This window comes from Zingiber officinale, chromosome 9B (genome assembly GCF_018446385.1).
Source record: "Zingiber officinale cultivar Zhangliang chromosome 9B, Zo_v1.1, whole genome shotgun sequence".
Classification (NCBI taxonomy): Eukaryota; Viridiplantae; Streptophyta; class Magnoliopsida; order Zingiberales; family Zingiberaceae; genus Zingiber; species Zingiber officinale.
Window position 1 is genome coordinate 16,942,269 of NC_056003.1, and position 71,921 is coordinate 17,014,189.

General features: G+C 39.4%; 4 protein-coding genes across 6 annotated transcripts in view; 3 read left to right on the forward strand and 1 right to left on the reverse strand.

Annotated features, from left to right (window-relative positions):
* The window catches only part of LOC122024163 (lysine-specific demethylase JMJ706-like), a 5,704-nt gene extending 1,688 nt beyond the window's left edge, over window positions 1–4,016 (forward strand). For both annotated transcript variants that reach the window (XM_042582721.1, XM_042582720.1), the window contains exons 3-11: window positions 553–709; window positions 784–1,003; window positions 1,396–1,449; window positions 1,523–1,602; window positions 1,686–1,963; window positions 2,092–2,487; window positions 2,575–2,796; window positions 2,889–3,040; window positions 3,433–4,016. In XM_042582721.1, the coding sequence (XP_042438655.1) occupies window positions 553–709; window positions 784–1,003; window positions 1,396–1,449; window positions 1,523–1,602; window positions 1,686–1,963; window positions 2,092–2,487; window positions 2,575–2,796; window positions 2,889–3,040; window positions 3,433–3,660 (1,787 nt within the window). In that variant the 3' untranslated portion in view covers window positions 3,661–4,016. The remainder of the gene's footprint in view (window positions 1–552; window positions 710–783; window positions 1,004–1,395; window positions 1,450–1,522; window positions 1,603–1,685; window positions 1,964–2,091; window positions 2,488–2,574; window positions 2,797–2,888; window positions 3,041–3,432) is intronic.
* Window positions 4,017–9,690: 5,674 nt separating this feature from the next.
* LOC122025294 (oligopeptide transporter 4-like) lies at window positions 9,691–12,840 on the forward strand. Its single transcript, XM_042584075.1, has 5 exons — window positions 9,691–10,362; window positions 10,481–10,578; window positions 10,886–11,458; window positions 11,546–11,798; window positions 11,898–12,840. The coding sequence occupies exons 1-5, from the start codon at window positions 9,850–9,852 to the stop codon at window positions 12,696–12,698; spliced, it is 2,238 nt and encodes a 745-aa protein (XP_042440009.1). The 5' UTR covers window positions 9,691–9,849; the 3' UTR covers window positions 12,699–12,840.
* Window positions 12,841–39,578: 26,738 nt separating this feature from the next.
* On the forward strand, window positions 39,579–40,200 carry LOC122022853. The gene is made up of 3 exons (XM_042580968.1): window positions 39,579–39,845; window positions 39,896–39,993; window positions 40,164–40,200. The coding sequence occupies exons 1-3, from the start codon at window positions 39,579–39,581 to the stop codon at window positions 40,198–40,200; spliced, it is 402 nt and encodes a 133-aa protein (XP_042436902.1).
* Window positions 40,201–70,037: 29,837 nt separating this feature from the next.
* Window positions 70,038–71,541, reverse strand: LOC122024550 (transcription factor MYB10-like). 2 transcript variants are annotated; one of them, XM_042583206.1, is made up of 3 exons: window positions 71,313–71,541; window positions 71,085–71,214; window positions 70,038–70,994 (listed from the first exon to the last, which is right to left on the reverse strand). In XM_042583206.1, exons 1-3 carry the CDS (start codon window positions 71,449–71,451, stop codon window positions 70,235–70,237), a joined length of 1,029 nt encoding a protein of 342 aa, XP_042439140.1. In that variant the 5' UTR covers window positions 71,452–71,541; the 3' UTR covers window positions 70,038–70,234. The 2 variants fall into 2 exon arrangements, with proteins under 2 accessions (XP_042439140.1, XP_042439138.1); XM_042583204.1 differs by having other exon boundaries at window positions 71,085–71,232.
* Window positions 71,542–71,921: the final 380 nt, after the last annotated feature.

The following is a 71,921-nucleotide window of genomic DNA, read 5'->3' on the forward strand; positions in this document are numbered from 1 at the left end:
ATGTGATGATTTTCCTTGAACTGTATTGACCATTCCATTTAATATATTCTTTCAATGCTCATGACCATCCAATTCCTTCAGAAGAATGTAGAAATGATTATCGATTTTTTGGTTGTACCATGTTTAATGACAATGTCCTGGAACATGAAACCCTTAGTAGATAACAAAATTGTTTTTTTTTTCATGAAGAGTATGTCTTTCTTTAACTTGATAACTGTTCCATAATTTGCAAATGTGCTGTATAACTTTTTTTTTTATTGGAAAAGAGATGTACTGATTTCATTTTGAAGTATTATGGATTCCAAATATACAAGTAGCCATGATACACTGACTATAAAACTTTATTGATAGCTTTTAAAATGCGATCATATAATTGTAATCCCTTAGGCATTCATCAAGTACTTGTCCAGTTTGCACAACGTATCCATCTCTTTATTCAATGTTTCTAGGAAACAAGCTCATCTTATTTGTCATGAAATACTTAGGTTCATAGATTTTCCAATATGTTTAATATCTTGTTTTCATCTTATTAATTGTATTCATATGATTCAGGCATATGCAAAATTGTCTCTCCCTTAAGTGCTTCAGTTCCTGCTGGTGTTGTCTTGATGAAAGAATTAGCTGGGTTCAAGTTCACTACCAGGGTACAACCTCTCCGTCTTGCTGAGTGGTCTGCAGATGACATGGTCACCTTCTTCATGAGTGGAAGGTCTGTGATCTGATCATATTTAGTCCCTGATTTTTTCCTATATTGCATATATATTAATGGTTGATGAGTTTCAGAGCGTATACATTTCGGGATTTTGAGAAGATGGCAAACAAAGAATTTTCTCGAAGATTTTCTAGCACTGGATGTCTCCCAGCTAAGTTTATTGAGGAGCAATTTTGGCATGAAATTGCATTTGGAAAGACAGAAATGGTTGAGTATGCTTGTGATGTTGATGGAAGTGCCTTCTCGTCCTCTCCTAAAGATCAACTTGGACAGAGCAATTGGAACTTGAAGGTGATACTCTCTCTCTCTTTCATGTGTAGATCCTTCCCAAAAATTAGCCTAATTGCAATATACATGCCAGATTGTCCTTTTTTTTTTTAAAAAAAAAATTTGATTATTTTTATCCCCCAACATGGATCATGAATTTTGTTAGACTATTATTCACCATTTAATATAACTTGTGCTAAGTGAAAATGATTTTATAAAATGAGAAACCACTTATTCAACCTTAGATAACCTGCTATTATCTGCAATTTATGCCCAAAGAATTCTCTTAAAACTCTCAAGTATTCATCTTACTGAATCATGAGATGAACTCTCTTGAATCCTAGATGCAATGTTTTTTTCACTCATGGGTTGATTGACCCGTTGTGCTGATTCAAACATATTTTTTTTCCTTCCAGAAAATTGCTTGTCTGTCAAAGTCTATACTACGACATCTTGTTAAACCAGTTCCTGTAAGTATCTATCTACATGACAGTTTGGTTCTTCTCTTTGCTCTTGGTTTTTGAATCTACTGCTCCATTGCAGGGAGTAACAGACCCCATGCTTTACATTGGGATGCTTTTTAGTATGTTTGCTTGGCATGTAGAAGATCACTATCTGTACAGGTATGAACTGTAATGTCCATGTTAGTTTTCTCTTTCTCATAGAATGAAATAGTTTTAACTGTGTTGTGGCTTTATCCTTTTAGCATTAGTTACCATCACTGTGGGGCTTCTAAAACATGGTATGGAATCCCTGGCTATGCTGCTGCAGACTTTGAAAAGGTGGTGCAGAATCATGTATACGGTTCTGGTATTTTGCAAGGTGAAAGAGAAGATGTGGCTTTTGATTTACTTCTCGGGAAGACCACGATGTTTCCACCAAATATTCTATTAGAACATAATGTCCCTGTTTATAAAGCTGTACAAAAACCTGGAGAATACATTGTCACCTTTCCTAGGGCTTATCATGCAGGATTCAGTCATGGTGAGTAATTTTTCTCCTTTTCTCTATTTAAGATTTCTCGCTTTTATGATTTACATGATACTTCTCCATGTCACTATTATAGTTTAAAGTTTCTAAAGAAGATTCTTTCCCTTTAATTCCCTCTCTAGGATTCAATTGTGGTGAGGCAGTGAACTTCGCAATTGGTGATTGGTTTCCATTTGGTGAAATGGCTAGCCAACGTTATGCAGTTCTGAACCGAATGCCATTGCTACCTCATGAGGAACTCCTATGTGGGGAAGCACTTTTTCTTTCCAACAAATTATCAGATTTAGCTTGTAAAAATGGGGTCCCTTCAATTGAAGAGTCTATAACACAACGGAAAGTCAAACTTTCTTTTGTACACTTAATGCGCTTCCAACACCGTGCTCGGTGGTCGCTGATGAAGTTAGGAGCCCAGACATGCATTAAGTCTGATAATGTACCTTGTGGAATATGCAAACGTGATTGCTATGTTTCTCATGTTATATGTAATTGCAGCAAGGATCCGATATGTTTCCGCCATGGTATAGTATTATTCTGGCACCAGGATTTTTCTATTCTGTGTTACATTCTTCAGTATAATTTACTTATTTGATCACCGTTTTCTAAAGAGGGAGAGCTCAGAAACTGCTGTTGCAAAAACAACCGGATTGTATTTCATAGAGGGAACATTATGGAATTGGAAGCTCTATCAAGAACATTTGAGAAAGAGGACATATCCAATGAAATTCAAAATCCGGAACACCAAGGCAGCCATTTTTATCTTTCATCAAGGTCATTCTATGGGGTTGAAGATGATGGCTATTCTCCTTATTGTGCTATAAAAGTTGAAGGTACATGGCAAACCTGATATGCGAGAAAAAGCATTCCATGAATCCAGTTTATTCATGTCAATTTACAGATCTAATTTCCGATATATTTGCAGTTAACTCCGAGTCTTGTTCTCCTGAAACTTCCACTAAACAAGATGGTGATGATTCTGACTCTGAAATATTCAGAGTCAAGCGAAGACCTTCCATCAAATTGCAGAAAAGATCCATTGATGATACATTTTGCTCTGATTACCAAGGTCACCAGGTATTTAAATTGTTTCACAATACTCTTGTCCTAACATTATGTAATATATTTTGATCATCAGCATTACATATTTCTGAACTCCATGTCTCTATCTTGTTTTTTTGGCACAAACATACAACTATTAAGTGTTTTTCTCACTTCAATGGCGGTTCATTTGATCACGTGCACATGAAAAACAAAATATTTTGGGAAGTTTCTAGCAATTAAAATGAGCTAATTTTCAATTGGAACTTTGATATGGTCTCACTAGTCTCCAAAACAAAAAATGATTTATGTTTAACGTGATTAGATTGTGATTAGTTTGCCTCTTTATTCTATCTGTTACACTTGATCTCCTTTGGATTTTTGGGGTTTGACTTAATCTCATGTTGCATGGCCATGTGAATTTGCAGGGCCAAAGACGGTTGAAGAAACTTTGCCTAAAAGGAAGGCATCTTGATATAGCAGATGGCCCTAATTCAATCAATCATCATCAAAAGAATCGCAAACCTTCTTTAAGCCGGGCGTACCGAGGGAAGGCACCAGAGTCATCCAAATTCGGCAGGGATTATTCATCAGACAGTGTTGTGAAGGTAAAATTGAACCAGAACAAGCGAGCCGCTAGTCCCTTCTTTTACTAATAGGCATGCTTTCCAAAGAACTCAGATACCAACGAAGCTCTCTGAGAAAGCAAAGGCTCAACCAACAGGGTTTTAGTGAATTAACAGGTAGAAGTAGAACAGAACAACTCACATCGACGATTCTTTGTGCTGAAGGCGCCCAAAAGCCAAGTGCCGGCACGGATTCATTTTTTTTTCCATCACCTGTTTAATTTCCTTGTGCTCGTGATGGTCAAATTAGCTGCATACTTGTCGTAGGATTAGAAACGCTCATTCTGCTAATTTATCCACCCATTTACTTTATTCTTTATGTACTGTAACAGCAGTTACGCCGGATTGCATTTTTTGAATAGATACATGGTTGGATTATGTATCCAGTGATCGGACTAGTTACACTTTAGACCTTCTTGATAAGGGGACAAAATTGTCATATGAAGTTCAAGACTGTTTTGAGCAACATCAACGACAGTCTGAGGATCACCATCTCATCAAGAAGGAGAGCAAGACAGCTACGTTTGTTTATGCCTGTGATGAAGGGATACCATTGAAATTTGTCACTGTCAATCATGTCAGATATAGACCAGTCAGGACGGGGCCCTCTAAGTTCATCAATGCCCCTCCTTCCTTCACAATTGTCTCAGCATCCTTGAAACTCAGAGAGAGAATTCATGCGGTATTTCATTTTTCATGCTCACCTCAGCCCCTCCTATTTTCAGAGGCCCGCCAAAGGCACTGGCGGTATCTATCTATCGCATTATCCCTCATTTCAACAAGCCAAATCGAGATCGAGTGGGAAAGCAAATGGACAAGGAGTAGGAAATCGAAAATGGAAAAAGACGAGTTGTCGTCGTCGGCCAGGCCTGTCGTTCTCGCCTCTTCCCTTGCCTTGGTTTCTTTATAATTCCAATAGCCGGGCACGGCACGTGCCCACTGAGTCCGTTCCCGCGCCCGTTCCCGCGCGTACTGGGCACGGCCCGTGAGACTTTTTTTTAAAAAAAAATTGTCTGGATTAGATTTGGACCTTGCCCACGGGTTAAATCAAATTAGAAATAGAATAAATAAAAAGAAAATTAGAAAATAAAGTTTTAATATTTGTATTTAGCATCTCGTCTAGATCGGTTTGCAGACCTAGTTAAGTTTGTCATGGCACCATTTAATCTTGGACAGACATTAAATATGATCCGTATTAAATTTTTTCTCCTCCGATCCACCTACAGAGTAAATTCACTTATGCACGTTTAGGGGTTGACCTTTATTTTGTTAGGACACTTATGAGTGAAAGGGGAAGGGGTGAATAACTTTAATTGCTTTTCATCGTGACTTTATGCGTCCAATACATAACAAATCTTCAATACAAACTTTGACTCTACATGCACTACATTTAGATTTTATTTGATACTCACCTTCTTGATATGACTAATTCAAAAGTCCATTCTTCACTCGTAACTCTACTATGAAAACTTTCTTTCCGGAGGTGGAGAAGCTTAGTACAAAGCTCGAGCACAAAAATATAATAAGAAATACAAAATACACAAACAAATACAATAGAAAATGATTTTACAATGAATAACATTGCTTGCTTGATCTCTTATTGTTAAAAAAATGCCTCTTGGTGGTTGGAAATACATCAACACTTTTCTCCCCAAACCCTTAAGAAATGATGGCGAAAACTCTTCTAAAAATTCTCCTCTCCTCAAGCTGATTTCTACCTTGCAATCAATTAACCTTACTTACCAATCAATTACCACGTCAGATTCGACTGTTCAAACCTGCATAACGACTCTTTTTCATCTGCCTAATCGATTGGTAAGTCATACCAATCGATTATCAACTTCCAATTGATTGACTTAATCGATTCCAAATCCTTCTATTCGCTCGAGAAAGCATAACTAATCGATTACCCTAATTGATTACCATGAGCCTTCTGTTCGCTCAAGAAAATGCCTCCAATCGATCGGTGAAGCATGAATCGATTAACCTAATCGATTTAGAGGCCTTTTGTTTGCATAGCACACACTGCCTAATCGATTATCCTAATTAATTAACTTTACTTAATTGATTGCCCAAATGATTCCACAACCTTTTATGCACTCGCAAAAAGCTCCTAATTGATTACTATGGGGTTTAATTGATTACCCTAATCGATTGTCCAATTCTTAACTCTGAACTTGAGTTTAAAGTTCCTTTGCCTAATCCTAAAGTCATTTGTGGCTTGTTGGGACTTTCCGTTGCCTAGCATCCAGTCACGCTTGACTTGTTAAGGCTTCTTCACCAAGTGTCTGGTCAATCTCGATCCACTTCGGCTTTCCATCTTGTGCAAAGTGTACAGCTCTTCATGACCACTTGGACTTTCCATTACCAAATGTCTGGTCTTTCGTGACTCACTTGGACTTTTCTCTTACTTAACCCGGCTAGGACTTCCATTGTCTAGTTTCCAATTAGGTTTTCCATTGCCTAGCCCCACTAGGATTTTTCATTTCCTAGTTCCCAAATAGGTCTTCCATTGCCTAGCCATTAGGACTTTCCATTATCTAGTTTTCAACTAAGATTTTCGATTGTCTAACCTTCAGTTAGGACTTTCCTAGTTAAATATCCGATCTCCCTTGACCTACTTGACTTTTCTCTCACACATTGTCAAACATCGAAACTCAAGCTCGAGTCAATTCAATCTTAGTCAACTTGATCAACATTGACATGAGGACGAATGCACCAATAATCTTTTTCTTTTTTATGTTTGACAATATGATTAAGTTAAGCTAGCTCATATTAGCCCAACTTGCTTCTTCATCTCATGCCAATACATAAATGATGATTTTCTAATTTAAAACCTACATTCTCCCTCTTTGACACACATCAAAAATCTTTTCTCAAGATTCATTCCTATTAACCTCTAAACATCCCAATGAAAGTCCCGTACCTTTTATTGTATTCAATGCTCTACCTTAAGCATTCATCCATCATCCTTTAAATTTTTTTCTTTCATATTCAAATCATGTCTTTAAGGTGGTCCTCCCCCTCAAGATATACTCCTTCCTTTATCATTGCACCAACAATGATTTAAAGTTTCTAAACCTTTTGTAAATTTTAAAATTTGAAGTTATGAGATTAAAATTCAACCTTGAATCTAAATCTCCTTCTTAACTCCAAATTAGTCATGTTTAATCATTCATTTCTTATTTTCATCAAGAAAAGTGTCCTTAAATGCTAGTCAAGCATTCAAAGGGTTAAGAATAGTTAAATGATCTAAATATTATTTAATCGATTGAAATAAACTTGTTTCAGTCGAAATCAGCAGTGTCTAATCAATTGGTATCAATACCTACTATGGGATCTCACACTCTATTATATTTTAGGGATATCTCCAACTTGGAATATCTCTATCGAGCTAGATTCCTCCGAAACACACAATACCTTCGGCCATTCTTGACAATTATGACCAATAGAGAGACAACTATCAGTGATTAACCGTCATTGACTACGGTCAAGTGGAAGTCAACAAAGCTTACGGCAGACAACAATATCATGATAGGCATATGAGGCTAACACTATCATCTTCACTACTTAACAAAGCTTCGCTCATCAGGCCGATAGCAAGTTGAGGTGGCAACTTATGTGGATGACTAGAAGCTTATGTATAAAATGGTGGGTGATGGTACACTCATACAGTATCTCTCATTTGCTCTCATTTCTTCGATCATGAACTACTGAGTTGAGCGTCAAAAAAATCATTTTAGTCATCGTAGGTACCCTTTAACCTATATTGGCGTGCAAGTTATGTGACAAACATTGCAAGAGACGAAATGAGATTTCAACTCTATCAAAGAAGACTCATAGGGAGTGGTCATCGTGTTAGTTCTACACACTTATAAGTATATTGATGTGGATATAACTTAATAGCAAAGGAGGAATTAGGAAGAGGAGGAAGGGTAATTTTGCCATTACACTATTTAGGCTTGGGTTGGTTTTTGTGAGCGCCTCCATCGCCTCCCTCTTCACGTCGTCGTCGTCACCACCTTCTTCCTCATCGTCGGCGAGCCATTGCTCTCTTCCCTTACGTCCTCCCTATGCCGCTACCTCCGGTCGTAGCTTCACGCACGTTGCCTCCCCATGCCACTGCCAGCGTCACCGGTGCCAATACCACCGCCACTCCAAGCCTTCATCCCTTCCTCCGCCGAGACCTTGCGAATGCCGCCGCCACTACCGCTGGTGGTGGGCTTCGGACACTGCCCACCATGCCGCCGCCAGCAACATCTCCGCTCCTCTCCTTTCCATCTCCTCGACGCCACCTCCTCTCCATGTCGACGACCACGTTATCACCTCCACCTCTTCTCACGCACACCGCCAAGGTCGTAGATAAGGAGGGGTTCTCTTTCTCCACACTGATTGCCGACGTTGATGCCGACGTCGCCGCTTCTGTTCTCCTCAGAAGCTGGCCACCTCTGAGGTCGGCTGCCCCCTTTTCTCTAGCGCCTCTGTTGCCTCATGTACGCTGTGCGGCCCCTATCGCGGACGCCGCTACTCCTCCCTCTCGCGAAGCAGCAGTCTCCTCCCCTACTCGCACACTGTTTCCCTCTCCCTTCCGGCATTTGCAGCTACCTACTGGTAGTCTTCTCTCCTTCACCTGCAGTTAGCCATCGTCGGCACAACGTTATCGCAGCAAACTCGTCCACCTCGTTGCCCTCTCTACTAGTTAGCCCTTTGCTAGTCGGTCACATAGTCTAGCGTCTCTCCCTCCTCGGCGATATCCTCCTATCCCTCACACGGGAATATAGCTCCGGCCACCAGCACCGTTCCATAATCCTTGGCGAGCACTCCTCAGCCATCGACCCTATTGTTGGCACCTCAAATCCGTCGGTCTGGTTCTCCGACTCTCGATCCATATTGTCGTACGCCTCATATGTCGATCGGGCCCCCGAGCCCTCGCTATCATTATGTTCTAATATGGCACGTGTGATGTTTTTATGTTCCGACCTTCGTGTCATTATTGTATCTCGGCCTACGTATCGCTATTATCTCCTGATCTGCAACTCGTCTTCCGGCTCTGTGTCGTGTCCTGCTTCGCTTCGCCAGATCCAGCCCTTGATCCGACTCAGAGTCATCTGCGTTTCCGGATCACGACAACTCGAGCAACGTCCCATCCGAGGGCGCCCCTTGGGCCAGGGTACGTTCTCTATACTCACTCTACATTCATTTCATTATTATACGTCTTAGTCTGTTACTTATATACCCGTTGGATCTGGCTCGAGCGTCGGGGTACCAGGAGCTGGGGTGACTCGGTCATTGGCTACAGATAGTGTTGACCAGAGAATTTTTGAAGACTTGATCAATATAGAAACCATCTCAACGTACCCCCTTCGAAAAATCGTGACTCCATCAATATTCTATCTACCTCATCCGATAGTCCGTCTGACTCATATTATGAATAAGATCATATATAAAATCATATGGGGTTATGTGCCCAATACTATAATAAAAGGCGGAGTTAGCTTATGATCTACTCGGACCATAGCCGGGGGCTGTAAGATGTTGAATTTTCTATGAGAAAAAGAAAATAAATATGTGAGAAAGAGAGAAAGCCACTCGATACACCCAACATTTACTTTTAATTGACACTAATATTGATTTAAACATTGAACAATTAATATCTAATCAACTTTAGTTAATCCTGAGTTGGCTCGTGCCCAGCCCAACGACAATTTGTAGACTAAAATAGCTTCAGAGGTCAGAACCTCTTTTGATAATCGACTATCTACCTCACACTAAATCTAACAAAGTCTCACCAGCAGCAGAGCAGAGCAGTGCGGTGTGGTCCTTGTGTATGAAATTTCTATGCTAATCAATAACTCGTCGCTATTTCAAAGACAGAGAAGCATGCAGAACAACCTCTTCTCATGCTTAATTACTTCGTCCCACTGTTACCAATCACGGGCGATGCTTCACGGTTCCTCGCAAGTCAAAATTTACAGTTTCATCGTACCTCTTCTTGTCAATCCACAGCCAAAATTTATTAAGAAAGTGACGCGCCTTATCCCGCATAGAACACTCCGTTGCAGAACAAATTGAGAAGAAAGAGGCGATCGAAAAGAAACAAAAGCCGGAGAAACTGTCAAACATTTCAATCATTATATAATTAACTTGGATTCCTACCTAGCTAGAATATTACTGCCAAATCGCAAGGAATATATTGCGGAGAGTAGTAGAGGAGAAGGGATGGCCGACGTCGTCGACGTAGCTGTTGAGAAGAAGTCCTCTACCGCGGCGGATGAATCGATGGAGGAGGAAGAGGAGTCGCCGGTGGAGGAGGTTCGGATGACGGTGGCGACGACGGACGACCCGTCAATGCCGGTGTGGACGTTCCGGATGTGGACGCTGGGGCTGGCGTCCGTGTGCCTGCTTTCCTTCTTCAACCAGTTCTTCTCCTACCGGACAGAGCCGCTGGTGATCACGCAGATCACGGTGCAGGTGGCGGCGCTGCCGCTGGGGCACTTCCTGGCGAGGATGCTACCGACTCGGCGGTTCCGGGTGCCGCTGTTAGGGGAGTGCTCCCTCAACCCGGGGCCTTTCAACATGAAGGAGCACGTGCTGATCTCCATCTTCGCCAACGCCGGCTCCGCCTTCGGCAACGGCTCCGCCTACGCCGTCGGCATCGTCAACATCATCAGGGCCTTCTACAAGAGAAGCATCAGCTTCCACGTCGCCTGGCTCCTCATCATCACCACCCAGGTAAACTGTACTCTGCGAATACATCAACTCGTCGTACGTCGTGATTCCTCTCCGACCGCCGACGGACTCTGCTTTTGGCGGCGGTGATTGCTAACGTGCGCTGGTGGTGGGGGGTCAGGTTTTGGGCTACGGTTGGGCCGGCGTGATGAGAAAGTTCGTGGTGGAGCCGGCGCACATGTGGTGGCCGAGCACGCTGGTCCAGGTCTCGCTCTTCCGGTGAGCTCTCCCTATCTCCCCCCTCTACCACTTTTTCATAATTACCATTTAGCTAGATTTCTTTATAATTCACGTACGGATCATTTGTTTTTTTGTGATTTAATCTCATCTTTTGAAAAAATATCCAATTTTCCAACTGAAAGAATGAAAGAAAGCTTAGATCTTAGCAATTAAGCACGATACATCAATTCTTTAATTTGATCAGTACATTTATATGTTTTTTTTTACTGTTCTACGATCGATGTTAATGAATGAATGAATGAATTAAAGTCCGTTGATTTGAGTTTCGTGTATCGATCGATCGCAGGGCGCTGCACGAGAAGGACGCGAAAGGATGCCGCAGCATCTCCAGAGCCAAGTTCTTCGTCATCGCCCTCATCAGCAGCTTCTCCTGGTACCTGATCCCCGGCTACTTCTTCCCCATGATCACCAGCATCTCCTGGCTCTGCTGGTGCTTCCCCCACTCCGTCACCGCCCAACAGATCGCCTCCGGCATGAGCGGCCTCGGCATCGGCGCCGTCACCTTCGACTGGTCCACCGTCGCCTCCTTCCTCGGCAGCCCGCTGGTGACCCCCTTCTTCGCCATCGCCAACGTCTTCATCGGCTTCTCCCTCTGCGTCTACCTCTCCATTCCTCTCGGCTACTGGGGCCTCAACATGGCCAACTCCAAAACCTTCCCTCTCTACTCCAGGAAGCTCTTCGCTGATAACGGCCAACGCTACGACATCAAATCCATCGTCAATTCCAACTTCGAACTCGACTTGGAGGCCTACGAAAGGATTGGAAGGATCAACCTGAGCTGGTTCTTCGTCATGACCTATGGCTTCGGATTCGCTGCCATTGCATCCACCCTCACCCACGTCCTCTTATTCTATGGAAAGTAAGCCGATCGATCGACTTAGCATACCAAGTTCCGTTGCTCGATCATCAATGGTGATTGAGTCCGTATATACATACATACGTGCAGGGAGATACGTGATCGCTTCCGTGCTTCGTATGCGGAGAAGCCCGACATCCACACCAAGCTAATGAAAAAGTACGAGGCCATTCCGGGGTGGTGGTTCCACTCGTTGCTCGCCATGACATTTGTGATCTCCGCCATTCTCTGCACTGTGTTCAAGAATCAAGTGCAGCTGCCTCTCTGGGGGCTCATTTTCGCCTGCGCCATGGCTTTCTTCTTCACCCTCCCTGTTAGCATCATCACAGCGACCACCAACCAGGTGATGGATCGATCGATTAATTAAAGCGGTACTAGAAGCAAAATCCAGTCGTATTTAATTCGCATTAATGAATTTTGTATGCCAATTAAATAAATGCAGACTCCGGGCATCAACATCATCACGGAGTATATGTGGGGTTTGATTCAACCGGGAAAGCCCATTGCCAACGTTTGCTTCAAGACGTACGGTCTGATGAGCATGGTTCAGGCCGTCACCTTCCTCTCTGACTTCAAGCTCGGCCATTACATGAAGATTCCTCCCAAGTCCATGTTTCTGGTGCAGCTGGTAGGCACTGTGATCGCGGCGACGATAAACTTGGCCGTCGCGTTCTTGATGCTCGGCTCGATCGAGAACATCTGCGACAGCAACTTGCTGCTGGCGAACAGCCCGTGGAAGTGCCCTAACTACGAGATCTTCTACGACGCGTCGGTGATCTGGGGCCTCGTTGGTCCTCGGCGCATCTTTGGGCCGCAGGGCCACTACGACTCCCTCAACTGGTTCTTCCTCGTGGGGGCCCTCGGCCCTGTCATCGTTTGGGGCTTCCACAAGAGGTTCCCGGAGAAGACGTGGATCCCGTTGATCAACCTGCCGGTGATACTGGGAGCCGGGTCGATGATGCCGGCGTCCACCATCAACTACATGTCGTGGGTGGCGGTGGGGACGGTGTTCAACTTCTTCGTGTACCGGTACCGGAAGAGGTGGTGGAAGAGGTACAATTACGTGCTGTCGGCGGCGCTGGATGGGGGCGTGGCGTTCATGGCTGTCCTGCTCTACTTTTCGTTGAACATGGAGAACCGGAGCATCAACTGGTGGGGATCCAGGGACGACAGCGTGAATTGCCCGCTCGCTACTTGTCCTACGGCGAAGGGAGTGGTGGTCGAGGGATGCCCTGTCTTCTGATCAAGTGTATCGACGACGGCGTTGATGCTAGCTGCAGTTATCTATACAAACTCTGTTTTCTTGTTCATTCACAATGGCTACCTAGCTAATTAATTATGAAACAGTTTGATTGTGCTTATAATTGTATCATGCGTCAAGCAATAACTGGCATATGTTTTATAGCCATTGATACGGCGATAAATGTATACGTTCAATAAAGGAGCTCAAAATAAAAAAAAAAAAAAATTGGAGTGGAGATCAAAATTAAGAAGTGATCAAAATTATCAACCCGAGTATGAGTGATTAGGCCTCGAACAATCAATCAATTGGACGTGAGTGACCGACCGGACCTCCCGATCGACCGTACTTCAAGCCATTACTTGCAATGTACACATGAGGTTGAAAACTAAATAATAACTTACCCGGTCCACCGCTTTGTTCGATCTGACCTAAGGATCGGTCAGATATATCACGCATCCTCGGTAAAAGGAATGACCAAGTGAAGAACGAGTTGTTGACTGAATTCCGTGAAGCCGAGCTAGCGATCCCCCGGTCGAGTGACGGTCGGTCTATAGTGGGACCCATATACCTATTATGTCATACTCTTTTGGAAGTTTGTACTATAAATAGCAGAGAATATTCTATAGACAAATCGTGCTTTAGAAACTTCCAGCCTATCAAATCATAGAGATTTGCATGCTCATTTAAGAAAAGGTGCCAGAAGCATTTTATGGTCTGTCATTTCTTAGGAATACTTTGGAAAGCGTGCATAGACTTTGAGATATGTGTGCAAACATAACAGTAACATTATAAAGGGGGTCTTCATGTACAGGCAAAAGTATGCAATACTCTATTATTCTACACACTCTCTACTACCGTTTGCTTCCACTATATTTTCTCCACCACTCAATCACTGACTTGAGCGTCAGAGGGTCAACGCCGGGGACCCCTTCCCTGGCCCGACACTAACGCTATTTGTGGTGTAGGACAGCGCAGAGTCTTTACTTGGTCAACCTCAGACTTACATTCCCAGCTAACCGCCTTCACCAATTTCGGACAGGATCATATTTAACGCTGTTTGTGGGAATCTCACCTGCATCCGAGATGTGAAGATAGAGGACATTAGATGACTCACCACTGTGATCCTAACTCAAGAAGAGCTGGAGATGTTGATAAATGGCCGAGCTACAAGGATGGTTCTGCAATAGCAGCAAGCGACAGCCGAGTGTCGAACACTAAACGACCCGACCGTATTTGTTATAGGACAACACGCTGAATACGGGATCTGAATGGAGGGTTCAACCGGGCGACAACCGAACCACCCTTATCATAGAGTTTACCCTCGAGCGCCAATTCCACTAGCCAGCCTACCACCAGCACCGCATTCACCGATCTCGTATCATATGGCGTTATTCCAAACACCCTTAGAAGAGCAGGGCTGAGCAGAGAAGATGTAGGGATCATCTTCCGAAAATGCACCCGACTGAGATGCTCGTAAGGGCAAAGCTCCCCAAGTGGATGATTCTCCCGAGTGGTTTAACATGTCGTTCTCCCAATAAGTACTTGAAGACCCACTACCTGCCCATTTTTTACCTTTGTCGATCAGAGAATACTAAGGAGCAACTGATCCTAAGGAGCAACTGATCCTAAGGATCATTTGCTTAAATTCGAAAATATAGTCATGCTCCACTAGTATACAGATAGAGTCAAATATCGATTGTTCCTCACCACTTTGTCTGACTCGACCCAAAGGTGATTTAACCAATTACCAACCGGCTTCATTTGCTAGCTATTTCAAGGATTTTCAAACAGCCTTTCTGCATCACTTTGCTAGCAGCCGTTGTTACCACAAGACAATGCTAAGCATGTTTTCACTCAAGCAGGGGCCTAAGGAGACATTGATAACCTTTATCAAGAGATTTAACTAAGTAGTCACGGATGTCCCATCAGTCACTCAGGAAATATAAGTAAGTGCCTTCTCTTAAGGACTTATAGATAATAACTTTTTCAGATCCCTTATCAGGAAACCACCGAGGGATTTTGACTATCTACTTGGATGAGCTACAAAATACATTAACGTGGAAGAAACCAATCAGCCTGGAAGAAAGAAGCAATGCCCGAGCCAGCTGTCACTCCTAAACGTCGAGCGGTTAGAAGCAATTGCCTCTGAAGGGGCCCTGACTGGGCCTATCATTGTAACACGATGAACCGAGGCGGTAGGCAGTTCAACATATGGAAGCTGAGCAAACCCGACTCCCCGAGCCTCGATAGTGGACTCCAATGTTTTGCAGCTACCACTGCACAGGGGCGTATAATATGAAGGACTACTATCATTTCAACCTAGGGCCATGCCGACTGACTTCCCAAGGGTTTCGTCGGTGCTCCCCTCTCCTAACCACCAACGCTATCATTGACCGGATGGACCTCAAGGATGAAACAACGCACTAGTGGGTCAGATCCAGCAATGACCCCAGCAAAGAGACAACCAATGGCTCGCTCGAGCATTGGCCGAGCAACCATCTCGCCAATCGACACGGGAGGAAGAGAATGGAGGCAATGCCGCCCGAGGTGACATCGGCATGATAGCGGCTGGCCCAATCAACGACGACTCCTATCGGTCCTAAAAATCACACGCATGGTGATTAGAGATCCATGCGGTCGGGTGCAGCAAGGAGAAGGTGCACGGACTAGAAATTAGCTTAAGTTCTCGAGATTTAGAGGGAATGGAAGTCTCCCATAATTATACCTTAATTATTAAGGCAGTGATTGCTAACTATAATATTCACCAGACCTTTGTTGACACAGGCAGCTTGGTCAAGATCATATTCAAGAAGGCGTTTGATTAATTTCAAATAGAAAAAAAGAGTGAACTCCAGCGTATAACGACTCGGCTATATGGGTTTACTGGCAACAAAGTGTTGTCGATTGGCCAAGTGCGGCTAGCTATATCTCTTGGAGAGGAGCCACTCATGAGGACACGCTGGACAAATTTCATGGTGGTGGATGCTCCGCCGGCTTATAATGTGATACTTGGCCAATCGACGTTGAACGAGTTTCGGGTTGTTGTCTCCATATTCTGTAGAAGATTAAGTTCCCAGTAGACGACTCGGTCGGCGAGGTTATGGGCGATCAGCTTGTAGCCCGCAAATGCTATGTGGAAATTGTGAAAACTGAATCTTGAGCCACACGGAAGGTTCAATGGCTGGAAGTTAATGCAATTCAGGAGGCTCCCCAACTCTGGTTTATGAAGAAAAAGAGGAAGTACAAATTCATCTCAGCCGACCGGAAGCCACTGCATTCATTGTCGCCGACCTGAGTCGAGAAAAAAAGGCCGAGCTGGTTGCCTGTTTAAAGCATAACCATGACTTGTTCGCATGGGTAACCCATGAACTTTCGAGTATTTCTCCAGTGGTAATGCAACATAAGTTGCACTTCTGACCGGACACTCAGCCGATCAAACAAAAGAAAAGGGATTTTGGGGTAGAGCAGAATAAGATCATTTGAGCGGAGGTTAAAAAGTTGCTCGAAGCTAGACACATTAGGGAAGCGCAATTCCCGAGTTGGTTTGCTAATGTGGTATTAGTATCCAAGCCAGGGAACAAGTGGTGGATTGCGTTGACTTCAGAGATTTAAATAAGGCGTGCTCGAATGATTATTACCCCTACCATGCATAGATTAAATGGTGGATTCTATGGTAGGTTGTGAATTGATATGCATGCTAGATGCATATCAAGGATATCACCAGGTCTTGCTTGCTAAGAAAATTAAGAGAAGGACAGCTTCATCACGGTCGATGGAACCTACTGTTATAACGTCATGTTGTTCAGATTGAAAAACACAGGAGCAACCTACCAGAGGCTTATGAACAAAGTGTTTTGGAGACAGATCAATAGAAATATGGAGGTATATATTGATGATATACTGATAAAATTCTTCTGAGTTATTGATCTATGTGCAGATATTGAATAGGTGTGCTGAACCTTGAGGAAGTATGAAGTCAAATTTAATCTGAACAAATGCTTGTTTGGGGCAAGAAGCGGATACTTCCTGCGCTACATAGTGACTGAGCGAGGGATCGAAGCTAACCCCGATAAGGTGAAAGCAATCCAAGACATGCCCTCACCACACAACTTGAGAGAAGCTCAACGTCTGACCAAACGAATTACAACTCTGTCAAGATTCATCTCAAAATTGTCCGATCGAAGCTTACTACTCTTCATTCTATGTCGAGCCACCAAGTTTCATTGGGACGTCAAGTGCGACAAGGCACTAGAGGAACTCAAAAGCTATTTATCTTCTTTACCTGTTCTTGCAAATCCCATCGTAGGGGAATTGCTCTGGACCTACTTGTCTTCTATCAAGCAAGATGTCGGATCAACGTTGGTGCAACTGGATGACAATGACTAGTAGTCGGTGTACTTTTGAGTCATTTATTGAAAGATAGTGAATGCCGCTACACTAGTCTTGAGAACCTAGCGTATGAGTTAGTTTTTGCCGCTCGGAGGTTACGTCCCTCTCCCATCCTATAATTGTGTTAACTAACATCACATTAGGCAGAGTTCTCCTCAACCCTGAGATGTCTAATTAAGTGGACAACTGAATTAAGCAAATTTTATATATAGTACCAACCCAGATCGACCATTAAAGTGCAAGCCTTAGCTGATTTTATGACGAAAATATAGAATCTCGAGCCAGAGGAAACTTGGAAAGTCTATGTGGATGGATCGTCCACTTGGTAGGGCAGTGGAGTGGAGATACTCTTGATATCACCACACGAAGATAGGATACAATTGTTTGTCCGGCTTGACTATCGGTCCACTAACAATTGTTGGAACCCCAAGGTTGTTTTGATGTGATCAACAAGTTAAGTTAGGTTCTGTGATATTTTAACCTTGTGTTTAAGTGTGCAGGAGCTTAGGAGCACAGGAAGTTGAGCAAAAGACGCAGCTAGTGAGAAGGACGGCACAGGAGGGAGCCGACGGGCTCAGTGCGTCTGAGGTACGAGGCGCTGCGGAAGAGTATGCAGGTGGACGAAAAGGAGGCGTGCAGCGTATCCGAGGGACGAGAAGCCGGAGCGGAAGGTTACTCAAGAAGGTCGAAATTGGGTTCGGGCGAGCCTTATTTTGATTGGTTGAAATCACCCAAGCAAGCGGAGCCGGAGCAGAACACCCGGACCGAGGCGAGCAGCACTGGAGCAGAGGGCCTGGACCAAAAGTCAACATGGTTGACTTTAGTGGTCCGGGCGCCCGGAGTTGACTTTTGACCAGGATCGCGTCAAACGCGATCCGTTACGAAGGAGATAAAAGTTTATCCCCTCCCAGGCACCTGGAACCCTTCCAGGCGCCTCGACCAAGGCTATAAATACAGCCTTGGTCCATAAGCTTTTCAACAACTCAAGATTCCTGTATTCAAACACTTGTGTGCTTCCGTTTTAGTTTAGCTTCTGTTTTTTGCGCTTTCACTGTTGTAAGAGGCTTCTCCGCCTGAAGGAGATATTCTAGTGCGACACTTTTCTTGGATTAACAGCCTTCCCGGTTGTAACCAAGTAAAAACCCTTTGCCTCTTCTTTTACTTTTTGTTTAGTTAATTTATTTATGCAAGTGTTCTGTTGAAAGTTCGAGAATGGTCTCTTTTTGTATTTGTAGGCTATTCAATCCCCCTTCTAGCCGGCCGCCGCGAACCTGCTACCTGGAAAAAGCAAATGCAGGTATTTTTCAAAATCGACTTTGAATTACTTCTTATAATGGAATTTGGTTTTGTAGCACCGGAGGGCAAAGAAAAATATCAATGGATGAAAAAGGAGCAGACCGACTACGTGGCACATGGCAAAGCAGAGTACCATCTGCTGAGCATTCTTTCGCCACAAGAAGTCAACCGAATCGACAACTACGACTCCACGAAGGAACTTTGGGAGAAGTTCCTTGAGCTGCACGAAGGGACGCTCGAAGCCAAGCTCGCAAGACGGGATCTACTTCGCAACCAGCTCACCAACCTGCGACTTGGAGAAGATGAAACAACTGCGCATCTGCACTCGAGAGTTAAAGAGCTTATCACCGAACTTTCGAATCTCGGAGAAAAGGTAAGTAACCGAGATTAGAAATACGAAATGGGCATCACTAGTAGATGCTTTTTATATTTCTAAAGATTTAGAAAAAATTACTTTAGAAGAATTATTCTCGACATTGGAAGTGCATGAATCAAGGTGTGCAGGTACGAAGGAGCCCAAGCATAACATCACCTTCAAAGCATCGAAAGGCGAACCTGAGTCAGAGTCCTCTCTCGACGATGAGGAAATGGTTATGATGGTAAGATGTTTCAAGAAACTTTGTAGATATAAAAATACTAACCATCCGCAAGGTAGAAAGAAAAGGACGATCCGCTGCTACCACTGCAACGAAGAAGGGCACGTCAAGAACAACTGCCCCAAGCTGAGGAATAAGGACAAGGACAAAGGTAAGAAGCTTGTCCAAAAACGCAAGGTCTTAAAGGCGATGTGGGACGATACGTCGTCCGAATCGGAAGTCGAGGCCTTCTCTGGACTCGCACTAATGGCAAGTCATCAAGACAACGACTACGAGTCAAGCTCTTCCGAAATGAGCATCGAGAGCATCGATCAAGGGGGAGCTACGTCGGAAGATATCAGCAGTTCAAGGGGAGACATGGATAACGAGATCGACAAGGTAAGTCAGATACGATCTCTTCCTCCCGATAAACTATTTAAGTTTATTAAACTATTAACTAAGGATTGCTATAAATTAGAAAAAGGAATTAAAAATTTAAAAGTAATACTAGCTAAATCTTACCCTTTAGAAGAGTTAGACAAATTAAAATTAGAAAATAATAATTTAAAAATACAAGTAAATAACTTGAAAAATCGTGCATGCTCATCTAATACAAATGTTAGAAAATTTAAGAATCTAAATTGGTATTTTAGATACCACAAGGGATAAATTAGGAATATTTCAAAAATGTATGCCCCTAAGAAATTTTTAGTTGATCCAGTAGGTTGGAACCTATATTGGGTTCCAAAATCCTGTTTAACTTGAACTATTAATTAGATTTAGAGCTTTCAGCGAGAAAATTAGACATTCAATTTTTTATGAGGCTTTGTCTAAGAAAGTGGTTGTTGCTCTAATAACCAAGAAGGCCTAGTGCCTTGCCACTGCTTGGAAGTCAAAAATATTGAAATAAAATATTTAATTAACTTTCTGATAAAACATTAAGATTGAAATTTAATAATGCTTTAAAAAAGTTTTTCAAACAGTTTTTTTGGGAAAATTTTCAAAAATATTTTTTATACTTAGAAAAAATTTTCTTGCGTAAAATTTTTACTTAAAAAAATTCTCAAAAATTATTTCCTAAGTTAAAATTTCTTCTGAAATTGTTGCTTAAATTTTTTTTTCTTATAAAAATTCTCAAAGATTTAAGTTAGAAAGTTTTTCAAAAATATTTCTTTTGCAAATTATCTAACTTAGAATTTTATTTAACTTATAATTTTTTTTAAAAAAAAGAAACCTAGAAACTTTGTTGAAAATTATTGCAAATTTTTAAGTAAAATCAAAATAATTTTTCAAAATTTCAAAACTATAACCCTTAGAGTTTTCTTTGAACCCCAATTTTTATGTGATCAAAGGGGGAGAAGGAAAAATAAAAGTCTAGGGGGAGGTAGACCAAAATTTTCTATCTTTTTGCACTCTGTTGCAATATTAGATATTTTATCCTTCTGTCTATTTACTCTAGCTTAACTTGGGTTGCTTACATCAAAAAGGGGAAGACTGTTGGAACCCCAAGGTTGTTATGATGTGATCAACAAGTTAAGTTAGATCATGTGTTATTTTAACCTTGTGTCTAAGTGTGCAGGAGCTTAGGAGCACAGGGAGTCGAGCAAAAGACTTAGCTAGCGAGAAGGACGACACGGGAGGGAGCCGACGGGCTCGGTGCGTCTGAGGTATGAGGTGCTGCAGAAGAGTACGCGGGCGGACGAGAAGGAGGCGCGTGGCGTTTCCGAGGGATGAGAAGCCGAAGCGGATGGTTGCTCGAGAAGGCCGAAATTGGGATCGGGTGAGCCTTATTTCGGTTGGCTGAAATCACCTAAGCAAGCGGAGCCGGAGCGGAAGACCCGGACCGAGGTGAGCAGCACCAGAGCAGAGGGCGTGGACCAAAAGTCAACCTAGTTGACTTCAGTGGTCCGGGCGCCTGGATCCATTCCGGGCGCCAGGACCGTCCGAGTGCTCGGAGCTATTCCGGGTGCCCGGAGTTGACTTTTGATCAGGATTGCGTCAAATGTGATCCGTTACGAAGGGGATAAAAGTTTATCCCCTCCCAAGCACCTAGAACCCTTCCAGGCGCCCCGACCAAGGCTATAAATATAGCCTTGGTCCAGAAGCTTTTCAACAACTCAAGATTCCTGTATTCCAACACTTGTGTGCTTCCGTGTTAGTTTAGCTTCTATTTTTTGTGATTTCACTGCTGTAAGAGGCTTCTCCTCCTGAAGGAGATATTCTAGTGCGACACTTTCCTTGGATTAACAACCCCCACGATTGTAACCAAGTAAAAACCCTTTGTCTTTTCTTTTACTTTCTGTTTAGTTATTTTTTTATGCAATTGTTCTGTTGAAAGTTTGAGAAGGGTCTCTTTTTGTATTTGTAGGCTATTCAACCTCCCTTATAGCCGGCCGCCGCAAACCCAACAACAATAAGGTAGAATATGAAGTTCTGATTACCGATTTATAGGTAGCTAAGCATGTGGGAGCTATGATACTCGGGCTTTTATTTATTCAGATTCACAACTAGCGGCCAAAAAACTCTCAGGCAACTTTGAAATAAATAATGCTAGGATGAAATTATATGTAGAGGCTTTCGAAAAATTAAAGGCTAAATTCCAAGAAGTAAAGTGCAAAAAAAATCCCCCAAATGAACAATAAATATACGGACAAGTTGGCCAAGCTAGCTAGTTCCTTAAGTCCATTGGTCTTGGAAAGGCCGATCAAGCAGGTATTATTTTTAGCTCATATTGAGAGACTGGTCAAGGTAGAAATACAAAGTGATTAGCGAATGCCCTTGATAGAGTTCCTCCGATCGAGAAACCTACCAACAGACTGGGAACAAGCGCGTTTGTTTAAAAAGAGAGGCAGTCAGTTTACACTGATAGGGGATCATCTATGCAAGAGAGCCTTTTCTCGACCATTGCTTAAGTGCGTCGAAATAGAGGACATCCAATACATTTTACAAGAAGTGCACCAAGGTTCCTGTGATAGTCACCTAGGCGGTCGATCGCTAGCCCGAAAAATCTTACTAGTTGGATATTTTTGGCATACTCTGCAGGCAGACGCAGCTCGAATTGTTGCTACTTGCCTGTCATGCTAAAGACACCAAAATATACCGCACCGACCTACTGAAGCATTGAAGACATCGATTGTTTCGTGTCTGTTCGACTAATGGGGTATAAACATCATAGGATCATTCCCAATAGCGACCGATTAGAGAAAATTTTTACTAGTGGTGGACGACTACTTCTCTAAGTGGGTGGAAGCCGAGCCGTTTGCAAAAATAATAGAGCACATGGTTATTAAGTTTTTATGACAGAATATTGTGTGTCGGTTCGGCATCCCTTATAAACTTGTTTCGAATAATGGGAGGCATTTCAAGGTTGAAAGATTAAAGAGTGGTGTGCAAACTATGACATTCTGTAGGCCTTCACTTCTATGACTTTTCCTCAAAACAACGGTCAGGTGGAGGTGACCAATAGAGAAATTATCAATCGGCTAAGAACCCGGCTAGACCATCTCGGAGGAAATTGGGTTGATGAACTTCCGAGCGTGTTTGGGCTTACTGCACCATTCCTAGAGAGGCCATGGGTATAACTCCGTTCCACTTGGTGTATGGAGAGGAGGTTGTACCCCATGATAGTTTTGATGTGATCAACCAAATTAATTAGACTCTGCGTATTTGATACTTTGCATTTGAGTGTACAAGAACTTAAGAATGCAAAAAGTCAAGCGGAAAACACGACAGATGAGAAGGATGGCATGAGAATCGAGTCAACAGGCTCGGTACATCCGAGGGACGAGAAACTGCGAAAGAGTACGCCGGTGGAGTGAGAAGGACACGCACGATGCTTCCGAGAGACGAGAAGCTGGAGTGGGAGATTGCTTAAGGAGAAGGCCGAAGTTGGGTTTACGTGAGTCAACTTTGGAAGGCCGGAAAATCACCCAAGTGACCGGGGAAGAAGCAAGCGGTTGGAGAAGGCGTCGGGTGGTCAACATGAAACTGACTAATCCGAGCGCCCGGACTACCAAGGCACCTAACAAGCACCTTGTCGCAATGCTGTTGCTATGGATCACCTTGGTGTCCACATCAGCAACAGTCCAAGAGCCCGGATACAGTCCAGGCACCCGAACATGAAAAAATTCCATCATTGCGAAGCCGTTACGTGGAGATGAAGCTTGGCAAGCTGGAGGCGCCCCGAGAGGTTCTGGCGCCCAAAGATGCCATGTTAGCAAACGACTAGTTTCGACTAGTGGGCTATAAATAGAATCTTGGTATTCTTTATTTAAGAACAACACTTACTGTACTTTCATTTTCACACTCTATACTTTCATTTATGTTTTTCAACGCTTGTATGAGGCTTCTCCACCTCCGAGGATTCGCTCATATATGGAGATAGTAGTGAGCTTTCTTTGTCTTGGAGTAGCAATCTTCTGATTACAAACCAAGTAAACCCGGTGGTCTCGTACTCTCTTTTTATTTCATTCTAATTTGATTAAGTTCTTGTCTAATTTCAGTCAAAAGTTTTGAGAAGGGTGCTTTTGTAATTTTTAGCAATTCACCCCTCTTGCCGGCTGCATCATGACCAACAATTGGTATTAGTGCGAGGGAACTTCAGAAGGACTAACCGCCGATTGAAACAAAGAAAATAATAGCCTGACTAAGTATCTACCCTCTAAAGTTTGAGGGGGAGTTCACACACTGAAAGCGTCAAATGGAGGTATTTCTAAAAACTAATTTCAAAATGCTTTTAATAATTAAGTACAGTTTTATAGTTCCCAATGATCAACAAGGAAAAGAGAAAGAAGAAAACCTTTGGACGAAGGAGCAAAGTGACTTTATAGCCAATAGCAGAGTGGAATACCACCTGCTATGTGTATTACCACCTCAAGAAGTCAACCGCATCGGAAGCTACACCTCAGCCAAAGAACTTTGGGTGAAATTCCTGGAGATCCATAAAGGCACATCAAAAGAGAAGCTTACACAATGGAACATTCTTCAGAGTTAGCTAACAAACCTCCACCTAGAAAAAGGTGAGATGGTGGCTCAACTACACACAAAAATTAAAGAGCTGATCACCGGACTGATCAATCTCAATGAAACAATATTCAACTAGGACTCAGTCCGCTACGCTCTCAATGTCTTTCCTAGAACTCTAGAGTGGGCCTTGATCATAGACATCTACTATATTTTTAAGGACTTGGAGGTAAGTACCTTAGAAGAACTTTTTTCAACTTTATGATTACATGAATCTAAATGTACATGTACAAGAAAATAATCAAGTCAGAACTTAGCACTGAGAGCCAATAAGCAGGATGAACCGAAGTCAGACTTAGAGCTTAATGCATACCAAGAAGCGTATATGGTAAGAAAGTTTTTTTTAAAAAAATTTAAATCTAATAAGTTTAAAGAGATGCAGAACAGGAAAAATCCAAGAAGCAAAAGAAAGGTTCAATGCTACAATTGTCAAAAAGAAGAACACATAAAGGATGATTGCCCAGAGCTCAAAAAGGAGAAAGACAAAGGGGTAAGGCGAACCAAGCACAAGAGTCTCAAGGCCACTTGGGATGAAAGTTCTTCATCCGAATCCGAGATAGTCTATGCTAGACTAGCATTGATGGCTAGTCATGAAAAACCAAGCAACTCGGAAGCTAGCATCAATGAAGGGAGAGTCAGATCAAAAGAGTGCAGTAATGCAGTGGATAATCTAGTTTCAGATCCAATTTGGTAAGTGATGTTTGTCTCTTACCCCGTGATCAGTTATACTTAGGAATAAAATCTATGTCTAAATCGATGTTTGTAAACTGAAAACAAAAAATAACAAATTAAAAAAGGAAAACTTATATATGAAAATACTCTTAGCAAAATCCTATTTACTAGAAGATTTTGACAAATTAAAAATTAAAAATGCTAAGTTAAAAGAAAATTTGGAACAATTATAAAAGGGTAATGCATGTTCACACGCTCAAAATTCTAGGAATTATCTTGGATTAAATTGGTATTTTAAATATCACAAAGATCAAATTAGAAAACTAATAATAAAATTATTTTTAGAAAATATCTTGTCAATGCAGTAGGTAGAAACCTGTATTGAGTTCCAAAATCATGTCTAGTTTAATTTTTTTTAATTTAATTAATCTGCTAGACTAGGAATTTCTTTAGTTAGAAAAATATTTTTTTTATAAACTTTTTATTAGAATTTATTGCTCAAATTTTTAACAGTGATAATACAATAAATCCTCTATTATAATAAAATATTTTGAAAATTACTGACCATTGATGAATTTTCTACAAATTCTTTAGTAAAATATTAATTTTTAATATTAAAAATTCTCCAATGTTCAAATTTTTTTTTTTTTTTTACAAATATACTTTCTATTTTATATACAGAATAATTTACAATATTTTTAGAGCTCAAAATTTATTTTTAAATATTTTTTTGAAAAATACATATCTTTATGTAAAATAATTTATTATTTCTTATATTTATTATGGTTATTTATGAAAATTTTATTACTATTCTAAATTATTGTGTTTAACAGTCACACATATTTTTAGAATTTTTAAACAAACAAAAACAATTTTAAAAGTATTTTTTTTTTCAAAAAGTAGTTTTAAATTATAAAAATTCATATTTTTGAAAAAATAATTTCCACAATTTTTTTTGAAGTATTAGTCACTATTTATTTAACCCTTAGAATTTTTTTCAATATATTTTCAATATTTTACCCCTATTTTTAATGTAATAAAAAATTCTCAATATATTTTCAATATTTTACCCTTATTTTTAATGTAATCAAAGGGGAAGAAATAAAAATTAAGTCTAGGGGAAGTATAATTTTTTTATATCAATTGTTTATTTTACAAATTATATGTACTAAATTGTATATTCATTTATTTTAATATTTTGGTTTGACCATAACTTAACTTGGGTTGATCCACATTAAAATGGAGAAGATTGTAACTACCTCGTGGTGGTTTTAAAGTGATCAACCAAGTCAAGTTAAACTCTGTGTATTTTATGCTTTGCGTCTGAGTATGAAAGGACTTAGGAAAACAAGAAGTCGAGCGGAAGATATAAAAGACGAGAAAAATGGCATAGGAATCGAGTCGACGGGCTCAGTACATTCGAGGGACGAGAAATTGCGGAAGAGTACGCCAGTGGAGCGAGAAGAACGCACTTGGCGCTTCTGAGGGACGAGCAGTCAGAGCAGAAGACTACTCGAGGAGAAGGTCGGAGTTGGGTTTGGGTGAGCTCAACTCTGAAAGGCCGAAGGGTCACCCAAGCGATCGGGGAAGAAGAAAGTGACTGGAGAAGGCCCTGGACCACCAAGGCGCCTAACAGGCGCCTCGTCGCAGTGTTATTGCTGTGGATCACCTTGATGTCCACATCAGCAATGGTCCAAGAGCTCGGATATGGTCCAAGCGCCCGAACATGGAAAAATTCCATCGTTGCGAAGTCGTTGCATGGAGATGAAGCTTGACATGCTGGGGGCGCTCGAGAGGATCCAGGCACCTGAAGTTGCCATGTTAGCAAATGGCTAGTTTCAACCAATGAGTTATAAATAGAGCTCTGGTCTTCTCCATTTAAGAACAACACTTACTATATATTTATTTCCTCACTCTATACTTTCGTTTATGTTCTTCAATGCTTATACAAGGCTTCTCCGCCTCTGAGGATTTGCTTATAGAAGGAGATAGTAGTGAGCTTTCTTTATCTTACAGTAGCAATATTCTGATTGCAAACTAAGTAAAACTGATTGTCTTGTACTCTCTTTTTATTTCATTCTAATTTGATTAAGTGCTTGTCTAATTTTAGTCAAAATTGAGAAGGGTGCTTTTATAATTATAGGAAATTCATCCCCCTCTTGCCAGCCGCACCAGGACCAACAAGAGGATGTGGTACTGGTGGAAGTCGGTGTTGAGTATGATCAGAGATAGCTATATGACGAAGAGAATTCTGAGTGGCGCCTTATGTAATTAGATTTAGTAGAAGAAATCAGAGACAGAGCAGCCACCCATTTGATGGCGTATTGTCAAAGAATGAGGTAGAACTATAACCGGAGGGTCATCTTAAGATCTTTTCAAATCGACGATTCGGTGTGGAAAAAGGCTAAGTCGGTCGGTGATGTCAACAAGTTAGAGCCACGCTGGTGTGGGTTGTACAAAGTGATGCAGAAGCTTAGCTCAAGATCTTATTATCTTCAGGATGAAAATGGAAGAGTCTTGGATCGACCTTGGAGTACAAATCATCTACTACCCTACCGAGCTTGATAGTAAGTTTGTGCTAAATCTCTATAACTTGTAAAAATTTACACTCAATGAATGCAGGCCAATTCTAGTGAAAATGCCAAGTATTTAACTCTCATGCTGATCAGATAAATTATAAGTAAGCATGCTCTCATGCCTAAGTATTCAGACTTTCGCACCGATCAGCCGAGTTATAAGTGAGCTTGTTCTCATTGTAAGAGATCGGTGGCCGGCTAGAAGGGGGGTTGGATAACTAGGTCACCCCCAACTTCTTTTCTTCTCTACAAAAGATTAGTGCACACGCGGAAATACAACTAACTAATGAAAACAATAAAGAAAGAATACCAAATCGCTAACAAGCTCGATGTAACGTGGTTCGGAGATTGCTTGCTCCTACTCCACGGCGTGTCCTTGAGGTGGACGAGCCCTTGATCCTTCGGTGGATCAATCCCCAGCAATCTCCGGCTAGAGCTTTCTCCTTCTCGGTGGAGCAAGCCTCTCACAAAGGATCTCTTCCTCTTTACAATGATGAACTTAGGTTTAGGAGGAAGAGAGTATGCTTGGAAGCTTTGGGCAATGACAAGGAGTTATTCAACAAGCATGAGTAACCTCCTTCAAGTCCCAAAGCTTCCCTTAAATAAGAGGAGAGAGTTGATCATCATATCAACTCATCTCGGCACCAGTCGACTGGCAAAACCATCAGTCAACTGGTGTTACCGTTAGAGGTAGCCAACGACTACTTTCCATCACCAACGGTCATTTACCAGTCGACTGCCAAAACTAGCAGTCGACTGGTGCAGTCGACTGCTAAAACTTACAGTCGACTGATCCACACCGACCGAACGAACAGAACCATTCTGTTCGCGCCCAGTCGACTGCGCAGTCGACTGCTAAAACATGCAGTCGACTGCTACAGTACTACTACAGTAACGCTACAGTGCTGCTACAGTAAACCCTAAAACTTATGCTTTTGCTCCGAGTACAATCTCTCGTGCACTCGTACCCTCACCCTTACGACTCTTTTGACGATTCCTTTGCAGCTTTAACAGAACCTTCAAGTATATTTTCTTTGGCTCTCATCCCTCGGATGCATTCAAGCCTGCGGCTCGTCCCCAATGCCATCCTTCGCGTATGACTCGAAATGGCTTCCCTCGGCCCTTGCCCTCGCTGCCTTGTTCACGGTCCCTCGGATGCTTCATCCTTCACCGGACCCGAAGCCATCAACCTGAGTCGCATGTGTATCCTGCGAACCTGCACAACTCAAATACACATATCAGATACAAGGGTGAACCTAACTTAAACTCTTTAACACACACATCAAAACTATGATCGTACCGATCAAAACTTAGGTCGATTGCACCAACAATCTCCCCCTTTTTGATGTGTGGTAATATGTTTAAGTTAGGCATAAATATCAACATAAAAATTAGAAGCAATATGTAAACATGAAGCATAATACCCAAGCTCCCCCTTAACATATGCTCTCAACCATAATTTTCAAGTTTTGCACATAGTTAGGTTTTTAACTTAAACCTTTGCATTTCTCCCCCTTTGACACCATCAAAAATTGTACCAAACATGTATACATACTATGGTATCAATGTGGACTTAAAAATACCCAAAATTAGCTCTTGAAAGTGCTGGAAAACAACTACCAGTCGACTGCTAACTGTCGCAGTCGACTGGCACATACCAAAATCAAATTTCAGCATTCTGAAGCCAACTTCAGAAATGCATAAAAAATTCTAGAAAATTCGAAAAATCATGAAATTTTGAAAACATATTTATTATAATATTCTTTAACAAGGAAAAATATGTTTCCATGAAAATTCATCATATTTTTGAAGTTTTGATAAAAACTCAAACACTTTAAGAATCAATCAAGTTTGTATCAAATTAAACCTTAGTTTTGAATTCATATGTTTCAAAATAACTACGCACTGTAAATGAAACATAGAATTATTTTCAAAACATTTGAAATGTCCAACTATGATCTATGGGCAAGATGTCCATTAATTAAACATTTACTTTCCCCATAGTTGGCGTATGATCACTAAAAATTGATACATCACATAACTCATCAAAATGCCATAAGCATAAGTGAATTATTTGTATCATCCTAATATCTCACATTTATGGTTAGAAAATAATGCAAATCATTGTGAGATAGAGGTAACCTCTACTTAGTCCTTTTGATCATGATTTTCTATCAAGGTTAAGTGCTCCCTCTTAAGGTCTCAAGTCAACCATTTTTCAAGGATTTGAATTATAATTATCATAGTTGACTTGATCCAAAATCCTCTAACCCTTGAGGATTGATTTTGGTACCCAATAGAGGTTCTTCTTAATTGGGTTTACCAAATATTCCTTGGAGATCCATTTTCTATCTATGGTCTTGGTTTTTGATTGCCCCCTAGCAAGTAGACAATGGTAGGTCTTTTCATTATTGGGTTCATTGTATCCTAACCCATTTTTCTTAAAACTTGCCCTTTGGCTCCCAATGATCATGTTTAGGGTTTTAGAGTCAATTTCAAATTTTCTAAGGGCATTGGTAAGGTATTCTACCTTTTCCCTTAATTTCTTATTTTCTTCTTCTAAACATGAATCATTTGAATTTGTAGAAGAAACATGCATATCATTATTCTTAATAGTCATGAATTCTAATTTTTCCTTAAGCATGCAAATATCATTTTTCAAGGATTTATTCTTTCTTTTTTCCTTAAACAAATCATCATTTGTGCTTGAAATAATTTTAATTAAGACATGAGGAGGAAGATTATGTACCTCACTTACAGAGACGTCCGAATCCGATGTTTGACCTCCCCCTTCACTTGAGCTCCCCTCTTCATCTTCACTTGAGCTCTTTCCCTCTTCATTTTCGGATGAGGTGGAGGCTATATCATCAATTCCCATTAGCGCAAAATTGACTACATGGTGCTCTTCTTCCTCCGATGATGATGAAGGATCATCCCATGTTGCTTTTAGGTTTTGAGCATTCTTCCCTTTTTCTTTTGTCTTCTTCTCCTCCCTCTTCTTCCCTTCCTTCCTCTTCAAGAGAGGACAATCATCTCTTATGTGTTCTTCTCCTTGACAATTATAGCAAATAATCTTCCTTGTCCTACTTTTGCTTCTAGTACTTTTCCTAGCACGAGATTTGTTAGAAGAAAAAGATTTAAATGCCTTTCTCATCTTCCTTACCATGTATGCCTTTGATCGCTATCCATTGAGGCACTTGATTCTTCGGAGTCGGAAGATGGTGTTGATGAAGATTTCTTCTTCTTTCCCTTTCCCTTGTTTGCCACAAGGGCTACTCCTCTTGATCTATGAGCTTCTCCATCTAATCCTTCAACTCTTGTTTCATGAAGCTCCATTGTTGAGAAGAGTTCATCTAGAGAGGATTTCTCTAGGTCCTTTGATATGTAGTATGAATCTACAATGGAGCTCCAAGTTGTGGTTCTTGGGAAAGCATTTAGGGCTTTCATCATCATGTCTCGATTTGAAAGTGTCTCACCTACACTTGTTAGCCCATTAATAATTTTCTTAATTCTAGAATGTAAAATTGATACCTTTTCTCCTTTCTCAAGCTTGATATTGTTGAGTTGAGTTCGAAGGAGGTCTCTTTTTACCAATTTTGCTTCCGATGTCCCTTCATGAAGCTCCACTAGCTTTTCCCACAAGTCTTTGGCACTTGTATAGTTGCCAATTCTTGTTACTTCTTGTTGTGGAAGAACATGTAGTAGGTGATGCATTGCCTTGGAATTTGCTAGATGCTCTTCTTTTTGCCTTTTGGTCCATCTTGTTATGTCGATTATCTCATTGCGTTCATCCTTGGGTTCTTCAAAACCACTTCTCATGATTAGCATAATGTAAAAATCGGTATTGAAAAATACCTCCATTTTCTTCTTCCACCATGAGAAGTCCCCTTCGAATTTGGGTGGATGAATATTTGAGCCGGCCATTTTGATGAAATGCTCTTCTCAGCGATTAGTCCGTTGAAGGGCGTCCTCGCTCTGATACCACTTGTAAGAGATCGGTGGCCGGCTAGAAGGGGGGTTGGATAGCTAGGTCACCCCCAACTTCTTTTCTTCTCTACAAAAGATTAGTGCACACGCGGAAATACAACTAACTAATGAAAACAATAAAGAAAGAATACCAAATCGCTAACAAGCTCGATGTAATGTGGTTCGGAGATTGCTTACTCCTACTCCACGACGTGTCCTTGAGGTGGACGAGCCCTTGATCCTTCGGTGGATCAATCCCCGGCAATCTCCGACTAGAGCTTTCTCCTTCTCGGTGGAGAAAACCTCTCACAAAGGATCTCTTCCTCTTTACAATGATGAACTTAGGTTTAGGAGGAAGAGAATAGCCTTGGAAGCTTTGGGCAATGACAAGGAGTTATTCAACAAGCATGAGTAACCTCCTTCAAGCCCCAAAGGTTCCCTTAAATAAGAGGAGAGAGTTGATCATCATATCAACTCATCTCGGCACCAGTCGACTGGCAAAACCATCAGTCGACTGGTGTTACCGTTAGAGGTAGCCAACGGCTACTTTCCAACACCAACGGTCATTTACCAGTCGACTGTCAAAACTAGCAGTCGACTGGTGCAGTCGACTGCTAAAACTTGCAGTCGACTGATCCACACCGACCGAACGAACAAAACCATTCTGTTCGCGCCCAGTCGACTGCGCAGTCGACTGCACCAGTCGACTGCTAAAACATGCAGTCGACTGCTACAGTACTGCTACAGTAAACCCTAAAACTTATGCTTTTTCTTCGAGTACAATCTCTCGTGCACTCGTACCCTCACCCTTACGACTCTTTTGACGCTTCCTTTGCAGCTTTAACAGAACCTTCAAGCATATTTTCTTTGGCTCTCGTCCCTCGGATGCATTCAAGCCTGCGGCTGGTCCCCAATGCCATCCTTCGCGTATGCCTCGAAATTGCTTCCCTCGGCCCTTGCCCTCACTGCCTTATTCACGGTCCCTCGGATGCAATTTCGAGAGAAGCAATTTCGAAACTATCAGATACAACTCAAATACACATATCAGATACAAGGGTGAACCTAACTTAAACTCTTTGACACACACATCAAAACTATGATCGTACCAATCAAAACCTAGGTCAATTGCACCAACACTCATGACCAAGTATCTAGACTCTCATGTTGCTCTACCGAATTATAAGTGAGCATGCTCTCACACCAAGTATCTAGACTCTCTACCATTCGATCAAGTTATAAATGAGCATGCTCTCATACCCAAGTATCCAGACTCTCATATTGTTCGGTCGAATTATAAGTGAGCATGATCTCACGTCCAAGTATTCAGACTCTCGTGTCATTCGGTCAAGTTATAAGTGAGAATGCTCTCATGCCCGAGTATCTAGCCTCTTCTGCTGATTGACTGAGTTATAAGTGAACTTGCTCTCACGACCAAATATCTAGACTCTCATGTCGACCGATCGAGTTATAAGTGAGCATGCTCTCACACTAAGTATCCAGACTCATGCTGATCAACCGAGTTTTAAGTGAGCTTGCTCTCACGACCAAGAGTCTAGACTCTCGTGACGATCAGCCGAGTTATAAGTGGGTATGCTCACACACCAAGTATCCAGACTCTTGCACCGATCGACCGAGTTATAAGTGTTGGTTGCTACTCGGAATATCGTACCGGTTCCCCTGTACAAAAATTTTGTACAAGTCCTAAACCATTCCTAACAACCTATTGTGTTCTTTAGAAATTAAATTTGGAATTACAAACAGAACTTAACATTATTGATTCCAAATTTAACTTATCTGTTTTTAGTGGTTTAGACTTGGATCGCAAACGATGCTTAACATTATTGATCCAAATCCACCAATGTTACAAATTCAATTAAATATTAATTTCAGAAATCGGCTTCTAGGTTAAACATGGCAAGACACTAGGCCTTCTTGGGTATGGGACATCCACCACTTCCTAGACAAAGCTTTTCAATGAAATTTAATATTTAATTTCCTTATAGTAACCCTAGGTTTAACCAAAAAGAACAATCGAATCACAAGTTCGAAAAACAAAAGAAACACAAAATCGAAAACATAAATTCGATTACCTAGATTCATTAGCCTCTTGTGTTTGGTATTTCAAGCTCTAAATAAAAGGATGAACTAGTTATGATGCGGAAACTAATAACTAGTTATACCTTTTATAGCTTATAGACCTCATGATCTTCTGTCGTATTCCTCTTCTTATCTCGAACATCGTGTGGGCGACGATCTACCGAGACGAGAATCCACCCAAGCTTCCTTCTTCTCTAAGCAAGTTTCGACCACCACAAGAACTCCAAGAGAAGATGAGGTTCGGCCACCACCACCAAGCTCCAAGGGATGCTAGAAACAAAGTCTCCTTTTTCTCCTTCTTCTCCAAGCAAGATCCGGCCACCACAAGAACTCCAAGAGAAGATGAGGTTCGGCCACAATAAGAAGAGAGGGGAAGGAAGAGGGCCGACCACACCAAGGAAGAAGAGAGAGGAATACTAGATGTATTATTCTTGTGAGGTGAGACACCTCTACCCTCTCTTTTATATTCCTTGGTCTTGGCAAATAAGGAATGTTTTAATAAAAACTTTCTTATTTTCCTTGCCATTGAAAAGGAAAATTTAACTAATTAAAAATTATTTTCTCTATTAATGTGGTCGGCCATATCTAATCCTCCAAGGAAGGAAAGTTTTAAACATAAAATTAAAACTTCCTAATTTATTTCCGGAAATTTTTAAATAAAAATTTCTCTTTTAAAAATTCCCTTCATGGTTGGTCATAAAAGGAAACTTTTATAAATTAAAATATCTCTATTAAAACATGTGGATGATTTACAAAAAGGAAAGTTTTCTCTAAAATTAAAACCTTCCTTTTAATCTACAAATAAGGAAAGATATCAAATCTTTTCTTAATCTTTTATAGAAACTATAAAAGGAAAGATTTATAATTTTAAAACTCTCTTTTAAAATTATGAGGATGGTTACAAAAAAGGAAAGTTTTATCAAAAATTAAAATCTTCCTTTTAACTATAAATAAGGAAAGATATCAAACCTTTCTCTTAATCTTTTGTAGAAAGCTATAAAAGGAAAGATTTAAATTTTAAACTCTCTTTTAAAACCATGGCTTCCACATAAGAAAAGATTTTAAAAATAAAATCCTTTTAATTTATTTTGGCCGGCCACCTAAGCTTGGGTTCAAGCTAGGGTCGGCCACCAACTCACCTTGGTTTGGTCGGCCCTAGCTTGGGCTCCAAGCTAGGCTTGGCCGGCCACCTTAAGGTAGGTATGGGTGGGTATAAGACTTTATAAATAAGAGGCTACGACAGGGACCGAGAGGAGGAATTGGTTTTGGTCTCCCGATGAACTTGAGCTTCCCATGTTCGCCTCGAACACCCAACTCGAGTTCATCAATAATAACTCATACCACTAAAGAGTTATTATCGAACTACCGCACCAATCCCATATGGACTCCTTCTTATCATGAGTGTGTTAATCTCCATATGTTTAAGATATATAATGCCTACTAATTAAATGAGTTACTGACAACTCACTTAATTAATATCTACTTCCAAGAGTAGCACCACTCAACCTTATCGTCATGTCAGACTAAGTCCACCTGCAGGGTTTACATGACAATCCTTATGAACTCCTCTTGGGGACATCATCAACCTAGATTACTAGGACACAATTTCATTCTATAATCAATAACACACCATATAAATAATATCATTTCCCAACTTATCGGGCCTATTGATTTATCGAACTAAATCACATCCTTTGATAAATTAAAGCAATGAATATTGAGTATATGTGTTTGTTATTATATCATGATTAAGAGCACACACTTCCATAATAACAAAGGTATTGTTCTTTTATACAGTCAGTATAAAAAAATTTACCTTAAATGGTCCTGCTCAATACACTCAAAGTGTACTAGTATAATTTTATAGTTAAGATAAACTAATACCAAATTACACTACGACTATTCTAATGGTTTGTTCCTTTCCATCTTAGTTGTAAGCTACTGTTTATAATTTATAAGGAATTGATAACATGATCTTCTGTATGTGACACCACACACCATGTTATCTACAATATAAATTAATTGAACAACTACACTTAGCATATAAATGTAGACATTTGACCAATGTGATTCTTTATTTCAAAATAAATGTTTACAAAAAGCTAGACTTTTAGTATACACTCTAACAATAAGTGAGCATGCTCTCACACCAAAGTCCCAGGCTCTCGTGCCGATCGACCAAGTTATAAGCGAGCATGCTCTCATGCCAAAGTTCTAGGCTCATGTGCCGATCGACCGAGTTAGAAGTGAGCATGCTCTCACACCAAAGTCCCAGACTCTCGAGCCGTTCGACCAAGTTATAAGTGAGTATTCTCTCATACCTAGGGATTCAGACTTTCGAGCTGATCGACCGAGTTATAAGTGAATTTTCTCTCATGGCCAAGTATCCAGACTCTCGTGTCGTTCGGTCAAGTTATAAGTGAGCATACTCTCATGCTATAGCCCAAGACTCTCGTGCCGAGTGACTAACTATGAGTGAGTCTGCTCTCATGACTAAGCCTTATAGCTTTAAGCTGGGCGTCAGAGTTAGAAGTAAATTTGCTCTCACTGCTAAGTGCTGATTCTGTTGGTGTAGGAAACATCCGACAATTGAACCTGAGTTTTAATAATAGCAAAGGGTTCAAAGTTAAGATTATTTGTGATCTAACGAGTTTGAATAAGATTGTAGGGAAGTCCTAAGTGTTCTTAGGCAAAAGTCCTAGCTACGGTTAGGCAGGTGGTAAACCCTAGGGGGTGGTAACCCTAGGCGGAAAGTCTTGGTGGGTCGAAGGCTTGGGAAAAAAAATCCTAGAGTCAGGGACTCTAGGTTGAAATCCTGGTGTCCCGAACTTGGTGGAAGACTGGATGGGTCGTGGAGCGAACGTCCAGCATGAAGATCGGAAGCGTCGGGTGCTGAGCAAAAGTCCAGTCGATATGGAGGATCGGACTGGCAACAGGTAACTTCTCCTGAGAGGAGTAGGTGAGGATGCGTTCCCCGAATAGGGAACAGTAAGCGTCGGTTCGACCTAGAGTTTTGACGAAACTCAAACTCAGAAGCGGATAGTTAGAGGCTATCGTAATTTCATATTATATGTATATTATTTTTACATGGACTAACTCTGTTTTGCAGAAAATAAGGGCTGGAGAAAGTTGGTTTGGGTGCCCCGAGCTAGTCCGGGTGCCCGGAGTCAGTCTAGGCACCCGGAACCCAAAAGTTATCTGCAACCTGATGTGGCGCACTCGGAGTGGCCGAGCCACTTAGTCCAGGTGCCCGGAGGGGTTCCTGTAATGCCCGAAAATTCTCAAACTTACATTAGAATTATTCTATGATTTTTCTGGAATTTTTAGATATTTTTCCGGAATTTTTCCGAGTAGCGGAAGTAGCAAAAATAATTAGAACCGCAAAATAGCTTAGGCGGGAATCGAACCCGAGACCTATGGTGTAAGGGATAATGCTAGTAACCAGTTGAACCCAGCAGGGTCGTGCTGAAAGAAGAGGGAATCAATTATATTTATAATTGATTTTTGGATGAATTAATTAGTAAATATAAATAAGGATTTAAGTGAGAAGTTTTAGATTATTTCTCACCGTAGTTTTTTCCTCACCCGAAACCTAAAACCGCCGCACCTCTCTTCTTCTCCTCTTCCTCACGCACGGCACACCAAGCCAAGGGTCAAGGGAACATCTTCCAGCGACGACTCCAACACGAAAAAGGTTCTTCTCCGCGAGAGGAACGCGAGGACGTAAGCGGTTCGTCGAACGGAGCAGTTTTCCGGAAAACCTAGCGGATAGAATCGTAAGAAAACCTTGCGATTGAGGTAAGAAACCCCTCACCTGCAGTATAATTGCTGTCGCTTGTTAGTTTCAGCGTTAGTTCAGTAGTTTTACAGTTTTCAGTTATAAGGTGTGCTCTCAGTGCGCACCAAACATTCGGTAGAATGCCCAGTTCAGAAGGATGCACCAGTAGGCGTCCTAACAACATGTAAAATGTATTAGAAATATTTTATTCAGTTTATTATCAGTTATTACAGCTATATGGATCAGATATCCATTGGGTGGGCTCCCACAGTAGCCTCTAGGTTCAGATAACCTAGAACAGCGAAGTAAAATAAAACAGTATTAAGTATTTTACTTTTATTCAGTTGGTAATGTATTTGGATCAGATATCCATGGGCTGGACTCCCACAGTCATCCCTAGGTTCAGATAACCTAGTAACCCTGCTGGATTCGGAACTTGCAATCCCGGGTCTCGTAGGGATGCGCGCACAGTAAGTACAGTTGTCAGGGCCCCAACAGCATGTTTAGTATTTTCATCTATTATATGTATAGTTTTCAAATTTGAAACCAATGATGAGAACACTAATTTAGCTTTCAGTTCAGTTCAGGTTCAGTTTACATGATTTGAGTTCATGTACAGATTTAGATATATGCATGACTAGTTCAGTTTCATGCTCAGTTTATAAGTATGCCATGTTCAGTTTAAAGCATGTTTAATTTATATGCTATGCCATGTTTCAGTTCCAGTTTATGCTTTTATATGCCATGCCATGTTGTCATACTCAGCTCGGTTTTCAAATAGCATGTTTTAAAAGGCATGAAATGCATCGTTGCATGTTTTTGTGAGGTAGATGGTTTCTTACTAAGCTTAAAGCTTACAGATACTATTTTCCTTATACTGCAGATACAGGAAAAAGGAAAATGGATTAGCAGTGGAGGCTGGAGGTCAATGCAGATGAGGATGTGTGTGGAAGGAACTGGAATAAAAGACCCTCTGGGGATTTAGCATTTACTTTAGCACTTTTCAGTTTATTAGTTTAGTTTCATGTTTTAAGCAATTAGAACTTTTAGAAATTCATACCTTCATGCACTTTAAGTTGTTAAAATGCCATGAACTAGTAAACCTTGTTTTAGCTTAAGTTTAGAATTGTTACTACATGTTGCTAGAATGTTTATTATGCATTAGATAGTGGTAGTGTGAGGTTTTGGCACGAATCAGTGCTGGAAATCAGAAATTCTGATTTCGTTTCAGACTATCAGAACCTGGATCGGTCAGCAGACCGATCCAGTGCCATTCCTTCTCCTGGATCGGTCAGCCGACCGATCCAGATGGATACAGTAGCCTACTGTATCTCCCTGGATCGGTCAGCCGACCGATCCAGCGTCTCCATGTGCCTGGATCGGTCTGCAGACCGATCCAGACACACCTGGATCGGTCTGGCCGACCGATCCAGCCTCTGCTGGATCGGTCCGCAGACCGATCCAGCAGGGCACAGAAGCAGGGCAAGTTTGATCGATCCGTGGATCGAACAGCAGCTAGTTGGGAAGTTAGATTCGAGTTCTAGCTCAGATGGGAGGTCAAGTATCCTCCTTAGCACATATATCCCAACCGGAAAGGTCTTGAACCCTTCCTTATAACAGCATGGGTGTACCAGTTGTCAGTTTAATAGAGTCAACTAGTGAAATTTTATTTTACCCAGTTTCCGCACAATAGCATCAGTAGTTAATGTAGTGATCCGGTTCATAGCTTAGCACCTAGGAGTTGGGTCGTTACAGTTCCAGGCACCCGCAACAGACTATAAAAGTAGCCTCGACTAGAAGCTTCAGGACAACACAACGAATGACTTTCACTTCTTCGAGCTGCTTAGAAAATGCTTCCACGATGCCTGAAAGCTCCAACGACGATTCTTCTAGAAGATTTTCTCATACCGAGCTGTCAGTATCATTTTCATTTAAAAGTTCCTTGTACTACAACTGTAATCTTTTTGTACTATTTCGAATTTATTATTGATTGCCCATCAAAAGCACTCTTACGGGCGAGCCTTGGAGTAGGAGTCACCAAACGTTCCGAATCAAGTAAAATCTTAGTGTTTGCGTTGTGTATTTTATTTTCCACTGCGTGTTTTACTCTAAATGAACGAATTAGCCACGAGCTCTATTCACCCCCTTCTAGCGCTTTCGATCCTATAATTGGTATCAGAGAGGGGGCGCTTCAAATCGGTGAAACCACCTTTCAAGCAATTTTTCGTGGTAATTTTTAATTTTTTGAAGTCGATCGAAATCGGTAAAATTGTCATCTTCCGATTTTTTTTTTCTTTTGAATTCTTTTGTTTCTCAAAGTCGGTGCAACACCACTCGAGCTCATTTTTTTTTCATTATCCCACACTACTAATCCAAGACCAAGTCTTGGAACAAATTTTCTTATTTTTTTTCTATCGTGCTAGATTTTTAAATGGCCCATCAAGAAGGCTTCAGCATGACTCACCCGTCTCTCTTCTCCGGTGAAGATTTTGGCTACTGGAAAGGGTGAATGGAATATTACCTCCAAACCCAACTCGAGATATGGATGATCATCAAAACTGACATCCTACTCCCACTCGACGGCACTGGAAAACCAGTATCTTGTGAGAACTGGGACGCAAGTCTGATAAAGAAGGTCGAGGCCAACGCTAAAGTGACATGCACTCTTCAATGTGGTTTAACAAAGGAGGAGCTAAACCGAGTAGGGTCATTCTCAAGTGCGAAAGAACTATGGGAGAAGCTGATCGAGCTCCATGAGGGAACTTTCGACATGAAAGTAAGTAAAAGAGATTAATCTTAAATAAGTTATATAACATAAAAATGTAGGATGGTGAATCTGCGAGTCAACTACATGCACGTATCCAAGACCTTCTCAATAGTCTCCATGCAATTGGACAAAAGATGGAAAATCGCGACATTATCAGGTATGCATTAAATGCATTCCCTAGGAACACCTTGTGGACATCAATGGTAGATGCTTATAAGGTCTCTAAGGACCTTTCCTCTATTAGATTAGATAAATTATTTTTAGAGTTTAAATTACATGAACAGACTAATACACTTATGGTTGAGAAAGATATTGTTTTAATTGCAGGTACAAGCAGAATGTAGGAAGCAAAAGCAAAGCATAGAACTGAACCCGAGTCCGAAGAAGAACCAAACTCAGATGAAGACGACTATGAAATCACAGCCGAGCTAGTGAATCTGGTACGAAAACTCTACAAGAAGAAGAAGGGATTCACCAAGAAGGACATCAAAAAAGGTAATTTAGTTTAAGACGGTGCAACCAAGTCCAAAAATAAAGACTGAGGTAGCCTGCTATGACTGCAACAAGAAGGGACATATCAAAGTCAACTGTCCGAATCAAAAGAAAGCGAAGAAGCAAAAGAAGAAGAAAGCACTGCAGGCGACGTGGGATGAGTCTTCCTCCAAAGATTTTGACGAAGAGCTCGAACAGACGAGCTTCCTCGTGCTTACGGCCCGGGAATAAGTCGACGAATCATAAACCGCGAGCAAGTCAGAAACAGAGTCCGAGAGAAACCACAGATCCGTATTCATTTTCGAAGGGCCTAACCCCACTGTAAGTACTTCTCAGATAACTAAACTGCATAACTTAGTTAATTACCTTATACATAAGTTAGTCAAATCCAATGTCCAGGTCAAGTCACTTCAAAAGGAGGTAACACTTCTTAAGGAGGAGACTAAACTTAGTTCTTTGACTGAACCAGTTCAAAATGGAAGTTCAACTCAAGTCCAACAACTTGAGAAAGAAAATTCTAATTTGAAAACTTAAGTTAAAGAATTTAAGGATACGTTGGAACGGTTTACCTTGAGTTCCAAGAATTTTGATCTGATTCTTAGAAAACAAAGAGTTGTATACAACAGATCCGGACTTGGATTTAAGGCTAAACGAAAATACAAGTCTTTCTTATCACTTGTAAATAGAACAAATAGAAAAATAATCCAAGCATGAGTCCCCAAGTCAAACTTGGTTAATCAAGTTGAACTTGGTCAATATTGGATCCCCAAGGATCAGATCCATTACCTTGATAGACCTTATCGAGGCTATGATCCAGGAGGAGCCAATAGAAAGATCATCTTTATTGATAAATAAATTTGTTTGATGCTTGTTTTTATTACTTTATTATACATGCTTAGACTAGACTAGATAAGGACCTAGGCGTGATTTACACTTGACTAGTTAGACCTAGGAGTTTCAAAAAGGAAATTAAATATTCAATTTCTTAGTCTTTGTCTCGAAGTGGTGGATGATCTCATACCCAAGAAAGCCTAGTGCCTCGCCACAGACTGGAAGCCAATCTTTGAAATAAATATTTAATTAACTGATTGAAAAACCTGAGTCTAACTCAAATGTAAATCAATCCTTAGATGATAATCTAAATCAAAGATAAAATTAACCATCTCACAAAAACCTATAAGGTTCTTTGATTGATAATTTAGAAAAGGATGAGATGGACTTAGGTAAATTTTAGAATGAATTAATCATTTAATAAATTTTAATAAATCTATTTTAAAAAATGTAATTTAATAAATCTAATTTAATATATCTAATTTAATATTAATTAATCATTTAATAAATCTTAATTAACAAATCAATAAATCTTAATTAATCACTTAATAAATCTTAATTAACAAATTAATAAATCTTAATTAATCACTTAATCAATCTTAATTAACAAATCTTAATCTTAATCTTAATCAATTAACAAATCTATAAATCTTAATTAATCTTTATTAATAAATTTTATTCATTTATTAAATCTAATCAATTCATAAACTTAATATAATAAATTCAATTAAACATAAAATATCTCACAGTCACCCATAGGAATAACATGTTTGACAATCTAGACTGGGTGAGATGGAGTAGTAAGGAGTTAATTTCAATCAAACTATCTTTTGATCCGTCAAATTGAACCAAATCAAATACTTTATGTGTAGGAACATAAAGATTTAGATCAAAGGATGTTAGATAGTGGATACTCCAGATACATGACTGGACACAGATTGAAATTCACTAAGCTACAACTCAAGAACTTAGGGTCAGTTGCGTTCGGTAACGACGGAAAACTTAAGATAATCAGAACAGGTAATATTGAACTGAGTTCTGATTTTATTATTCGAAAAGTTCTATTAGTTGATAAATTAAATTTTAACTTACTTAGCATTAGTCAGTTATGTGACTCTGGGTACTTAGTTACAATTTCAAAATCTAAGTGTTTAATTAAAAATGTTAAAAATCCTAAAATTTCACTTAAGGGAATTAGGAAACAAAACATTTATACAATTGACCTACCAACCTCCTCACTAAAGTATCTCCTGACACAACAAGAGGAAACTAAGTTGTGGCACAGAAGACTGGGTTATACTCATACCAGACTCATTTCAAAAATGAGTTAAAATGACTTAGTTAGAGGTTTACCCAAATTAAAAATTATAGAAAATATAATTTGTAATGCTTGCCAACAAGGTAAACAAACCAAGTCAACCCACAAGTTAACCAATTTAAATAGAACTAACTCGATACTTGAGCTCCTACACTTAGACCTGTTTGATTCACATGGAGCCAAGTCATTAAGTAAAAACCAATATTGCTTAGTTATAATTGATGACTACTCAAGATTTACTTGGATAAAATTTCTAAAAACTAAAGATGAAACTTATGAAATATTTAAAAACTTTTGTAAGTTGATAGAAAATGAAAAAGATACTAAAATTAAAAGAATTAGAAGTGATCATGAAGGAAAATTTGAAAATCATAAATTTACTGAATTTTGTGAAATTAATGGATACAAACATGAGTACTTATGCCCTAGAACTCCCCAACAAAATGCTCTAGTAGAACAGAAAAATAGAATCCTACAAGAAGCCACTAGAACCATGTTAAATGAATATAACCTAAATAATCAATTTTGGGTTGAGGCAATAAACACTGCTTGTTACATTCAAAATAGAATCTTAATCAATAAATTACAGAATAAAATTCCATATGAATTATACTATAATAAAATTCCTAACTTAAATTATTTAAAAGTGTTTGGATATAAAGTCCACATTCTAAACACTAAAGATTATTTAGGAAAATTTCATCAAAATCAACCCCAAGAAACATTTTAGGGTACTCCACAACCAGTAGAGCTTATAGAGTCTATAATAAAAATACCCTAAAAGTTGAAGAAACAACCAATGTGATCTTTGATTAAGAAAATAACTTAACTAATTTAACAAATGAAAATATAAATCAAAATACAGAAAAGATTAATATAAGAAACATAGACGATGATGAAAGTTTTCAAATTAAATCTAGTAAATCACAGGAACCAATTGTTGACACTAATATAAGACCATCAAGATAAGTATCAATCACTCATCTAACCAAATTTTGGGTGACCCAACCCTTGGAGTTCGAACTAGATCATCCTATAGAAACCTAAGTCAGATAGCCTTTATTTCCAAAATTGAACCCAAGACTATAGAAGAAGCCTTACCTGACCCAGACTAGATATTAGCAATACAAGAGGAGTTAGCCCAATTTGAAAGAAACCAAGTCTGGAAACTTGTACCTAAACCCATAGGTAAAACCATAGTTGATATTAAATGGGCATTTAGAAATAAATTGGATGATAAGGGTGAAATTGTAAGAATAAAGCTTGACTAGTAGCAAAAGGGTTCAGCCAAGTAGAATGGTTAGACTATGATGAAACGTATGCACCCATAGCTAGACTTGAATCCAATAAGGATGCTGCTAGCCTATGCAGCACATAAAGGATTCAAGTTATACCAAATGGATGTAAAATCTACATTCTTAAATGGATTCATCAAGGAAGAGGTGTATGTAAGTCAACCCCCAGGATTTGAGGATTTGGATCACTCAAACCATGTCTTTAGGTTAAAGAAAGTCCTATATGGACTAAAACAAGCACCTAGGGCTTGGTATGAACGCCTATCAACTTATCTAATATCTAAAGGGTTTAAACAAGGTCAAATAGATCAAACCCTATTTGTAAAAATCTTAGAAAAAGACATCTTTATAGCCCAAATTTACGTAGATGATATAATTTTTTGCTCAACCAATACTAAATTTCTAAAAGAATTTACTAAATTAATGGAAAGTGAATTTGAATGAGCTTAGTTGGGGAACTTAATTCTTTCTTAGGCCTACAAATCAAACAAACCAAAGAAGGAATATATATTTTTCAAACAAAATATGCTAAGGAACTAATTAAAAATTTTGGCATGGAAAATTCAAAAAATATAAATACCCCAATGGCAACTAATGTTAAAATTGATTCTGACTTAGAAGGAAAACTAGTAGATTTAAAATAATATCGAAGTGCTATAGGAAGTCTACTATACCTAACTGTAAGTCGACCTGATATTCTGTTTTCAGTAGGTATGTGTGCTAGGTACCAATCTTGTGCAAAAGAATCACACCTAACAAATGTTAAAAGAATACTTAAATACATTAAGGGAACCTTAAATGTAGGATTTTGGTACCCTAGGACTAGCACCGTTGACTTAATTGGCTATTCTGACTCAGACTATGCTAGGTGCAAATTAGACAGAAAAAGCACAAGTGGAAGCTATCAATTTCTAGGTCAGTGCCTAGTAAGTTGGTCAAGCAGAAAGCAACACTGTGTTGCTTTATCCACTACTGAAGCTGAGTACATAGCCATGGGGGAATGTGCATCCCAACTATTATAGATGATGCATACCTTAAAGGACTATCAATTAGAATATAAAAAACAAAAATTTCAATTGATAATGTAAGTTCTATTAATTTAACCAAAAATCCTATCCAACACTCAAGGACTAAACACATAGAAGTAAAACATCACTTTGTAAGAGATCATGTAGCTAAGGGTGACATTGTATTTAACTATGTTGAGTCTAAGTCAAACCTAGCTGACATTTTCACAAAATCCTTACCTGAACTTGAGTTCAGTGCACTTAGAAGGTAAATAGGAATCTTCTTAGTAGAATAGAGCTTATTTTTAAAATATTCCTCTTATTTTTAAAATAACTTGATTTTAAAACTCTATGAAAAATATTTTCAAAATTCTAATTTTATTAGTTTTTTTTTCAAAAATTTGGACTTAGCCTTGGTATTTACCCCCTAGAAAGCATGTTCCCCTAGGACTCAGCCAGAGTATCTCACAAGTACACTAGGATTACCTTGCTTGTGTATGAAAAATACTTAGAATGGTGTGAGATGCATAGGGTACTTCCTGGACTTCAGAATGCTTATGTCTGTGCATCAACATAAGTCTGACAATAAATACCAAATTCAAATTAATCAAATTAAGTTATCCATGCTTATTCAAACTAATTGGAACACTTATTTAATTTGACTAACCAAGTGAAAGCTACTATCTTATGGTAAACAGGTAGTAGCTAACAGTTAGACATTTGTTTAAAAGTAGATGGTTGAAAAAATGTTATTACTCTTGCTTGGACTCTAGGATTCCTAAACCAAAATTATTTAATTAATTTTTTTTTGGTATTAATTAAGGGGGAGTGAAAGAGGAAGTTTATTTTTAAATTTATTTTTTGAGAAAAAAATATTTTTCAAAAGAAACTTTTTACTTAGCGAAGTTTTTTTTTTAAAAAAAAGTGTTTATCAAAATTTAAGTACTTAACTAAGCTTTTTATGAAAATCCTTTGTAATCTAAGTACTTAACAGAGCTTTTATCCACATCCTTTAAAGCTAAAGTACTCAACTAAATTTATATCAAATTTGTTTTAGAAAGTTGTTTCCAAGTTTTTATCAAAAGTTTTTTTTTTCAGATCTTGACAAAGTTTTTTTACAAAGCTAAGTATTTTCAAAAGCATTTCTAATTTGGCTAAGTGTTTTTTTTTCAAAACAATAATTTTTCAAAACTGAAGTTTATCAAAGTTTTTTTTGAAAAGCTAAGTCATTTTCAAAGCTTCAAATCTAGCTAAGTTTTTGGTAAACCCTAAATTACTTTTCAAAGCTTAAAACTTTGCTAAGTTTTTCCTTCTTCTTAATTAAAGTCTACTTTCAAAACTATGAACTTGCCAAGTTAATGCTACCTTTCTTGGGGAGCTAAAAAGTCCCTATCTTTACATTATTTTCTCTGTTTAGTATTTTTGATATATGGCAAAGGAGAAGAGAGAAAAGTAAAGTTAAGTAGTGATGTGATAAGTGAAGTTAAGTGGGAGCTACAACAAGGTGTTGTAGATATTGCATCTTTTTAAATTTTTTAAATTGCACTTGCATCTTAATATCGCATCTTTTTGTGCACATTTATGTTCTTATAATCAAGTTATGTTTTACTTAACTTTGACTTTTTTTTGTCATAATCAAAAAGGGGGAGATTGTTGGTGTGGGAAGAATCCGACGATCGAACTTGAGTTTTGATAATGGCAAAGGGTTCAAAGTTAAGATTATTTGTGATCTAACGAGTTTGAATGAGATTGCAGGGAAGTCCTAAGTGTTCTTGGGCAAAAGTCCTAGCTACGGTTAGGCAGGTGGTAAACCCTAGGGGGTGGTAACCTTAGGGGGTGGTAACCATAGGCGGAAAGTCTTGGTGGGTCGAAGGTTACGGGCAAAAGTCCTAGAGTCGGGGACTCTAGGTTGAAATCCTGGTGTTGCGAACTGGGTGGGAGACTGGATGGGTCGTGGAGCGGACGCCCAACATAAAGACCGAAAGCGTCAGACGTTAAGCAAAAGTCTAGTCGGTCTGGAGGACTGGACTAACAACAGGTAACTTCTCCTGAGAGGAGTAGGTGAGGACGCATTCCCCGAAGAGAGAACAGTAAGCGTCGGTTCGACCTAGAGTTTCGACGAAACTCAAAGTCAAAATCGGACAATCAGAGGCTATCATAATTTCATATTATATGTATATTATTTTTCCTGGACTAACTTTGTTTTGCAGAAAATAAAGGTTGGAGAAAGTTGGTCCGGGCGCCCAGAGTCAGTCTAGGCGCCCGGAACCCAAAAGTTATCTCCAAGCTGATGTGGCGCACGCAAAATGGCCAAGCCACGTGGTCCAGGTGCCCGGAGGGGTTTCGGACGCCCGCAATAGCCTATAAAAGTAGCCTTAACCAGAAGCTTCAGGACAACACAACGAACAACTTCCACTTCTTCGAGCTGCTCAAAAAATGCTTCCATAGCGCCCGAAAGCTCCGACGATGATTCTTCTAGAAGATTTTCTCATACAAAGCTGTCGATATCGTTTTCATTTAAAAGTTCCTTGTACTACAACTGTAATCTTTTTGTACTATTTTGAATTGATTAGTGATTGCCCATTGAAAGCACTCTTAAATGCGGGCCCTGGAGTAGGAGTCACCACAAGCTCCGAAACAAGTAAAATTTTGGTGTTTGCATTGTGTATTTTATTTTCCACTGCATGTTTTACTCTAAACGAAGGAATTAGCCATGAGCGCTATTTACCCCCTCCCCCTCTCTAGCACTTTCGATCTTACAAATTCTCCTTGAATTCGAGAAAACCAAGACAATAAAGGTTCTTTATAGTATTGCTCAAGTAAGCCAAGAAAGTGATGTCTATGAAATGAAATAACATTATGTTAGATTTTGAGGGATGCCGTAAGGCAATCGCCTTACGATTTTTACTAAATATAGATTCACTATTTGAGTGCATATTATATGTTTGATTATCTTAAACTCATTTACTAAATGTCTATAATACAATTCATAGCATGAGAGAAATTGTGATTGGATCACAACTAGTGATTATCTCTACATGTGCAATTATGAATGTATTGGAATTTTCCTAATCATCAAATTGATGTATTCGAACATCATAAATTCAATAAGACTAGCATGGGTTATAGTCTTTGGTTCATCAAACAGTTATTTTCTCACTACCTGGAGACATTGGGATGTCTAGAGTTAAACGTGGATGTCAGTTATGGTAATTAGTTCATTGGAGTGAGTCGCTGTAATACTTTATATGGTTATTTATAAATATGGATATGTCTGTGAAACTGTTACTGCAGCTCGAGTGCAAGTTTCCTTTGATTTGAGGTATACGAGTCATCTTGGTCATGGAAACTTATACTTTAACATCTTAAGTAAGCACCTCATTGAGGTGTGGACACGAGATGATTGGGTATAAGTCGAAATGCCCAAAGATGTTTGGATAGCCCACAGAGGATTCACCGCTCTTTGTGAAAAGACGTGTACCCTATGACCACTCGTTAGGATTATTACTCAAAGTTATTGGCCAAAATATCACATGTTAAGAGTATGTGACTCTTGTACACATGTACGAGTAATTTGAATCGGTAGAACGAGAAAATATTACTTGGGCTAGGTGTGACCTACTCAGTCAAGTGGGGGTAGACACATAGACCATGTCCTTAACTAAGTTGGTATAAGAAGAGTGAAAGGAACAAGGTATGACACACTGTAACTGCTGAAGGATTTAGAATTAGTTCTAAGATCAATTATAATTTTTTGACTAATTGGGGATTATGATGTACAACTATGTGTCACTCATGATCGCTCTATAATTAAGTAGCTAATTATGGACGACCAAAATAAACCGGGAATCTATAGGGTCACACGCACTAACGAGTCTCTAAAAAACATAAAACATGTTAAAGAATAGGATTCTTAGATCAAGAGATAAATATTTGGTTGGACCATACATAAGACAAATATGAAAATATTTGTCATAATGGAAGCACGGATAGGCTACATCTCTTATGGTAGAATTGAACCATATTTGGTTTAATCATGAATTAGTCATGAACAAACTTAGTTTAGTTGTGAACCAAATCAAGGGGTTAATGAGCTAATTTTTAGTTAAGGGATAATGGATTAGATTTGGGCTTTCTAATCCAACTCATTAAAGAGGATTATATATAGATGTAATTGAGAGAGAATTAGATACAAGTTTCATTATTTGGCTGATTGACTTTTGGAAACCCAATCCTCCTCCCCTTCTCCTCTCTCTCCCATCGCCAACAAGAGAGTGCTCCCTCTTGTTGTCGTGACCACCACAAGGGAGAAAAACTCTCCCTTGTGTGCTTCTCTTCTTCTTCCTCTTGATCCCTCTTCTTCGGTCATGGCTAGTAACTTCTGAATGAGAGACTTGTACTCAAGGAGTTGTCTTGAAGAGCTCAACATGGATACGAATATAGACGAGGTTCGACAACGTCGCTACGGTTGATGCCCTTCCCGTTACAGGTCATCCATAAGGTATACATAGAGTAAATTTATTTTCCGTAAAATTTAATTATGCAATCATGTTTGACATGTTTTATCCTTGTATGCGTGTGATGTATGTGATGTAATAATTAGAAATTATTATTATTTTATTTTCCACTGCGCATGTTTATGAAACATGTTTTAGCACGCACCCACATCAGACATATCCCAACAGTGGTATCAGAACCTGATCGTGCTTAAATATGATCGTAACAATGTTTTACGATTCATAATTAGTGTTATAATTAATTTTAAAATTTTTCTGGAATTATTAAGACTTTTTCTATTTTTAGCAGTTTCATAAATTATTAGAAATTCTATTTTTAGAAAGTTTCTAATATAATTTTAAAAAATTAAATTTAAAAATATTCTATTAATTTATAAATTATCATTTCTGTATTTTTTTTATTTTAAGAAATATTCTATTTTTAGAAAATTTCCTAAGTTGTCAGGTAATACTAAATATGGAAATATTCTGAAATAAAAAAAATCCAAATTTGGGATATTCTAAATTAAATTGTAGAATTAATCTTTTTTGAAATTTTTGAATTTATTAAAATATTCTATTTTTGGAAAGTTTCCTAAATTGTTAGGAAATACCAAATTTTAAAATATTTAAAAAATCATTAAAAATCCAGATTTGAGATATTCTAAATTAAATTATAGAATTAATCTTTTATGAAATTTTTAGATTTATTAAAATATTCTATTTTTGGAAAGTTTTCTAAATTATTAGGAAATAACAAATTTAGAAAGATTTGAAAAATTATAAAAAAAATCTAGATTTGAATTATTCTATAATAAATTAAGAAATATTAATTATTTATTTCTAAAATTGTTAGAAAATTAATTTAGAAATTTATTTTTAAAATAATTAAAGATTCTTGATTAATAGAAAGATTTTAGATGAAATATGTTAATTAAATTTAGAAATTAGTTCCATAATTTGATTAGATAAATCTTGATTTATTAAAATCAGATTTATAACATATTTTTATTTTCAAAATAAAATTATAACATATGTAAATTTATGTCATGTTCTTACCATATTGTATGCCATGTAGATGCATTAATTATGACATTATTAGATTTTGCTATGCGTGTGATGTGATTAGATCTTACCATATGTGTGATGTGTCATGCTATGCTATGCATGCGATGTGTCGTGTCATCATTTATGTCATGTGTGCAACGTGTTATGTTATCATTTATGTCATGCGTGTAATGTCATGTAGATTGAATATTTGCATGATATAGATGAAACCAAATTCCTTACTCAATATTAAAACCTATACATTCCGTTAATATGGTAGGAACCAGAGTCTAAGTTCTTGTTTGAGTTGTTAGCCAAAGTCAAACTCAAACTTGAAATTAAATATGTTCAAACCATAAAGATACAATCTCATGATTAATGAGTCAGTTTTAAACTTGAAGCATTGATTTGTTGTGCTAAAATTATGATAAATGTGGATAGAGTTGAGGTTAGGTGATATGCATTTGATGTATACTTGTTAATATGTTAACAACCCGATGTTTATGCGAAGATCAATCTGTTGCTAGCATAATATGATAGTTGCATATAAGTGATATGCAATCGATAAACTTGTTACCTACTGCTATAGTTAAGAATGACTTGTTGGCCAAAGTCAAGGTTATTCTTATCTGTAGTGGATATCAACCACATGGAGAAAACCTACCATCTCTCGAATTAAAAAATGAGGGTATTTAAATTTGATAAATAAACAGGTTTTTATGTAAATTGTTAACACAAATAATATCATATCTCTCATATATTCTCATTTTTGTATTTCTAGGTTAATCATTTAATTATGACTTCTGTTAATCTGCGTTCGATTTTGGACTCGAATAAATTGTCTGGGCCAAACTTCTTGGACTAGTTTCAAAATTTGATAATTGTTCTCAAAGCTGAGAAGCTAGCTTATGTCCTGATCAACCTCTTCTCACAAGTTTTGATGTCGATGCAACTGCAAACCAATTGTTGGCCCTTCAGAAACATAAGGATAATTTTGTACTTGCAAATTGTATCATGCTAGCTGCTATTGATGGACCCCGGTTGGCCGGCTAGAAGGTGGGGTTGAATAGCCTTGGTTACAACTGGAGAGGTTGTTAATCCAAGGAAATGAATCACACTACTTTCTCCTTCAGGCGGAGAAGCCTATTTACAGCAATTTATGCACAAAAATGAAGAAGCTAAACAAAGTGGAAAGCGTATATAAGTGTTTCTCAATAATTCTTGTTGTTGTCAAGCTTCTGGAAGGGGATAAAACTTTATCTCCTTCGCAACGGTCAACATCCACGTCAACCGTGGATAAAAATAGGTTCTGGGCGCCCGAACCCTTAAAGTCAACCTTGTTGACTTTTTTAGTCCGGGCTCTCTACTCCAGTGTTATTCGCCTCGGTCCGGGTCTTCCGCTCCAGCTTCGCTTGCTTGGGTGATTTCGGCTAATCGAAATAAGGCTCACCCGAACCCAATTTCGGCATTCTCCTCGAGCAGACTTCCTCTACGGCTTCTCGTCCCTCGAATGTCACACACGTTCTTCTCATCCACCGGTGTATTCTTCCACAACTCTTCCGTCCCTCTGATACACTGAGCCCGTCGGCTCCCTTCCCGTGCTATCCTTTTCGCTAGCCGTGTCTTCCGCTCGACTTTCTGTGCTTCTAACCTCCTACACACTTAGACACAGGGATAAAAAACTAACAGGACCTCATTTAACTTATTTGATCATATCAAAACAACCTTGGGGTTCCAACAATCTCCCCTTTTTTGATGTGAGCAACCCAAGTTAAGCTACGGTAAACATACATAAAGTTAAAACAATAAATTCTATAATAAAGTGTAAAAATAAAAAATATTAATTTAAAAATCTACCTCCCCCTAGACTTAATCTTTTCCTTCTCCCCCTTTGATCACACAAAAATGGGGTACCAAGAAACATCTAAGGGTAATAATTTTCTAAGAAAAAAAAAATTCTAAGTTTAAAAATGAGAAATTTTTAAGTAAAAAGGAATTTCTAAGTAAACCCTGATTTTGAAAATTTTGAGAACAATTTTGATAGCTCTAAAAATACAATAATTTTAGAAACATTTTCTAAGTAAAAAAATGAAAAATTTTCTCAGTTAAACAAATTTTCAAGAATTAATTTTTGTAGAAATTTTGGTTAAGTAAATTTGATTAAAAAAATTTAAGTAAAAAATTTCTAAGTAAAAATTTTTTAAAAAAATTACCAAGGTTTTTTTTATTTAAATTTGTGCAACATGTAAAATACATTTTGATAAAGCAAAAAAAACTTTAAGTTAAACATATTAGAATTTTTTTTAAATAAATTGAATAACTATTCGAAGCATTATCTAATTTCAATTTTTAATACTTTGTCAGTTAGTCAATTAAACATTTTATTTCAATATTTGGCTTCCAGGCTTGGGGAGGCACAAGACCTTCTTGGTTATTGGATCATCAACCACTTCTAGACAAAGTCGCATAAGGAAATTAAACATTTAATTTTCTCGTTGAAAGCTCAAAGTCTAAATAAGGTTCAGGTTAGGTAAGACTTGGGAACCCAATATAGGTTCCGGCCAACTGGATTGATTAGGTATTTACTAGGGATATATTTCTTTGAAATATTTCTAATTTGTCCTTTATGATATCTAAAATACCAATTTAGATTATTGAATTTTCTAAAGCTTATGTTATATAAGCATGCATTATTTTTCATGTTCATTACTTCTTTTTGCAAAATCTCATTTTCTAGCTTTATTTTGTCAAATTCCTCTAATGGGCAAGATTTTGCTAGAATTAATTTTATATTTTTAATTTCTTTTTTAAGTTTGCAACAATCGTTGGTTAATAATTTTACAAACTTAAACAACTTGTCAGGTGAGATAGATAGTACCTGACTTATCTTGTCAATCTCGCTGTCCGTGGCTCCCCTTGAACTACTGCTTTCTTTCGATATTGCTCCCCCTTCATCGATGCTCTCGATGCTCATTTCAGAAGAGCTTTCTTCGTATTTGTCTTGATAACTTGCCATTAATGCAAGTCCGGAGAAAGCCTCGACTTCCTATTCGGACGACATATCATCCCACGTTGCCTTTAGTGTCTTGTACTTGTTCATTTGGACATGCTTCTTTCCTTTGTCCTTGTCCTTGTTCCTTAGCTTGGGGCAGTTGTCTTTGACATCCCTTCTTCATTACAGTGGTAGCATCTAATCATCCTTTTCTTTCTACCCTGCAAATGGTTAGTTTTTCTAGATTTAATTAATTTCTTAAATCGCCTTACCATCATTGCCATTTCTTCATCCTCAAGGGAGGATTCCGAGTCTTGTTCGTTCAACCTTGCCTTAAAGGTAGTATTATGCGTTGACTCCTTCTTCATATCTACACATCTCGACTCATGGACTTCAAAAGTTGAAAATAATTCTTCTAAGGTAACAATTTCTAGATCCTTAGAGATGTAGAAGGCATCTACTAGTTATGCCCATTTTGTATTCCTAGGGAATGAATTAAGAGTGTACCTTAGCGAATCTCGATTGCTTATCATTTCTCTGAGATTCGAAAGTTCGGTGATGAGCTCCTTAATCCTTGAGTGAAGGTGTGCAATCTTTTCGCCTTCTTCAAATCGGAGGTTGTTGATCTGGTTATGAAGTAAGTCCCATCTCGCCAGTTTTGCCTCCGAGGTTCCTTTGTGAAGTTCTAGGAATTTTTCCCAGAGCTCCTTGGCGGACCCATAAGCTCCGATCTGGTTGACTTCTTGTGGTGGGACGATGTTTAGCAGATGAAATTTTGCTTTGCCGTTTGCCATGAAGTTAGCTTGTTCCTTCTTCATCCATTGATATTTTTGCTTGCCTTCGGGTGCTTCAAAACTCAATTCCATTATTAATAATAAATCAAAGTTTGTTTTAAAAAATACCTCTATTCTCTTCTTCCAGCTGGCGAATTTCCCCTCAAACTTTGGTAGGAAGAAGCTTGGGCTGGTCATTTCGTGTGCTTCATTCGGCGGTTAGCCCTCCTGAAGCGTCCTGGCTCTGATACCACTTGTTGGACCCCGGTTGGACGGCTAAAAGGGGGGTTGAATAGTCTTGGTTACAACCGGGGAGGTTGTTAATCTAAGGAAATGAATCACATTACTTTCTCCTTCAGGCGAAGAAGCCTCTTTATAACAATTTATGCACAAAAATGAAGAAGCTAAACAAAGTGGAAAGCGTGTACAAGTGTTGCTCGATAATTCTTGTTGTTGTTAAGCTTCTGGACTAAGGTTGTATTTATAGCCTTGGTCGGGGCGCCTGGAAGGGCTCCAGGCGCCTGGAAGTGGATAAAACTTTATCTCCTTTGCAACGGTCAACATCCACGTCGACCATGAATAAAAATAGATTCAGGGCGCCCGGACCCTTAAAGTCAACCTTGTTGACCTTTTCGGTCCGGGTCTTCCGCTCCGGCTCCACTCACTTAGGTGATTTCGGCCAACCGAAATAAGGCTCACCCGAACCCAATTTCGGCCTTCTCCTCGAGCAGGCTTCCGCTCCGGCTTCTCGTCCCTTGAACGTCACGCACGTTCTTCTTGTCCACCAGTGTACTCTTCCGCAGCTCTTCCGTCCCTCAGATGCATCGAACTCATCGGCTCCCTTCCCATGTCATCCTTCTCGCTAGCCGCGTCTTCCGCTTGACTTCCTGTGCTCCTAACCTCCTTCACACTTGGACACAGGGATCAAAAACCAACAGGACCTAATTTATCTTATTTGATCACATCAAAATAACCTTGGGGTTCCAAAAGCTATGACTCCTAAACTATAGAAACAACATGAGCATTTGGATGCTTATGATATTGTCATCATCATCGTGAGTTATTTGATGAGAAAGCTAGATATGAAAGGTTCAAGGTCTGTAAGCTTCTCTTTTGATCAAAGATGTAGGAGGGTTCGTCTGCAGTACAATATGTAATAAAGATGAACTATTACATAAAGCATTTAGCATCACTCAGTTTTACAATGGATCATGAGTTAAGTATTGACTTAATTCTACATAGTTTACCGAAAAGTCATTCACAATTTATGATGAACTATCGGATGAACAATTTAGAATCGACCATTCCCGAGATGATTAATATGCTCAAGACTATAGAGCTTTCGGTTAGAGGTGAACAGAAAACTGTGATGTTAGTAGACTCCTCTAAGAAAGGTTCTAACTGGAAACCAAAACATCAGGCTAAGGGAAAGAGCAAAAAGGCCAAGACAGTAAAACCGGCACAAAAGGGCCCATGCCATCATTGTGGTAAGATGGGACACTCGCGAAGAAACTACAAGATCTATCTTGAGTCCGTGAAGAAGAATAAGGCATCCGATGCCCCATCCTCTTATGGTATTTTCGTTATTGATTGTTATGCTATTTCCTCATACACTTAGATATTGGATACTGGGTGTGGCTCACATATATATAATGACATACAGGGGCTAAGGAATAGCAAAATACTCATCAAGGGAGAAACAAGTCTGCAAGTTGGAAATGGAGCAAAGGTTACTACAATCGCCATCGGAACATACTTGTTACAACTTCCTAGTGGACTTGTCTTAGAATTAGATAATTGTTATTTTGTTCCCGCATTAATAAAGAATATTGTTTCTATTTCTTGCTTAAATAGAAAAGGTTTTCATTTGACTTTTAGTAACAATTGTTGTTATATAACATTGAATGATGTTCTTTATATCACTCGAATTTTATGCAATGACTGTTGGAACCCCAAGGTTATTTTGATGTGATCAACCAAGTTAGGTTAGGTCCTATGGTATTTTAACCTTGTGTCTAAGTGTGCAGGAGCTTAGGAGCACAGGAAGTCAAGCAAAAGACGCAGCTAGCGAAAAGGATGGCACGGGAGAGAGCCGACGGGCTCGGTGAGTCTGAGGGACGAGGTGATACGGAAGAGTACGTGGGCGGATAAGAAGGAGGTGCGCGGCGTTTTCGAGGGACAAGAAGCCTGAGCAAAAGCTTGCTCGAGAAGGCCGAAATTGGGTTCGGGTGAGCCTTATTCGGTTGGCCGAAATCACCCAAGCGAGCAGATCCGGAGAGGAAGATCCAGACCGAGGAGAGCAGCACCAGAGCAGAGGGCCTAGACCGGAAGCCAATTGTGTTGACTTTAGTGGTCTGAGCGCCCGGACCCAATCCGAGCGCCCGGACCAGTCAGGGCGCTTGGAACTTGATTTTGACTGGATCACATTTGATTGTAATCCGTTGCGAAGGGGATAAAACTTTATCCCCCTCCAAGCACCTGGAACGCTTCCAGGCGCCCCGACCAAGGCTATAAATACAGCCCTGGTCCAAAAGCTTATTCATTCATTCAAGCAATTAGCATTACAACACTTGTGCGCTCTTCTTTCAGTTTAAGCTTCTCATTTCTGTACTTTCACTGCTGTAGGAGGCTTCTACACCTGAAGGAGATACTTAGTGTGATCCATTCCTTAAATTAATAACCTCCCCGGTTGTAACCAAGTCAAAACCGTGAGCCTCGTCTTTTTAGTTTTTTTCTTTAATTAATTTAGGCAAGTGTTCTTTTAAAGTCTGAGAAGGGTATTTTTATTTTGTAGGGCTATTCAACCCCTCCGACAGCCGACCACCAATGATCCCCAACAAGTGGTATCAGAGCCAGGATACTTCAGGAGGACTAACCACTGATCGAAGCAAAGACGATGGTCGGACCAAGCATATACCCGCCAAAATTCGAGGGGGAGTTCACTAGCTGGAAAAAGTGAATGCAGGTATTTTTTAAAATTGATTTTAATTTACTTCTAATAATCGAATTCAGTTTTATAGCACCGGAAGGTAAGGAAAAATATCAGTGGATAAAAAAGGAGCATGCCAACTACGTGGAAAATGGTAAAGCGGAGTTCCATTTGCTGAGCGTCCTTCTGCCACAAGAAATCAACCGAATTGGCAACTACGATTCAACAAAGGAGCTTTGGGAGAAGTTCCTTGAGCTACACGAAGGGGCGTCTGAAGGCAAGCTCGCGAGACGGGACTTATTTCGCAACCAGCCGACCAACCTACGGCTTGAAAAAGATGAGACAATTGCACATCTTCACTCAAGAATTAAGGAGTTCATCACCGGACTATCGAATCTCAGAGAAAAGGTAAGTAACCGAGATTCGCTAAGATACGCGTTAAATGCATTCCATAGGAATACGAAATGGGCTAAACTTGTAGATGTTTTTTATATCTCTAAGGACTTAGAAACTATTACCTTAGAAGAATTATTTTCTATATTTGAAGTGCATGAATCGAGATGTGCAGGTACAAAGGATCCGAAGCACAATATCGCCCTCAAGGCAACGAGAGACGAAAATGAGTTAGAATCTTCTCTCGACGACGAGAAAATGGTTATGATGGTAAGGCGCTTTAAAAAGTTGTTTAATTCAAGTAAAACTAACCATCCGCAGGGTAGAAAGAATAGGACGATCAGATGCTACCACTGGAATGAAGAAGGGCACATCAAAGATAACTGCCCCAAGCTAAGGAAGGAACAAGGACAAGGACAAAGGAAAGAAGCCTGTCCAAACAAAAAGGTTCAAGACACTAAAAGTGACGTGGGATGATACGTCGTCCAAATCAGAAATCAAGGTCTTCTCCGGACTTGTATTAATGGCAAGTCATCAAGACGAGGACTATGATTCAAGCTCGTCCGAAATGAGCATCAAGAGCATCGATGAAGGGGGAGCTACGTTGGAAGAAAGCAACAATTCAGGGGGAGCAATGGATAACGAGATCGATAAGGTAAGTCAGGTACGATCTCTTCCTCCCGATAAATTATTTAAGTTTGTTAAAATATTAACTAAAGATTTTTGCAAATTAGAAAAAGAGATTAAAAATTTAAAATTAATTCTAGCTAAATCTTGCTCGTTAGAAGAGTTTGACAAAGTAAAATTAGAAAATGATAATTTACAAAAAGAAATAAATAACTTAAAAAATCTTGCATGCTCATCTAATACATGCTCATCTAATACAAGTGTTAGAAAATTCAATAATCTAAATTGGTATTTTAGATATCACAAAGGATAAATTAGGAAAATTTTTGAGAAATGCATTCCAAAGAAATTACTAGTTAACCCAGTCGGAAGGAATCTTTACTGGGTTCCAAAGTCTTATCTTAATTGAAAATTTTAGGGCTTTCAGAGAGTTCTTTAAATATTTAATTTCTTTATAAGGCTTTGTCTAGAAGTGGTTGATAATCCAATAACCAAGAAGGCCTAGTGCCTCGCCACAGGCTGGAAGCCAAAATATTGAAATACATTATTTAATTGACTAACTGATAAAGCATTAAATTAGGATTAGTTAATGCTTTAGAAAAATTTTTCAAATATTTTTCTTACTTAGAAATGTCTCAAAAATATTTTACAAAAATATCTAACTTAGATTTTTTTTACTTAGAAAAAAAAATTTCGGCTTGAATTTTTTTTAGAAAATTCTCAAAAATATTTTTGCTTGCAAAAACATAGAAAAATTCTCTCAAAAAATATTTTTTTCAAATAGTTAGTCAAAAATATTTTTCTGTTTGAAATTTTTTACTTAGAAATTTTTACAAACTTTTCAGTATTATCAAGATTTTCAAAGTTTTCAAAATTTAATAAAGTTATTTCAAAAATTTCTACCCTTAGATTTTTTTTTACCCCATTTTTATGTGATCAAAGGTGGAGAAAGAAAAGATTAAGTCTAGGGGGAGGTAGATTATAATTTTTTATTTTTAGACTTTATTACAGAATTTATTATTTTAATTTTATGTCTTTTTACCCTAGCTTAACTTGAGTTGCTCACATCAAAAAGGGAGAGATTGTTGGAACCCTAAGGTTGTTTTGATGTGATCAACTAAGTTAGGTTAGGTCCTGTGGTATTTTAACCTTGTGTCTAAATGTGTAAGAGCTTAGGAGCAAAGGAAGTCAAGCAAAAGACGCAGCTAGCAAGAAGGACGGCACGGGAGAGAGCCGACGGGCTCGGTCCGTTCGAGGGATGAGGTGCTGCGGAACAGTATGCGGTCGGACGAAAAGAAAGTGCACAACATTTCTGAGGGACGAGAAGCCGGAGCGGAAGGTTGCTCGAGAAGGCCAAAATTGGGTTCGGGTGAGGCTTATTTCGGTTGGTCGAAATCACCCAAGCGAGCGGAGCCGGAGCGGAAGACCCAGACCGAGGCGAGTAGCACCGGAGAAGAGGGCCCGGACCGAAAGTCAACTATGCTGACTTTAGTGGTCTAAGCACTCGAACCCAATCCGGGCGCTTGGACCAGTCCGGGCGCTTGAAGCGATTCCGGGTGCCCGGAACCTGATTTTGACTGGATCACGTTTGACCGTGATCCATTGCGAAGGGGATAAAACTTTATCCCCCTCCAGGCACCTGGAACGCTTCCAGGCGCCCGGACCAAGACTATAAATATAGCCCTGATCCAGAAGCTTATTTATTCATTCAAGCAATTAGCATTACAACACTTGTGCGCTCTTCTTTCAGTTTAAGCTTCTCATTTCTGTACTTTCACTGCTATAAGAAGCTTCTCCACCTGAAGGAGATACTTAGTACGATCCACTCCTTGGATTAACAACCTCTCCGGTTATAACCAAGTCAAAACCATGAGCCTCGTCTTTTTTGTTTCTTTCTTTAATTAATTTAGGCAAGTGTTCTTTTAAAGTCCGAAAAGGGTATTTTTATTTTGTAGGGCTATTCAACCCCTCTGACAGTCGGCCACCAACAGTCTCCAACAATGACATCTACGTGTTAGATATATATTGTAAGATACCGTAAAAGTAAATAATAAATATTATTAGACGAAAAATCTTATTGGATTTTTCAGGAATTTTTAGAAATTTTTTGGGAATTTTTCGGAGCTCGTACGGAGGGTTTAAGGGGATCGAACAGCGGACACGGCTAAAGCCTGTTTGGAATACCCAATTAAAGTGGGATTTGATTGAGGAATTAACTTAGGTTTTAATTACCTAAACCTAAGTTTATAATCCCTAATTTCCGACTCATCCTCCTCAACCCCGAGCCTTTCCCCTCTTCTCCCTCACGCACTGCCCTCTCCGGCGATTTCTTCCCAGCGACGCCGAGCACGCCACCGCCCGCCGGTGTAACCTCGGCCGAGCCTCCCTCTCCCTCTTCCCCTCGAGGAGTGGAATCTTTCCCCTATCTCACGATTGATCCACCGTCGGCCTTCGAATCTGAGCGGAGCAGTGGCGATTTCGTCAAGGAAGTTCCTCATTTCTTCCTCTCCACCCGATCTCGGTTCTTTGTCTTCGTCGGCATGGATCTGTCGCCGATCCTCCTCTTGATTTCCTCCGCCCAAGCCCTAGCTGCCTCCTCACCACCGAATCTTGGATCAAGGATATCCATTTGCCTATCCTGAGTTAACACAGGGTTCCTCTATATGGCCGGTGTCACCCTACCTTCTGCCTTTGCTCATGAGCACAGCAACAGCCTTCATCGGAGAGAAGTTTATGGAATTGGAGTGATTCTTGAAGGTAATTGGTTATCCCTAACATTAATTTGGGCATTTGATCGTGATGCAGTGTTGATTTAGGGTTGTTGTTCAGTAGGCAGTGGCTTCGCTTGGTTCCAGCCTCCACATTTCTGATTGTTTGTAGCCAGTAGCCAGGGCCATCAGATCGTTTTGCTCTGGATTTCAGTGGCTACAACTGAAGGTTGGTGAACCCTGTGATGGTGAGGGCAGCTGGACAAAACAAAGCTTTGTGCCCTGGTGTGGAGGTAACAAACAGTAATCGTTTTTCCATTGTTGTATTAGTATTTGATTAAGGGAAGTTGTTGCAGAATTCAGATTAAGGTAAGGGGCTGTTAAGGTGAGTTTTGTATTGTGGATTATGGCTTCAGCAATCCTTTGCTGTATAATGGATTTTCTAGATTGATTCTTGGAGAGATAAATGTGTGTATGTGCTCTTGTAGTTTCCGGATAGGGGATCATAAGTGCTGTGAGTTGCTGAATTTGCTGTCAAAATCTCACGGTAAGTGTTTTCTAGAGAGGTACACCTGTTATCCTCATTTGTACGGGCTAAATTAGGTTTCTAATGGGTTGTGGGGCTTTATTCTGCTTAGATTTATGAGTGGTGTGATGTAGATTGGATGAATTATTGTGGTTGAGTTAATTGAGGTGGATGAACTGTGTAGGATTGATTCTTGATGTTAGTAGATGATCCGGATATTAAATGATGGTGTTAATTGGATTAAATGATTAGAATTTGGAATTTGGTGGGGATATGTTGATTTGGAGGAGTTTTGGAGATGTATCATGTATAACCTAATCTAATTAGGTTGTATTATGGTTAAGGTTAGTTGGGAGACTAATCCATAATCATGTTGATTAGGGTTATTCTAATTAGGTGGGGGAAAGTTGTTTAGTTAATTGCTTCGTATGTAATTAGCTAAGTATATTATTGATCACAGGACTTGGATGCGGGACGAGCGTCTCGACACGGGATTACTTGGCACGATCTACACTTTAAGGCGGGTATTTCTTCCTTGGCTCTATGTAGATTTTCTTGTACTTAGTGCATGGTTATTATTGGATGAATTAGGTTGCTTTATCTTATATCATGATCGGTTGCTGTTTTTCCTGCATGATACTTATGCTTGACCCTTATGATGATCTATTTAATTCATATACGTCTCTACTCTTGATATCTACTCTGTTGTGATTACACGTGTAGAGTATGTCTTGTAGGGATTGTTGGGTTGTTGGTATTACCATGCTGATTGGGTATATGAGGTTGACTGTACATAGGTGGAGATGTGTTATAGGAGTCATCTTGTTGACCGTGCATTTACATGGGGTGTGTACATACGTATTTGTCATGTACTTTTGGAGGAGTTGTGTTGATTGTATGTTTGGGGTATATACACATGTCTGTTGTGTTTTTATTGGAGGATACATGTTGATTGTACTTATACTTTTGTGTACATGTGTCTGGTGGGATTATTGGAGATTTTTGGTTGATTATACATGTGTAGTGTGTACATATGTTTGGTGGGATACGTGGAGGTATCATGACGATTATACTCTTGTCGGAGGTATTTATGAGGTTTGGGGTTGTTGCATGGATGATGATTATATATATATATATATATATATCATGTTCATCATTCATTGCATCTGATGACCGTTGTCTCCCTTGTGGTGAGAGAGTCATCAGTTGGTTTGGTTTAGCACCGCACCCTCGGCCACTCATGGGTAGTGGTAGTTGGAGCAGTTGCTGCTAGTCCTGTCGTGGCACCCGGTCACGAGGTTTAGTGAGATCCGGCGTTGTAATCAGGGACCCCGATGCTATGTAGTTAGATAGCTACTAGCGGATTTCGCCTCGACCACTATATAGTGGGTTGGAGGGACCCAAGCCTCTCGGCCATACAGGGTCGTGGTGTCCGGAGAGGTGGCGGGGTGACCATGGAGCATGCATGAATTTTTGCATTTGATGCGCGGCATCAGATTTGCATACATGCCTAGTAGTTACTAGTTGCATGTGATTGTCGTTATTGCATTTGTTTGCGATATGATTATTGCATTTGGTTGTCACCGCATACATGTCATTTATTTTACATGTATATGCGATCGTATTTATATTTGCACATACAGATCCGGTGAGTTTATTGATCATTGTACCATGTGTCGATTCCGGATTATCTGACATTATGTTAGTTGTGGTTTATGCAGTTTAGGTTATTATGTCGGTATGTTCAGATGCATTGATTATGATAGTATGATCATGTTCTTATTCCCTGTATACTTTTGATCTCCATGTTTTATTTGTAGACCGTGCACTGTCTTTGCTATTACCCACTGAGTTACCTATACTCACCACCGCATGTATACATTTATGTTTCAGGTAGCCTGTAGATGGTTGGTGTCGCTAGGAGTATCCTGTCTGCCGGGTCCTACGTCACATCCGAAGGTCGTTTTTAGTTTTGTATATGTTTTATTTGTATTTGTTGTATTTGGTGGGTTGTTGTATTTGTTGTTGTGGTTGTTGTATAAAGCCTAGCCGGCTAGCAGTGTGTTGATTGGGCTTTCAGTAAAATCATAGAATATTTTTATAATAATTTTGAGAATTTTCGGGCATTACAGTGGTTGTGTATATAAATATTCCAGCCGCATGTGGCTGATGTATATTTTGTTTGTAGTGATGCTTCATATTGTCACCCGTACAGGGGAGATGTTGCCGGATTTTTGTCTAGCAGAGACTCCTTTGGGGGCGTGACATATATAGTGACACATTCAATATCGATACAAGCAATAAATGTGCCTGATTAGATAATTAATTAACCTCTTACTCGTAGCATTGTTGCCTTAGCCATATAAGCAAGAAATGTATGTTCGAATTGTAAAAGATTGCAGTTCTCAAATCATTTGAATTAGATACATTTGATACATGTGATTCATGTTTAAAAGACAAGATAACAAAGTTACCTTTTTCTGGAAAGGGTGAACGAGTTGATGAGTTGCATGGGCTCGTACATACCGATGTATGTGTATCAATGTCAACTCATGCACTAGGTGGTTATAGTTACTTCATTACTTTCATTAATGATCACTCTCGTTATGGGTATGTGAATCTAATGAAACATAAGTCTGAAGCCTTTGAAAAGTTTAGAGAATTCAGAAATGAAGTAGAGAAATAACTTGGTAAAAATATTAAGATACTTCGATCCAATTGAGGTGATGAATATTTAAGCCAAAAGTTTCTAGATTATCTAAGGGATAATGGTATATTATCTTAATGGACTATGCCTTATACGCTATAACATAATGGTGTATCGGAAAGGCATAATTGAACCTTGTTAGACATGGTTAGATCAATGATGGATCGTGCAGATCTTCCCAAGACCTTTTGGGGTTATGCACTCATGACAGCTGTTTACTTGTTAAACAGAGTCTCATCGAAGGCAATCTCAACTACTTCATATGAGGTATGGACTAGTAAGAACCCCCTCAAATCTTATTTGAAGATATGGGGATGTCCTGCTTATGTGAAGAGGACTATATCAGACAAGTTAGACGCTAAGGCTGATAAGTGTTTATTCATTGGATACCCTAAGGAAACTAAGGGTTACCAATTCTATCACCACTTGGAACAAAAGTTGTTTGTTTCACGGCATGCTACCTTCCTAGAGAATGAATTTCTCTTATAGGAAGCAAGTGAGAGTATGGTTGAACTTGATGAAGTTCAAGAGACTCCAATAAATACTAACGAGATGTCTAGTTAAGAACTATAATCAATTATGACACAACCTCCTTGTAGATCAGGTAGGACACGTAATATTCCTTAGAGATATGGATCTCATGTACAAATGACGTGTTACTCATTGAGGATGAGGAACTTGCTAATTACAAAGAGACTCTAAATAGTTTTAAAAAGGACAAGTGACTTACAACCATAAAATCAAAAATGGATTCCATGTACGAAAATCAAGTTTGTAATTTGGTGGACCCACCTGAGGGCATAACGCCTATAGGGTGCAAGTGGATTTTCAAGAAGAAAACTAACATGGATGGTAATGTAATTACCTACAAGGCAAGGTTGGTAGCGAAAGACTATTGTCAAAGGCCAGACATTGATTATGACAAAACTTTCTCACCCGTAGCCATGCTTAAATCCATTCAGATACTCCTAGCCATATCAGCTCATCATGATTCTGAGATATGACAAATGAATGTGAAAATAACTTTCCTTAATGAAATCTGCTCGAGGATGTGTATATGATACAATCCGAAGTTTTCACATCTGTTGACAAAAATAAAGTAGGCAAACTTCAACGAATCATTTATGGACTAAAGCAAGCATCCAGGAGTTGGAATATCCATTTTGATGAGACAATTAAAGAATTTAATTTCTCACAAAATTCAAACGATCCTTGTGTGTAACAAAAGGTTAGTAGGAGTGTGGTCATATTCCTGATATTATATGTTGATGACATATTGTTTATAGGAAATGATGTACCAGTTCTATAGTCAGTTAAAGTTTGGTTGTCCACAATGTTCTCCATGAAAACTTGGGAGAAGCAACTTACATCCTCAAAATTAAAATCTATAGAGATAGATCGAGAAGGTTGCTTGGTCTTTCACAGTCTACATATATATACAGAGTGCTAAAACAGTTTAGCATGTTTGAATCCAAGAAAGGTTTCATACCTATGAGGCATGGAATTCACCTTTCGAAGTCTATGTGCTCATGCACAGAAGACAAGAGGATTTGCATGGATAAAATACATTATGCCTCCGCATTAGGATCTATAATGTTTGCTATTTTATGTACAAGGTTTGATGTATCGTAAGCTCTGAGTGTTATAAGCAGATACTAGTCTAATCTAGGAATGGATCACTGGATGGCTATCAAGACGATCCTTAAGTACTTGAGAATAACTAAGGATATATTCTTGGTATATGGAGATGGTGATATGATCATACATGGATATACAGATGCAAATTTTTAGACAAACAAGGATGACTCTAAGTCCCAGTCTGGATTCATATTCATATTAAATGGAGGCACGGTTAGTTGGAAAAGTTCCCAGCAAGACACTGTCGCAGATTCTACCTGTGAGGTGGAATACATTGCAGCTTCAAAAGTAGGAAAGGAAGCAATTTGGATCAAGAAGTTCGATACTGAACTTAGAGTGGTTCCATCCATTGTTGAAGCATTATTTATTTACTACGACAACACTGGATCCATTTCACAAGCAAAGGAACGTATGTCTCATCAGCGATAAAAAAATGTTCTTTGCCGCTATCATTTGATCAGGGAGATCATTAGTATGAAAGAGATACAGCTCGAGAAAACTCCCATTGAAAGGAACCTAGCGGATCCTTTAATAATGACTCTACAACAAAGTAAGTTTGAGAGTCGCGTCCATGCTTACGGTTTAGGACACCGTGGCGATTGACATTAGGCTAAGTAGGAGTGTTAAATTTTAAGGGATGTCCTAAGGTAATCATCTTACGATTTTTACTAAATATAAATTCACTATTTGAGTACATATTATATGTTTGATTGTCTTAAACTCATTTATTGAATGTCCGTAATACAATTCATAGCATGAGAGAAATTGTGATTGGATCACAACTAGTAATTATCTCTACATGTGTAATTATGAATGTATTAGAATTTTCCTAGTTGTAGAATTGATGCATTCAGACATCATCAATTCTGTAAGATTAGTACAAGTTATACTCCTTGGTTCACCAAACAACTATTTTCTCACTAGCTGGAGATATTGGGATGTCGAGAGTTAAACGTGGATGCTAGTTATGATAACTAGTTCATTGAAATGACTCGCTATAAGACTTCATATAGTTGTCTATATATATGGATATGTCTGTGAAGCTGTTATTGCAACTCGAGTGCAAGTTTCCTTCGACATGAGGTATGCAAGTCATCTTGGTCATGGAGACTTATACTTTAACATCTTAAGCAAGCACCTCATTGAGGTGTGGACCCGGGATAATTGAGTATAGGTTGAAATGCTTGAAGATGTTTGGATAGTTCATAGAGGATTCAACATTCCTTGTAAGGAGACGTATACCTTATGACTACTTGTTAGGATTATTACTCAAAGTCTTTAGCCAAAACATCACATGTTAAGAGTACGAGACTCTTGTACATATGTGTGAGTAATTTGAATCCGTAGAACGAGAAAGTATTACTTGGGCTAGGTGTGACCTACTCAATCAAGTGAGGATAAACACATATACCATGCCCTGAACCAAGTGTGTATAAGACCAGTGAAAGGAACAAGGCACGACTTACTGTAGCTGTTGAAAGGTTTAGAATTAGTTCTAAGATCAATTATAATTTTTTGATTAATTTGGGATCATGATATTGTCTAAATTATTAAACAATTTATTAATTTTATCCAGATCAATATTGACCTTATCATCATTGTTATTTGAATTTTCAGATTTGTTTAGGTTTAAATTTGAATTTGTAGGGTTATTAATTATTTTCAGATTTTCTGAATTTTCTAAATTAATTAGATTTGTTTTCTCAGAGAATATCTTAGGAGTATTTTTGTAAGTATTGTCAGCTACACTATTTGCATAGATATTTTTAGAAATATTCAAATTAACATGCATATTTTTTAAACTACTATTAGCAGGGGTGTTTTGGTAATTACAAACCTTAAGCGTAACCCCTAATTCAGTAGGCTTTTCTGTTGGATCTAACTCAAGTTTGGATTTGATTTTGACTTGATCGTCTAACTCTAACGGCTCCTTGTGAATTTTGATCAACTGAGTCCAAAGCTCATATGCATTCTTGTACTTTTCTAGTCTGCATAAAACATTGTTAGGTCAAACATCACAAATAATTTTATTTACATTTTTGTTCAGTTCCGAGTCCTGAGAAGGTTTTCTCAATATTAGCACATTATCGAAATCTAAGTTTCCTAAGAAGCATTCCATTAATCGCCTCCAGTAGTTGAAATCTTGATCGTATGGTGGTGGTTTGTGGGGGTTCCGCTCTTCTTGAAGTGACATTGGTCTTGCACACAAGGAAACAGAGAAAAAGTCCCAAGACTTGGTCTTGGATTAGCAGTGTTGGAGAAAAAATATAGTATTTCACTATTTTTGAAAAAAATAATAAAATATTATTAAAATATTAAAAAAATATTATTTCAAATTTTTGAAAATATAATATTTTGTCAATACTAAACAATGGTGAAAAGATGACTATGTATTTTTCAAAAACAGTTTTGGAGGGAAAAAATGAAAGGGGTAAGGTTTTATTTTAAAGACAAGAGATGTCTAATTTTCTTTTAAAAAAAAACACCCCCTTTGCTTGATTGGTGGTTGCACCAAATCAGAGCGGTACCTGCTCTGCTCTGATACCACTTGTTGGATCGTGAAAGTCGATAGAGGGGGGGTGAATATCGATTTAAAATTTTCGTAAAGAGTTAAGCAGCGGAAAAAGAATAAGCAAGAAAAGAGCAAGGCTAACACAAGTGATTTTTACTTGGTTCGAAGCCTGTGTCGACTCCTACTCCAAGGCCCGCACAAGAGGGTGCTTTCGATGGGCAATTCACTAGTAATTCGAAGTATTTGTTTACAATTTAAAGTACAAGAAAGCTAATGAAAATAAGCAAAACTGACAAGAAAAGTAAGACTAAAAAGTAGAGTGTTGTCAACAGCGTCGCAGGAGCACCAGAGATCGAATCTTTTGTTATTCTGGAGCTTCAGCCTTGACCTTCCTTATATAGGAGGTTCGGGGGCGCCTGGAACCTTCAGGGCGCCCTGGTGTGACGTAGCTGACCCAACCAGGAGCCTCCATGCGGCGTTGACACGAAGGGAATAAAATTTTGCCTCCGAGCGCCCGGGTACCTCCCAGGCGCCTGGACCTCCGAGCGCCTGGGTACCTCCCGGGCGCCCAGACCCACGTTTTCCAGCAGACACCTTCCTGCAAGAAACACGTTGGTCCGAGGCAATTATATCCTGCAAAACATATTATTAGCACAATTCATTGTTTAACATAAATGAGTATGACTTAGATTCCGTCTTTTCGAGACCGGAATCTAGTCACGATCTCAACTTAGATTTCCGAAATGGATCTAAGTTGGATCGACGCCTAAGTTCCCTTCCCGGGAACGCGTCCTCACAACCACTCCCCTCCAGTGACTTACCTTTACTTACCTGTCAGACGTCCGGTCAGCCCTTCGACCCGTCTGGACTTCTTGCCAGCTATCCGGTCAACCCGTCGACCTAGCTGGACTTCCTGCCAAACGTCCGGTCAGCCCGTCGACCCGTTTGGATTTCGTGCTAGCTATCCGGTCGATCCGTTGACCTAGCTGGGCTTCGTGCCAGACATCCGGTCAGCTTGTTGACCTGTCTGGGCTTCTCCTGCACACTCGGTCAGAGTGTTAGATTAACAACAAAACTAACTTAACCTGTTTTGTCATTCATCAAAACCTGGGTTAGACCGTTAGTGCTAACCGTACCAACAGATCCCACGTCGAGTGATGGTTGGTCGGCCTACAACGGGACTCATATATTTGTCATGTCATACTCTTTTGAAAATTTGTGCTATAATGGATAGAGAATATCCTACAGGTAAATCGCGCTTTAGAAGCTTCCAGTCTGTCAAATCACAGAGATTTATGCGCTCATTTAAGGAAAGATGTCAAAAACACTTTATGACCTGTCATTTCTTAGGAATGCTTTGGAAAATATGTCAATGTTTTGAGATGCATGCGCAAATACAACAGTAACACTATAAAAGGAGGTCTCCATGTACAGGTGAAGGTATGCGATACTCTATTATTCTATTACCATTTGCTTCCACTATTTTCTCTCCACCACTCAATTACTAACTTAAGCGTCAGAGAATCAATGTCAAGGACCCCTTCCATGGTCTGACACTAACACTCTTTGTGGTGTAGGATAATACGGAGTGTTCACTTAGTCAATCTCAAAGTCACATTACCAACTAACCGTCTTCACCGCTTTAGAACTGGATCAACAATATTATCAGATAATCAAGAAGTTCCTCCAGTTCCTTCTTCCTTCACACAAGCTCTATCGACAGACAGAGAAAGTATGGAACTTTGTGGCAATTGGAAATGTTTCGTGTGTATTCATTCCCCTGTTTATCTCGCATGATGAGGCTTGAAATTCACATCATAACTTGCTCAGTCGATTGCTTACGTATCAAAGAAAAATCTTTAAGAAAAGTTCATTGTGTGCACTTGATGAATTAATAATTGATATATTGAGGATGATTCAGCTCCTATCAATGGTATTATGAACAAGAAATGACACCTTGGTTACCTACATTTTTGACTGACTGACTCACAGACTTCGTCAAAGGTTGAACTGCGACCAGCAGTACTCTAATTAGAACTTGTCACTGTAATAACTCTTACAATATACGAATTTTCACCAAACTCTCTACTCCACCATGTCAATCTTTTCAAGATACTCTAAAGTCAACATGATCTAAGTGGGATGGGGAGAAGGGTCTTGTTTGAAAACAACATGACCCATTATTATCTCCTTCCATATTGCTCGAGCTCTCTCGGTTGTTGTTCATGGCTGCTTCGGCAGTGTTGAGATCCGATCTCAAGCCAAGCTCTTCCTCCAAGTACTCTAACCAATCGCAGGAGGTATAATTGCTCAATTGCCCATCAGAACGAAGTCCCTCCATAGTCTCCGGCTCTGGAGGAGTAAATGAGCAGGCGTCATCATCCTCGATCATGCTCCAAATATCCGGATCAATCACCAGGTCAGAAATCGTAATCTGACGGTCTTCGGCCGCCTCTCCATCTTTGCGGAGGTGATCACCCAATGCGTCATCACGATTCATCTCACTAACGGAAGAGCTCGGCGTTATGTTAGATCGATCGTCGTCGAGCAAGCTCCACAGGTCCATGCCAGTGTCGATGGGGATCTCGATCACCCCGTCATCGACCGAGCAGTCGGGCTTAAGAATTTCAGTACGATCTCCTTCCTTGTCCGTCGTCTTGCCTTGATCTTGCTCATAGCACGAAGCAGAGGAGGAATACGAGCTGATCGCCTCTTCGGAATTATTGTTTCCGAGTGCAGTAGTCTCGTGATCAATAGGCTCTTTGGATGATGATGAGGCCATTAATCTCTTCTTCAAGTGCGTGTTCCACACGTTCTTGATCTCGTTATCGGTTCTTCCCGGTAGAAAAGACGCAATCTTGGACCATCTGATCAACGAAATTAATTAATTACTTATAAAAAAAAGTAGTCGAGTTAATTTCACAGAACATAACATAATTACGAGGTTAATTAATTACTTGTTTCCTAACAAATCGTGCAGCTTGACGATGGTTTCTTCTTCTTCCTTGGTGAAGTTGCCTCGTTTGATATCCGGACGGAGGTAATTAATCCACCTCAAACGGCAGCTCTTGCCGCACCTCAGCAAACCTTCAAGCCACATAAGCACTACATGTCAATTTGCAATCAATCGAATATCGATCGAGATTCTCAATACGCATTATACAGACAAACAGAGAGAGACTAACCTGCATGTTTTGGAAGAGCTCTCCAATTCCCATGGCCATGCTTCTGGATGTAAGCTATCAATCTGACGTCCTCCTCCGGCGTCCATGAACCTTTGTTCAGGCCGACCTTGGCGCAGCACGGAGCTCGGCCTCGACCCATCTCTCTGTCTTGGTCAGTGCCACTACTGCTTCATATAATACATTTGGATGGAAACGAAAGAGGGAAGTGAGATGTATATATACACACACAGAGGCAGAGACAGAGACAGAGACAGAGGCAGAGAAGGGGGAGAATGAGAGGAAACTAGCTACAAGGTGGCATGATGACCAGTTTGAGTCCACCAACCTCTGGGCCCACATTGGAAAATGGACAATAACATTTTCAAGAAAGAAGAGAGAGCCTCCTTTTGAGTGATGTAATTAGTAAGAGATTTTGTCGATGGCTCAATTATGTAAATTCAACTCTTTGAAACACTTTGATTATTGCACCAACTGCTGATTGACATGCGCTCAAAAGACATTAATTGCGATTGTCTTAATGAAAGACTATGATTTTGGATTCGGCTGCTTACGCCTCGTGTGTAAAATAAATTATACTTTATTGTTATTATTATTTTTTTAGTTTTTTCT

Excerpts from the sequence above, each read along its gene's own strand:
- LOC122025294 (XM_042584075.1), top strand. The coding sequence starts at position 9,850 with ATGGCCGACGTCGTCGACGTAGCTGTTGAGAAGAAGTCCTCTACCGCG. Across the intron at positions 10,579-10,885 it reads GTCCAGGTCTCGCTCTTCCG|GGCGCTGCACGAGAAGGACG; the intron begins GTGAGCTCTCCC and ends GATCGATCGCAG. Across the intron at positions 11,459-11,545 it reads GTCCTCTTATTCTATGGAAA|GGAGATACGTGATCGCTTCC; the intron begins GTAAGCCGATCG and ends ACATACGTGCAG.
- LOC122022853 (XM_042580968.1), top strand. The coding sequence starts at position 39,579 with ATGGAATATTACCTCCAAACCCAACTCGAGATATGGATGATCATCAAA. Across the intron at positions 39,846-39,895 it reads AGGGAACTTTCGACATGAAA|GATGGTGAATCTGCGAGTCA; the intron begins GTAAGTAAAAGA and ends ATAAAAATGTAG. Across the intron at positions 39,994-40,163 it reads GAAAATCGCGACATTATCAG|GTACAAGCAGAATGTAGGAA; the intron begins GTATGCATTAAA and ends TTTTAATTGCAG.
- LOC122024550 (XM_042583204.1), bottom strand. The coding sequence starts at position 71,451 with ATGGGTCGAGGCCGAGCTCCGTGCTGCGCCAAGGTCGGCCTGAACAAA. Across the intron at positions 71,233-71,312 it reads AGCTCTTCCAAAACATGCAG|TGCTTATGTGGCTTGAAGGT; the intron begins GTTAGTCTCTCT and ends ATTGACATGTAG. Across the intron at positions 70,995-71,084 it reads CACGATTTGTTAGGAAACAA|ATGGTCCAAGATTGCGTCTT; the intron begins GTAATTAATTAA and ends TTCGTTGATCAG.